General features: G+C 32.5%; 3 protein-coding genes across 4 annotated transcripts; 1 reads left to right on the top strand and 2 right to left on the bottom strand.

Moving 5' to 3' along the window:
- Nucleotides 1-62,300: 62,300 nt before the first annotated feature.
- LOC114915864 (uncharacterized) lies at nt 62,301-63,139 on the bottom strand. Its single transcript, XM_029271219.2, has 2 exons — nt 62,620-63,139; nt 62,301-62,531 (listed from the first exon to the last, which is right to left on the bottom strand). The coding sequence occupies exons 1-2, from the start codon at nt 62,770-62,772 to the stop codon at nt 62,427-62,429; spliced, it is 258 nt and encodes an 85-aa protein (XP_029127052.1). The 5' UTR covers nt 62,773-63,139; the 3' UTR covers nt 62,301-62,426.
- Nucleotides 63,140-63,261: 122 nt separating this feature from the next.
- On the top strand, nt 63,262-64,661 carry LOC145949354 (uncharacterized). Its single transcript, XM_083072217.1, has 2 exons — nt 63,262-63,544; nt 63,633-64,661. The coding sequence occupies exons 1-2, from the start codon at nt 63,392-63,394 to the stop codon at nt 63,735-63,737; spliced, it is 258 nt and encodes an 85-aa protein (XP_082928343.1). The 5' UTR covers nt 63,262-63,391; the 3' UTR covers nt 63,738-64,661.
- On the bottom strand, nt 64,018-71,416 carry LOC109797160 (Chaperone DnaJ-domain superfamily protein). Of its 2 annotated transcripts, XM_020357099.3 has the most exons (3): nt 71,077-71,416; nt 69,379-69,447; nt 64,018-64,772 (listed from the first exon to the last, which is right to left on the bottom strand). In XM_020357099.3, the coding sequence occupies exons 1-3, from the start codon at nt 71,311-71,313 to the stop codon at nt 64,170-64,172; spliced, it is 909 nt and encodes a 302-aa protein (XP_020212688.2). In that variant the 5' UTR covers nt 71,314-71,416; the 3' UTR covers nt 64,018-64,169. The 2 variants fall into 2 exon arrangements, with proteins under 2 accessions (XP_020212688.2, XP_082928342.1); XM_083072216.1 differs by lacking the exons at nt 69,379-69,447; nt 71,077-71,416 and adding an exon at nt 65,196-65,450.
- Nucleotides 71,417-72,089: the final 673 nt, after the last annotated feature.

Genomic DNA, 72,089 nt, shown 5'->3' with positions numbered 1-72,089 from the left:
TATCATAGAAAAGAAAGAAAAAATCAAATCTCGAAAACAACCTTACTTCTAAAACAATAATGTATTTCAATGACTAGTGACATTGCATGTATGACCATTGACCAATAATGCACCACTTTTGCAAAGTTTTCTGCTTAAGTTCAGCATAATAAGAAAGAAATAAATGAAAAATAAAATAGAAAAAATAAAAAAGAAAGATGGAATGAAAATAAAATTACTTGATTTAAGAAAAATAGAAAAAAAAGTTATTGGAACTAGTTTTTAAATTAAACATTTGATTAAAATTTTGCTTTAATAGATTAAATAAAAATAACAGTTGATTTTTTTATATTTAATCGATTAAAAAATATTTTTTTTCAGAGAAAAGAAGTTTCATGATCGATAATAATTTAGCTTTAACTAGTTATTTTTCTTCTTGCCCGTGTTATATGTAGTTTTTTTCCCTGACTTAAAAAGAATAAAAATTGTGAGACTCGCATTTTTCTATTTCCCTTTTAGCTAATTTATTTGTTTCTAAATAGATGCATTTTTTTAACAAAAAAAAAAAAAATTGATTTAAGCTTAAATTTTTAAATTTAATTTAGTTAAAAATGTATTTAATTTAACTAATTCATATTTGGACACTTTTATCTTAAAAATAATTTTATAAGAGCAAACTTTTATCTAAACTTTAATACTGGTAGGTAAAAGGATAACAAAGTTAATAAACGGTGATTTATATTAATAATTTCAAGGACAAGGTCAAAAACCTACTAACATTAAAAAAAATAATAAATAAATAAATAAAACAAAAATATGATGTTTTAGTTGAAATGGACATTGTAACAAAAAAAAAAAAAAAATTCAATGCAATGAGAAAAAAGATGACCAAACATATAGGTGCGACGTTTCGTGGCTCACGAACATTCGTTTAGATTTAGAAATGTCAACTATAATATTCTAAATATCCAATACAATTTTTAACTACATTATTAGATAATTTTAATATTTTTAATTTATTTTTATATAACATTTTAGTAGATTAAATAGATCTAAATAATATCTAATCATATTATTTTAATAATTTTCAACTATTTTAAATTTATATATATATATATATATATATATATATATATATATATATAAATGAACATCAATAATGATTAATCATTATAAAGTATTAATATTATTTTATAAATATATCAATATATAAAAGCATACATATAAATATTAAAATAGAAACTATTAATATAATAATTGTGACGTACAAGTTAGTGTTTTAGTAGCCTAGAACGTGTCATTCCTAATTTGGAACGGGCCGTTCCAAGCTATTAAAATGACCTGTATATCGTGGTTCAGAACGGGCCGTTTTGGAGGGAGAACGAGCCGTTCTAGATGGAGAACGGGCCGTTCCGGATGGAGAACAGGCTGTTCTGGACGAGTTCCAGAACGGACCATTCTGATTTTGGAACGGGCCGTTCTGCATGTGATTTTTGCACATGATGAAGGGGTGCAGAACAGACCGTTCTGGATTCGGTACAGGCCGTTCTGGCCACTCCGAAATGTCTATAAATAGAGGTTGTGGGCAGTTGAGGAGAGGAGGTCTTTAGAGAGAAGTTCTAGAGAGATGGGCTCTGGACTAGAAAACTTACTTTTGAAGGATTGAAGTTTCGGGTTGAGCTTCGGAAAGGGAATTTCGCTTCTTGGCTATCCTGATCCAATCTTCAGGTAAGGGAAGCTAGTTCTTTGGCTGATTTTGTTGGAAAATGAGTTCATAAACTCATTGAGAGGTTGATTTTCTGATGATTGATGAGCTATTTTGATGAAAACGATTTTTCGGAGTTTTCGGGGTTTTGATGAAAATCTTGGGGTTTTTCTTGATTGTGGTTACATGTGGGAAAAGATGGGATTTCTGGGTCGTTTGATGAAAATGTGATGTTTTGGGCCGATTGCATGCGTATGGAAAGATGAGTTGGTGTAGGTTTTGAAGAAATTTTCAAAGTTCGAGGGTTGCTGCTGAGTATCACGCCGGGCGCAGTTCTTCGTGCCGGGCGCGTGACCATCAGAGAGCTCCATTGGGCAAGCCGCCGGGCGCAGTGGTGTATGCGCCGGGCGAGCTTGAGGGTGTGAGCCTCTGGATGGCCTCTGCCGGGCGTGATTGGACCGCGCTGGGCGCGATATCAGTAAGTGACATTGCTTGGGGATTCCTAGTGAGGCGCCGTGCGTGACCTTGTCTCGCCGGGCGTGGAGACTCCTTGGGAGTCTCTGCTAGAGGTGGCGCCGGGCACAATTTATATTGCGTCGGGCGTGAGACTTTGGGGAAGTCTCTGTTTACCCTGCACCGAGCGAGGGTTTGCATGCCGGGCGTGTGAGACCTTCTGAGGTCTCTCCCTCTTAGCACGCCGGGCGCAATGGGAATTGTGTTGGGCGCGCTGAGCCCTGATGCTCTCTAGTTGTGCCACGCTGGGCGCGACTATGAGCGCGCCGGGCCCTGTCATGATAATTGTTGTTAAGATGTTATGTGTAGAAATTTGCTGATAGATATGCTGAGCTGAGCTGTAGATGTTAAATATTGTTGTGCTGACTAGTTGATAATGCTGAATTATGTTGTTTAGCTGTGCTCGATGCCGATATTGCTGTGTTGTAAGTTGTTTAGCTGTGCTGGATGTCGATATTGCTATGTTGTAAGTTGTTTAGCTGTGCTGGATGTCAATATTGCTGTGCTGTAAGTTGTTTAGCTGAGCTGTAAGCCACTATTGCTGTATGCTGATTTGCTGTGTTGTGCTGTATATTCTTGACTTGTGCTGTTATTGCCGCTATGCGGTGCTGTTATTGCCACTAATGTGGTGCTGTTATAGCCGCTAAGTCGGTGCTGTTATAGCCGCTAAGTCGGTGTTGTTATAGCCGCTAAGTCGGTGCTGTTATTGCCACTATGTGGTGTTGTTATTGCCGTTATGCGGTGCTGTTATTACTGCTATGCAGTGCTGTGCTCCGTGCTGTTAGGAGCTGTTGTAGGCCGTAAGGCTGAGCTGTTGATCACTAAGACTAGCGGAGATGTTTTTCAAAATTCCTCATCCCATTGTGCGGATTGAGTGGCTGTGGTGCTCTTAGAGCCCAATTTGTTGAAAACCCTCCCTAGAAAGCTGACCCTTGGAGTGGTAACTTGCTGTTCTCCTCTAGGTTCTTAGTGATCCCGTGTGTGGGCAAGGTCGAGGCACACGAGTACAAAGCGACCACGAGGGGCCAGGTCGAGCTATACCGCTTACAAGCGACCAATACTAACTTATATTCGTGACGACGCACTGTGTGTTTACTGCTATTTACCGCTGTGTACTGCTGTTTACTACTATTATTGTTGAATGATGTGAGATGTGTGCTTTTATATATATTAAGCTGATGTTGTTAAGCTGATTGATGTGCTAATAGCTGTAGCTGTTTATTATTCATATATCTATATATGTATGTTGTTTCTTTTCACTAGCTTACCCTTTGTTGTTTCCATGTGGTTTGGACTGCGATGATCATACTATGCATGGGAGTAGAGCAGGGTTAGGTTGGTGTGCTGAGGAGAGTCTGCAACTAGCAGATGGCGTTTGTTTTTGTTGTTGTATTTAGCTACTTAGTGTAGCATTGCTGGTTGTATTTGTACACTTTGATTCTAGCCAGATTTAGACCTTGTATATATATATATATATATATATATATATATATATTCTAGACACTATATGTATATACTTGTTCTTTTCTGTGTGGTGTTCTGGTGTATTGTGCTGTGTGTAGTGACCAGTCGGGTCGTTACAATAATAATAATAATAATAATAATAGAATTCTACGGAAAAACTTATGTTATAAGCCTACAAAATTGTTTTAGAAGAATAAGATAATTTTTATCCAAAATATTTAAATTAAAGTAGCTAGTTCATGTAAGTATGAAGTAACATTTGAATTTAACTAATGGTAATCATTACAAAATTACCTATAAATAAGCATGGGTGAGGGACCATCAAACGATGGGAAGGAATGAATGAATAAGAGAACTTGAGAGAGAGTGAAAGAGAATTAAGATAGAATAGACAGAAAGAATAAGAGGAAGAAAAAACGGGAAAAATTAAAATTTCTTTTACTCGGTTTCACTTTTCTATTAAGGTATGGGGAGGAGACTTTTATTTCTTTTAAATTTTTACATTATTTTAGTTGTTTACTTTAAGTCATTCTTATCTATATTTATTTAGTGAGGTGTCCCTAACCTCATCTTACTTGTTCTGTAATGACCCGCCATAGTCACCACACTTTGTAGAATCACTAACACTAGCAACTAAAGCTAAGTTACTAGAATGTACATGATTAATAAATGAAAATATACCATACATATAAGTATCATGGGTATATAAGAAGAAATCAAACAAATATAAACATGATATATATATACAGGCATCCCAAAATAATCCTACATCTTAGTGTCGGTCAAGCACACCTATACAAGGTACATCAGTAGTATCGCCATAAAAAAAATCACAATCCCTGTCCGCATTAGCTCCTCAAGCCTAGCTCCGATCTGCTCTCATACAACATATGATCATCGTAGTTCAAACCACCATGAAAACAAAAAAGGGTAAGCTAGAGTTTAAAAATATATATATAGTAACACTTCTATGATATACAACAATGCACTAGATATCATGTATGAAAACTAATCACATCTCAACCAAGCATGTACCTCACTAATCATGTCCCAAAAGACATCACATGCACATGAACACATCTCAACAGACATTATATGCAAACACATTGACCAATGCATCGTCACGCACTCACCTAGGGAGATCTCCTAACAACATGAGTAGTCTAAGTGATTTCCACCCTACCGAACCAACCCAATCGTTTTCACACCTGAAGCGCCGACTCGATCATAGTAAAATGAGATACCAATCCCTCCTCTGGTTTCTCGGGTCTCATCACTTACACTAGGAAAGTCTAGTTCCACCGTTAGGAGTAGTACAACTGGGTATAGGCTTATCATAACCTTGGCATGCATTACCAAGTCACATATGGAATGCACCCATTGATTATCCTCAAGGAACCATGCAACATTTCCAGGTACTTGGTCAAAGGTTGTAGCCCTCGACCTCCTACCTTACTCAACCACTAACTAAGGATTTGGAGGAGACTCAACACACCTCAAAACCTACTCCAAGAGACACAACTACTCAAGGAGGGTTTTCCAAATAGTGGCCTACCCGAGCACCACTCCAAGATACCCTATGTGGGATCTTCAATTTTCAAAATAATTTTCTCTCCTCAAATCCTAAGTTAGCCATCATGCTATAATGCCACATTGCATTCTTAGCATCCACACCGTACCATTCATCTACAATATACATTACATTCAGTCAATGCATATAGAGATCAATACCATCAATCATGTGCAGCATACCAATGCCTAACAATTTATACCATAATAGCATATCAATGCTTAACATCTTAACCAAGAACAACATACCAATGATTAACAATTTATACAATAATAGCATATCGATGCTTAGCATCTCAACCAAGAACAACATATCAATGCATAACAATTTATACAATAATAGCATATCAATGCTTAGCATCTCAACCAAGAACAACATACCAATGCTTAACAATTCATACTATAATAGCGTATCAATGCTCCACAATTAATTCAACATAACATATCAATCATATGAAGCATATCAATGCTCTCACCATTTCAAGTACACAAGGATAGCATTCCAATGCTTATTATCATTTCAAGTACACAAAGATAGCATATCAATGCTCATTCTCATCATCCTAGAACACACAACATGCAATAAACACAATCATTCTATTCATGTTCACCAATTTCACCTATCACACAACTTGTATCACGTGCAATTTATCAAAAGCACTTATTCCTACACTGACAACCTTCACCTAAAAAAACTCATAGGAAGTTATACTATTCCAATCATTCTCATCATTATCTCATATGAAAGATAAGAAGATTTCCTAAAACTCTCATGAAGACACCAAGTCCTAATTGCATCATATAACTTGTTAAAAATTGTAAAAACCGCAACCATTCTCCTAATTGCTGACAGCTTGACCTTTGCTCACTACAAAGGTCAAAAATGGAGTTCTAGACCTCCTTTTTGGGTGATTCTAGCGCCATTGGAAAAATAACATCCAATTCTACAACTTTTATGAAGACCTCAAGACCAAATTAGGTCATATACCATCACCTCTGCAGCGCTCAAATCAGCTCTTTACCGCTGGATTTCTGTCAGCTCAGTTTCCTTTCCACGGCCATGGCTATGAATCTACGGCCATGGCTACAAGTTTCTGCCACTCCATTTTCCCCCGTAGCCATGACTGTGAATCTACGACCATGGCTGCAAGTCTCTACCACCACATATTTCCCTCCCACGGCCATGGTTGAGAATCCACGGCCATGGCTACAAGTCTCAGCCACCACATTTTTTCCCACAGCCATGACTGTGAGTTTCTACCAGTTCATTTTTCTTCCATAGCCATGGCTGTGAATCCACGGACATGACTGTGACTTGTGAGTCACAGAATGTCTAAAATTCTATGGTTTTCATCTTTGATCATCTCCTTATCTTCACCAATCTTCCCTTTAAACATGATCTACACTCAAAATTTCTACCCAATTTGTTCATACAACCCAAAAAACGCAAAAATTTCAACATGCATGCAACCAAATCCAAAGAAAATCATCAATGTTCAACCTTTCATTAGGAAACTGGAACCCCTTTGTTCAACATGAAAATCACTTCGAAATTCATCCCCCATTTACAAATTTCATAATCAAATCTCAATTTATTCAAACAATCTATCATGCAAATTAAAATCTCGTTTTTCAGCTTCCCTTACCTTAATCCCAAGCTCTACGAGGAGGAAGAGAAGAATGGAGAAGAAGAGAAGAATGGAGAAAGAAAATCTTTCTTCACAACCTAAGCTCCACCACTTCAACCTTGAGAACGAAACAACAATGAAGAAGTTTCAGTAAAAAATGAGAGTGAAGAGGGAAAAAGAAACAAGGGGACAAGGGTTTTGGTTCTCACATGTTCAATGTATGTTAATTTTAAATTTAATTAATTAATGAGGTGTCTATAATTCATTTTTTTAATTATTTTCTATTAATCTTAACTATCAGTTATTCAGTTTAAATATATTTCTAACTTTATTATCTAGTTACTATTATTTAATTATATATATATATATTTAAATAGTAGTAAATATAAATTTTAATTCTTTATAATAAATTATCAATAGGTTTGAATTAATTTGTAATTGGAGGTTTAACTTTGAGGATTTAAATGAGTAAATATTTAAGGTGAAATATCCTTGTATTATTTGGTATCATGATTAAGCTCATTTATCCTAACTAGTCACTACAAAAATAATTCAAATCCCTCAATGGAGTAAAAATCTAAATTGGTGATTAATAATGATATACAAATATTTATATATTCTTAATTAATTAATTTTATTTGATAAATGTTCTCACTCCTTTCTTTTGTATTTTTTGTTTATTTCTTCTTAATATATGAAAATATCTTTTAAAATCTTAAAGAAATGGTTCTACCAGTTATACCTGGACCTTTCACTGCGGTTACTTCAGTTGTATTTCCTAGTACCAGTTGAACGAAAGATGCTATTGGAAATTTAGTGACATTGAAAGACATTGGGTTATCTTCCTTTGTATTTGTACCAAATCAACAAGTTCTGATATAAATTGATGGTCCTATGGTAGTCACATACTACCTTCCCCAACTAACCATGTCGATCTTATAGTAATTCTTTATCAACCTGGGATGTGAATATGTTAATATAAGTAAAAAGGAAAATATGTATTAAAATAAGACCTTTTCCTTCATCTAGATGTCATAATAGTTATATATAGTTTTGATGTACCAAAAAAATCACTTTTTGTACGAATATATCTAATTCCAGTGTGGTTTCGTTGAAAAAAAATTTATGTGAAAAATGTTTAAATTTGTTAACATTAAAACTAATATTATAAGAGATCTAAGATCATTTTTTATCTAACAAAATACTCTTCGTTTTTCTCTTTTTTAATATTAGAAGGATCTTGAAAATGTTACTCACTTAAGATAATATCATTTGCTATTTTTTCAACTATATTAATGATATGAAATATTCTCAATCACATTTTTCTTAATAGACAAAACTTAAAGTTATGATATTATGTAAAGAGATTGAATCTAATACTGATCAAACCAATAACTTGTTAATTATATTTTTTAGATAGTGTTTCGTTAATATTAAGTTTTATTCATTATATACTATCAGGTGAGAATTTTAACACGCTAATATCTTTTCACTCATTTGTACATATAATGCCAAAAATTTACAGGGACCCATTAGCACCTATTTAGGAGTTATAGGGCTTAAATTGAAGATGTTGGAAAGTAGTTATAGAAAAGAAAAAAAAAAGTTAGGACTAGTTGTGGGAGGTGATAATTGAGAAGTTATAAAATAACATAGTAGGAGGTAATAATTATTATTTTCAATATATGGAAATCCAGACAATATATTATTAAAAAGAAACCCGAAATGTCAATATGTCATTATAATGAATAATTAATTAAGATAAAAGAAAAGAAGGAGGGAACCAGCTATATGTTGAAGTGCTTTGGAGCCTCGTATCGTATCTCACTTAGTTGCAGAATGACCACATAATTAGCATGACGATTCCGCTTACATAAAATCAAGGTTAAATACCTTTTTTTATCCCTTACAATATTTTTTTGTTTTAATTTAGTTCCACTTTAATTTTAGGTCTCAATTTGGTCTCTAATAATTTAAATCGTTTCAATTTGGGACTTCCGTCTAAATGATTTAAACGGAATTAACTGGTAGCCACGTGGATGCCAGGTGGATGCCACGTAGATGCCACGTACATAGGTAGATCCAAAAATACTTGAATACACCTGGAACCAGAACGACCCGTTCTGAAACCAGAACGGCCCGTTTTGGTTACACTATTGGTGTGTAAAATTTGCACCTGGAACGGGCCGTTCCAGGTCCAAAATTAACACACCAACAGTGTAACCAGAACGGGTCGTTCTGGTCCAGAATTTCGTGCGCAAAAAAACTAAAATACAAAGCATTTCAAACACTAGATTTGGTAATATTGTTAATGAGGATTAATAACTTTAATTGCTAAACATTTGGGCTATACAGTATATCATTAACGATGATGCAATGTATCACTAAGGACAATGGTAACAAGTTTTATTTCATTGTTAGTTAAACTGGAGTGAACCACTTACTACCAAATTAACACTATACAATCAAGGATAAAACGAAACAATATTTTTCCTTGAAGTCATTGACGATGTACCCCAACAATAACAACCTGTTCTTGAGGAGGTACCCCTAAATCCTGAATTTTATTTTCAATCTTTGAAATACATTGCGGCATTTTAGTCAAGATTTTGAACTGGATAAATTCAAATCAAAAAAATATTTTGGAAGGTCTTATCTTATTTGATTTTTTTTTAGTTTTATTCATAAATGAATATTAATTGATTGTATTTTTTATTTATTATATATTTATTAATTAGATATAATAAAAAAATACAATAAAAAGCATGGCGTTCTGGAACGGGCCGTTCTGAGTTCAGAATGGTCCGTTCTAAAAGCAGAACGGCCCGTTCTGGTTTCAGGTTTTTTTCTAGAATTTTGGTGTCCACGTGCGCATCCACGTGGCATCCACGTAGATGCCACGTGGCCAATAGTTAACTCCGTCTAAATCATTTGGACGGAAGTCCCAAATTGTACTAATTTAAGTTATTGGAGACCAAAAATTAAAGTGAGACTAAATTAAAACAAAAAAAATATTGTAAGAGAACAAAAGAGGTATTTAACCTAAAATCAATAGTGATTGATGTGTTGTTTGTTTTGATACAACATAAAGCCAAATAGCTTATGAACGCAATTAACACTTAACATAATCCAACGTGCTTTTCTAGATTACTCAAAAGTTAAAACCCCACAAATTTGAATTCACTTCACACTTTCAATTTCTAACTTCAAATTTTGAGAAAACTTGGATACAGTAATACAAGTTTATACCATTTCGATATTTAATTTTTTCTTCGTATCGCTAAAAGCAACTAATAATTAGGGGTTGTTTTATTACTTTATATTTAAGAAAATATATCTATTTTTTAATTATAAAATATTGTTTTATTTCAAAAGTTTTAATGAAAAAATGAAAATAATTTTATACTATTTTCACTATTTTTTTTATAGATATCCTTAAAATTAAAAAAAAAAAAGAATTTTGTACTGAAAAATAAAAATAGAAAATTAAAATTGGAAACAATATTTTACATCAAACCGCTCTTAAAATTTTGTATAACTGTGGCTTGATGTGTGCAGATCGAGAAGAATTAAAAAGACTTCTCATCCCAAATCTTTCTTTTTATTTTATTTTTGGGTTAAATATATTTTTGATCTTCCAAAAATTAATTCTATTTAAATTCAGTCTTTCAAAAAAAAATTTCTTGATTTTAGTTCTCCAAATTTATATGATAATCATTTTTAATCTTATTTTTAAATACTATTAACTTTTACTATTAAAGTAGGCCATTTTAATATTTAAATCACCATAAATTTTATTGACATATTTTTTTAAAATTTAAAATATCAATTATTTTAGGATTAAGTCAAATTTTAAGATATAAACTAATTTTACATTTAAAACTTTTTACTATTCAATCGAAATAAGGACTATTTTAGCAAATAGGAGTCAAGCTGTCAGCATTGGTTATAGCTCTTGCGATTTTTTTTATATAATTTTTAGCAAAGTAGATGATGGATTTAGGACTTTATGTCTTCATAAGAGTTGTAAGAAATCTTCTTATATTTCATATGAGATAAGGATGAGCATAATAGGAGTAGTATAACTCCTTATACGTTGTTTTATGTGAAGGTTTCCATTTCACAAGGAGTGATTTGGTTAAGTTGATAGTTGTTTTGGGTGTTTAAATTATTTATGTTGTTATATTGAGAAATTTGGCATGATTTATGAGTTTTAAATATGTAATAGGAGATTTATTATGTGACAAAAATGTTGTGTATTTTTATATATGATAAAATGTTGAAAAATGATGAATGTTGTAGTATGATGAGGAAACATAGTTGTGAGTTGAGGAGTTGCATGTTAAACCTTAGTTGTGTAGTTGTGTAGAGACGTTATATGAGTTGAATGCGTTGTTGTGTTGTTAAAATGTGTTGATAAACAATGTTGATGAGTTGTTGTGTTGATAAACTGTGTTGTTAAAGTTGTGAGTTGGCTGTGTTGTTCAAGTTGAGAGTTGATTGAAAGTTGCTCATCTCATTGTGCGGATTGAGGTAGTTGTGGTGCTCTGAGAGCCTAGTTTGTTGAAAACCCTCCTTAGGAAGTTGTCCCTTGGAGTGGATGATATGTTGTTCTCCTTTAAGAATTAGTTGATCCTGTGTGTGGGCAAGGTCGAGGCATACATGTATAAAATGGTATAGGGGTCAGGTCGAGCTATACCGATTACAAGCAACCAATTCGAGTAAAGTACGAAGTCAGGAACTTAGTTTCTAACCGAGTATCGCAGGGTTGTAGTATTTGGAGGATAGTCAATAGGCTAATCCCATAGGTGGCTTAGTTAAGCTAGCTAATGTCGTGGTAGGCCTAAACCCAACTATCCCATCTTGACATAGTACTATACTTCCTTGTTTAAGTGACAAAATCTCATAAACCGTTATCGTGTTGTGAATTTTTATCTATATTTGTTGTTGACCTAGAAAGCCTAAACACTACAAGAAAAATGCAAATCACCGATGGATAATTTATGACGGATACAAGTTCGTCAAAAAATTTATATTTCTGACGAATTTTACTGAAGGAAAAAAAATTCGTCGAATAATTTATATTCGACAAATAAAAATCTGTCGAAAAATTTATATTTCTGACAGATACAAATCCATAAGAAAATTTATATTTTCGACGGATAATTTTTAACAGATACAAATCTGTCAGAAAATTTATATTTCCGACAGATACAAATCCATCAAAAAATTTATATTTTCGACAAATATATCCGTCGATAATTTCCGACGGATACAAATCCGTCGATAATATAAAATAAAAGTTATTAAATTTTATCGATCCAAATATTAAATTAAAAGTTATTAAATTTTACGAAAAATTAATATAGAAAAAGTTGATTAGCTTTGGAATAAATTATTTGTAAACAATATAATTGAAACATTAATTATTTTAAATTATTTTACTAAAATCTTATTGAAATTTTACTATATGATCTTAATATTTTTGTATAACTAATATCTGATTTTAAATTTGATGTGAAAATATTATGATATTAATGAAACAAGATTTTAAGTTAGTATTTTATAATGGTTGATAATTAGAAAATAAAACAAGGATAAATAAATTTTTTGAATTTTATATATTTGATTTAAGATAAATAAATATTTTAAATTATTTAATAATTTATTTAAAATATTAAAATTTAATTTATAAGTATGTAATAAATAAATATTTATAATTATATAAATTAAATTATCATTATAAGTTATAAAAATAAATAATTTAAATTATAATTTTAAATAGAAATAAGTAGATTGTTATAATTATAAAAGTAAGTATATATAAATAAAGATTAATTAAATATATTATTATTATTATTATTATTTGTAATATAAAATTATTATATATTATTATTATAGTACAAGTATGAGATTGTATAGTTGAGGATGACTTAAATGAATTAATTTGTACAAGTTATATTGCAACATGCATATACATTTTGGTAGCTTATCTCATCAGAATTTCACAGTTAAGCGTGTTTGACTTGGAGTAATATAGGGATAGGTGACCTTTTGGGAAGTTTCCCAGAAATTGTGCAACTTAGAATAAAATACGCTAAAAAGTGAAATGTCGTGAAATAGAACTCTTGAGATGTCAATATCCGTCTCAACTTGTGACGTTAATAAGAGAAAAATATCAATCACAAATTTGTGACAGAGTTTGTGATCGAGTTAATCCGTTACAAATTGCGATAGAATTTTATTAATTTATGAACAATTAATATTAGAAATTAGTGACGAAAAATATATTATTTGTGATGCCTTAATTCCGTCATTGATTGTGATGGACTGAAATTATCTATCACTAAATATTTTGTGACGCCAATTTTTGTGACGAAAATAGTTCTGTTACAAATTTCGTCACTAATTTGTTTTGTGTAGGATTTTATAAGTTTAGTGACGGATTCGTTCCCTCTCTAATTTTAATTTTTCTAGTAGTGTGTGTGTTAACCATTACATAGACTCGTCAATAAATAGAGGTGGACTCAACGGTTTCGATTTGAGGAAGTCGAAGCCTTCGAGCTTGGACGAATTTGGAGCCCAAAGTTACAATTATATATTACTTTGATTCGCATGACAATCACATTAATCCGGCGTTCAAATGCATCTACAGGTATTTTGTGGTGAAAACTTTAGTTTTGTTAGGGCTATTGATGATTTTATTGAAATTTGGGATCCAAATGAAGTGTTCTGTGTGCATTAGGTACATTGCGTGCTTGTGGATCTTGTTTCCGCTTATGCAAATGCAACGCCTGGTCTTGGAAGGTATCCTCCATTCAAGAGAGAGGTAACAATGTTGTGTTGTAATTCATTGTAACTTGCTTTCTTTTTTAGAAATTATCTATCATTTGTTACAATTTCCAGATTGTGGCAATTGCAAGTTCAATGCCCCTCTTTATCTCTAAAGATGAGATGTCCTAACCAACCGACAGCTATTCCATCTCCATTGTCCATTGAACCCGCTCTAAATAACTCCCGTTTTGCTGGATTATTTCCAATGTAATCATAAAAATCTAATTTTTCAGAAATTTTAGACTAAGTTTCTGATAAATTTTGATTTTCGGCTAGTCCAACACCAACTCTTCGATATATTTCTTGCTGGAAGTATCGCCTGGAAGAATTTAAAAATGAATCCAAAAAAATGGTGGTTGCACTAGTTGATATGGAACGTGCATTTGTTCCACCCAACACTTTATTCGTTTAGTGCAGAGGCGGTATGGTCAATATATTACCCTTGTTGCTTTTTTTTATTATGTATTCATAATCTTAATGTCCTTAATGGGAGCATTAATTTGTATTATGTCCTTAATGAGAACATTAATTTGCTTTTCATACACGAGACTTGTAGGATGAATTTGAAACTCATTAGAATCACCACCATTGATTTGGTATGTGACTTCTAGAACCAAATTGTATTCAAGTGATTATAAATTTAATTGGGAAAAAGTAAATATTTGGGACTTTAAAGAATTTTTGTTGGAGACAAAAATCAAGAGTCCAATGGAGTGATGGAGTAAGGATGGGAATGCCACTTCTAAGTTTTTCAACAGATTGTCTAAAGGGAAAAGAATGAAGAATGTCATTAAGGAATTGGAATTGGAAAATGGAATTTTTTATCAGGGATTCTTATGGAGTTGTTTTTGGAGGATTGGTCTCCTCCTGGACCATTTAATTATAAAGCTGTTTGATTGGGGAAAACATATTCCCTTTCTAATGCATTCTAATATATAATTTAGGCGGGAAAAAGAAAGAAACAGAAAAGTAGAGAGAAAGAGAAAGAAAGGGGAAAAGGGGAGAATAGCAGAATAGAGAGGATAGAGAGAAAGAGGGGAGAAATAGATAAAATAGTAAGAAAATTACAAAACACACAAGAAAGTTAAACTGCTTTTTTTAATAAAGAAAATTAAATTGCTGTCAAAATTTTTAAAAAATTAATTTCACCTTCTCTCTGACAAAACAAAGGAACAGTTATTTCAACAAGTTTTAACCACTTTTCTCTCTTTTGCGGTTTGGTTTTCGCAGCATGTAATTGCACCACATTCTTTAAAGTTTCAAACTTGGTCATTCAACTTTTTTCATTTTTACCAACATGAATTAATCAGGTTTATAATTGCTACTATGCATCACATTATTTCCCTTCTTTTTTTATTTTTTGGTGTTTTTTCTTTGTGAATAATCATACTTTGATTTATTAACGCAAATGAATTTGAGTTCAAAAAATTTGATATGCTTTTTCCAAATTCACTTATGATATTTGTCTCGTGTTATTTATTTTTAGACTATTTATTTATCTATAACATTATATAAAAGGAATTTGAGAAGCTTTAGTTTCCACTTTTCTTTACTAGATTTACCCATCATTTAATGGATTAATTACTTATACAACTTTCTTATTTACTTTGTTTTATTAATTGCACAATTGACCTTTACGTAAATTTTTTATTTTCACACATCATGTGGCTTCATGTATGAGAAATCACTCACGATTATCCAATAATTACATGTGGTTACTTTGACGATTTTACCTCTTTTTATGTTAGTTTTGATTTCTACGTATCATTTGACTTCATAAATCACGTACCATGGTCCCATAACTACATGCAATTACTTTCACGATTTTACCTCTTTTCATATTTCCCATTCTTTATTTAATCTTTTCTCTTCCTTTTGTTTTACCTTCTTCCTGATCACTATGTCAGTGGTGATGATAGATGAAGGAAACGACAATTTGTGTTATCTATTTATAGAAGAAGACATATTGATTTCTATTTTGAAGTAAGTATTTTTCATTTCTCTTTCCTTTTACCTTTTTTATTTTATTTTAATTTTTTGTGTCCTCTATTTTGTGTTTCGATAAAATGTTATCATTTTTTTCTCATGATTTTCTTTTGCAAATCTACAAGATGAAGGTGTTTTTTTTTTTATATATATAGTAAATTTAGGTCTGTTTTGTTATTTGTTTCTTTTTGGTTCTACTTAGACCTTAATCAATCGGTAATGAGGAACATTGTGCAAACATCATTCAAGGTGTTCCTCTGTCACGTGTACATGTATCCGTTTCTCAAGCTCTCATTGTAACTTTTACTTTTAATATTTGCTTGATAAAACAATCAAAATATTCATCACGATGCTATGATTTTGTTTTCTAACATCTCTCTAACATATTCATTTTTGGTCATACTTATATTTTAATTATTTCTTTTTGCAATGGCTAACACTCTACCTTTTTCGCAGAATATGTCGTTTCTTTACAGATCTACAAGATGAAGGTATTTTTTATTTTATTTTATTTTATATATATAGTAAATTTACGTATGTTTTCTTATTTGTTTCTTTTTGGTTCTACTTAGACCTTTAATCGGTAAAGAGGAACATTGTGCGAACATCATTCAAGGTGTTCCTATGTCACGTGTATATGTATCCATTTCTCAAGCTCTATTGTAAATTTTACTTTTAATGTTTGCTTGATAAAATAATCAAAATATTCATCACGATGCTATGAGTTTTTTTTTCTAACCTCTCTCTAACATATTCATTTTTGGCAATGGCTAACACTCTACCTTTTTTTTGCGGAATATGTTGTTTCTTTGGATTTGTTATTGGTTTGTTATATTCACCAACATAAATTCTAATAATTTATTTACTTTTCTTTGGTTTGGTATCCACTTTTCTTTTTCTAATTTTATCCCTTATTGGTGGTTTCCCTCTTTTAAAATAATAACAACTTTTTTTTAAACAATAATCGTTTAACATACATATACTTTTTTATATATTTTTAATCTTTCTGCTCTTAAAAATTCCCTCTCCTTTTGTACATTTTTTTATTGCATTCTCTCTCTCTAGGGTTTTCTCATTCCATTCAATTATCAATTTCTCCTTTATTCCAAACTCATCCCAACTGTATCTTGGAATGAGTCACGCTTGGAAGAAAGTTGTATTATATTTTAACTCACCTTCTTTAATAATCCAATTTTTTTATGAATTTCTTTGTTTCCTTTTTTATTGAATAACTTTTTGGATACATTGACACATAGTGTACAAGAACAATACTCTGATTGTGATAAGAACACCATAAAGAAGCATGATCACACCTTTCATAATCATCAATTAGATGAATTTCATGAAACAAAAAGTATGTTGTTTTACTAAATCATATACAATTAGACATGTTAAAAATATGTCTAATTTTTAGTTTCTAATTTAATTTTATTTTTAATAGTTTTTGTACTAGTAAGGTCATTCGGCCACCAGGTGGCCGAGGCCCCACCGGCACCCGAACGGTCGAACCAGGTGGCCGATACCCAATCGGCACCTGAGTGACCGAACCAGGTAGCCGACGACTAATCGGCCACTGAAAGATAGACTCAGATCATTAATCAAGAGTTAGGGATTACCCCTAATCAAGGGTTAAGAGTTAATCACACCAATAAACCGATTAGAGGCGTATTACCTAATATGGTAATCCTGTCACAGGATCCAAGGCAGTCAGGGCCCATAAATGTCAATATAAATAGCTCATGTCATGAGGTAACGTCACTATTCATTAATTACCATCGATATATGTGCTTGTCCTGACTTGAGCGTTGGAGTGCCTTTTGCAGGTGTCTTTCCCCTCACCGGAATATTCGATCGGAACTCTTGTTCGGCCCTCAGAATACGAGAAGACTACTATTGTGCCCTTCAGACAGGTACAGTTTTAAAATTACAAAAATTCATTTTAAAATTTATTATTTTAATACATTTAAAATTAAATTATATTTATAAATATATAATCATTTTTCAATAAATTTTATAAATAAACAATATTACATTCAACCATGAAATATAAAACTTGATTTATGTTATTCAAATAGTATAGTCACATGTTAAAGTGAAATTAAATATGCATCTTGTTCAAGTAAGGGGATAGTAGCCGGAGAACCCTTAGTGACGTGAACCCTAAGAGAACCTAGCCGTCTTCCTGACCTAGAACATTCAAGAATGAGAAGAACCTTACTTTCACTAGTCCCCTTTCTCTTTATTTATATGGGTCCCATATACGTGATACGGATTTTTGATCCTCATCCCCTTAAATGCACGCACATCCCTCTATATAATGAGCCTATGAACCGCATTTATAATAGTAATCAAATTTGCGCAAGAATTACGAGAATCACAACCTTGATTAGTTTTACCGGAACTCACTCGTCAATATGCCGATGACTAGCCTAAAAAGTTCGGGTTGCTTGGTCGGATAGGGACCAGGAATGTATGTACTGTTCGATCAGCTCAGAAAATTGGAGATCCGAAGGGTATACATAGCCCTCTTGGCTCGAGCATTAGCGACGCGTAGAGCCATTGATCGGTCAACTCAGCAAATTAGAGATTCGGAGGATACACATCTTAAATTTATTCTGTTTTAAACTTGATTATGATTAAGTCTACTAAATTATTTAGAATCAAATAAGCTTAATCAACATTTTTAAAAACTAAATTAAAGTTATTTGGATTTATTATTTGGAAATTTGATTTATTTTGAGTTTTTTTTTCCAATTTTTTTAACAAAAATTGGACAATAAATTATTTAGTCATTTTTTAACTAAATTATGTTTAGTCATTTTTTTAAGAAAATCAAATTAAACATAAAAATAGTAAACTAAATGTGTTTCTCAACTTTAATCATTTTTTACATGATATTGTATTATTTATCTTTATACTTTTTTAAGGTAAAAAAAATTATGGATGATATATTCTATAAAAAATTGAGATTTATTCTCGAAAGGTGTGATACTATTCAATTTAATTATTTATTAATTCTGATATATGTTTTCTTTCATGTTAATCTATACTTCTATACTAATATATAAAAGGGATATCCTTTTCGGTAACCACCTTGGACTCCACTTTTTTTGACCATTATACCCTTTTTTTGAATCTATACTAATACTAATATATAAAGGGGATACCACTTCCAATAACTACTTTTGGTTTCCATTTTTACATAGACCATTTTATCTTTTATTTATTATTCAATAACTACCTTTTTTATGAGTAACTTCTCATTTTTATCTTTTTATTTATTTTTTCATTTAATACAATGCAGACACAAAGTGCGTTTTTCCTGCTAGTGTTAACTAAAAATAATAATAAAATGATATTTATTTTCTTTCATAAATTGTAAAGAAGCTAAAAATCATCCTAAAGTAGAATCATTATTTGATATTCCGGTTAAATTTTTATTATTATTATTTAACATTATGTTGTACATAAAGTATATATATATATATATATACTTTAATCTATGCTTACGAATATAATTATGTAGAACATAAATTTTTTAATATATTCTAACCATTGTTATAGATAAAATAAATATACAAAAAACTAAATTGTATATATTAAAAAAAAACAATAAAGATATAAAGTGAAAAAAAATCGACAAACATTTATAATTTTACAATATTAATTATAATATAATTAATATGCACTTCATCAATGAATAATGATAAAAAAACACCATATAAATAATATAAAATTAGTTATACCAATACCAATAGTAGAATTAGTTTCATAAATGAATTATTTTAAATTCTAAGATAAAATAGATATTGAGGCACGAAATGTCCGGATCCTGCTAATTACATATAATAAATATAATACACATGTTAAAATTATAGTTATGATATCAATTATATTTAAATAATAAAATTTCTTCTACTTTCAATCTCAACTTCTCTCTTAGAATAAAAAAGAATAATAAGATAAGATAAGAGATAAAATAAGATATGATATCTTGTTGACATAATAAATAATGGATTTTAATAGATTAAGATAAATATTCTATTCTATAATATCATATCTTGAAAGTTATTATATTTTATTCTATCATATCATATCTTGTTGGTGTAACAAATAACAAATTTTAACACACATTAAGACTATCATATATTCATATATTTTTCCCCATCTTTTTTAGAAAGTTAGGTCTTTTCTTATTTTCAAAAAATATTTTATTCTTATTAGTTCGCACGTTTTCTTCTTAATCTTACACGTTTAATAGTTTCTTTGTAATATGCAGGTTGTTTGTGAAAATTTGTTGAAATTGAGGACATATTATTTCTCTATTATTTTATCTCCTTTTAAAGTTAGTATTAATTTTGTTCATTATCATAATGACGGAAAAAGCATTTTTTTGCCATGAAAATTGTGAAGATTGTACATACACAATAACATTGACAATAAACTCATCATTGCTTTCAAAACACAAGATCTTACAAAGGGAAATTATAAGACATAATTTATTTAACTAGATATATTATATTTTGTTGATTTTAACATTTATATTTTATTTTTTGTATGTGTGATGATGATAATCAGTTTTTTTTAAAAAAGTTGCTCTCATTGACTATAGGTTTTAGATCTCCTACTAGCAATAATGGTGGTGGTTGCAGTAAGGATGACGGTTGCAGTAAGGAAGGCGACAATAATGATAATAGTTGTGATGATGATTATGATAAAGATAATTTTGATGGTGACGGTACATAATAATTTTGTTTATAACCTTTTAATTTGACTTGATTATTTTGATTTAATGGATATCTATAACAATATATAAAGGTGATTCATTATTTTTTGCATGCACAAATTTTAAGACATTTTTACTCTTTATTTACTATAGTAATTGTAAAAAAAAAATAATGGAAGATAACACGGTAATTTTACTTTATTAATTTAAATAAAAAAGTAATTATTTTCTTAAAATAAATTGCAACATCCTAGCTTTATAACATTTATATCCCACAACATTAGCAAGACACTTATTCACTAATTATCAATATAATTTCCATTTTTTATATTAAAAAATTTCTTATTTAACGTTTCATATATATATTTATATCTATATATAAAGTGGTTACATGAGTTTATCACTGTTTTTTCATCTCCAAATATTTTAGACAATTTTACCTATAAAATTTTAAATAACAAAAAACAATATTAAAAATTAATCACTCATGTAACCACTCAAATAAATTAATCATCTCTAGCCATTCAAATTTTAATCACTTTTATTACTTAATTACAATTTTTATTTTATTTTAAATGTTTTAAATATAAAATCTCGAAATCTTTCAACTCTACTAATTTTAATAACATATATTTTCCTTCCCATTTGTGACATTTTGAATTTACCTATTATTTTATTTCCCTCGAGATAAAAGTATAAATAAAATAATGGTAAATATTTTTAATTACAACAAGCAGGCAAATTTAAACATAACTAAGACATAAGAATAAACTTATTCATGAAAGCAAATATCAAATTTTACTTTTAAAATTTACGAGATGAACACTTTTCTTAAAATCACATTAAATCTAAATTATTATAGTGTTTTTTTTAATTTTTTAATATAACTAACATAGATTTTTTTTCATTCTTCTTTTAAGAAGTGTTTAATAATAAATGTTATATTTTATCAAACAAAAAGTGAGAATAAAATATATACCTATTATATATAAAATAGATATATGAGTTTATAACCGTTTTTCCCCCAAATTTTTCAAATAATTTTATCTTTAATTTTTTAAATATTTAAAATTAATTACTCATATAACAACTCAAATAACTTAATTAGTTTTAATCATTCAAATTTTTAAACATCTTTAACATTTAACAATTATTTTATTTTGTAAAGAAAATAAAACTATGGGTACGTTAAAGAAGAATGACAATGAATTGTATAAAGAAAATCAACTTCTCTTTTAAAATAAATAAAATATTAAAGTAATAAAATAAGATAAGAGATGAAATAAGATATGATATATCATATCTTGATAATTATTATATTTTATTCTATCTTATCACATCATATCTTGTTAGTATAACAAATAACAAATTTTAACATATTAAGACTATCATATATTCATATATTTTTCCCCATCTTTTTTTAGAAAGTTAGGTCTTTTTTTATTTTAAATAAACATTTCATTCTTATTAGTTCTCACATTTTCTTCTTAACCTTACGCATTTGAGAGTTTCTCTATGGTATGCAGGTGGTTTGTGAAAATTTGTTGAAATTGGGATACATATTATTTATCCATTAATTTGTCTTCTTTTAAAGTTACTAATGATTTTGTTCATTGTCCTAATGACTGAAGAAAAAAACATTTTCTACCATGAAAATTGTGAAGATTATGTTTAATACTCCATCCATTTTTTTTCATAGTCGTTTTGTCAGATTTTGTTATTTTTTTTTCATTGTCACTTTTCTAAAATCAATGACTTATTAATTTTCTTTTTCATTTTTACCCTTGATAATTAATGCATGTTTATTGAACAATGTATCTATTCATTTTCTAATGTATCTATTTCTTCTCCTAACAATAATGGTGGTATTGACGAAGCAATGACGGTGGTTGCGACAACGATGATAACAGTTGTGATGACAATTATGATAAAGATAATTATGACATGACGGTACATGATAATTTTATTTATGACCTTTTAATTTGAATTGTTTATTTTAACCCATTAGATATCTATAACAATATACAAAAAGTAATTCATCATTTTTCGCATGCACAAATTTTAAGACATTTTTACACTTCATTTACTATGGCAATTGTACAACTTTTTTTAGTGGAAGATAACATGGTAAGTTTACATTATTAATTTACATAAAATGTAATAATTTTTCAAAAATAAATTGCAACATCATTACTTTATAACATTTACATCCCACAACATTAGAAAGAAACTTATTCACTAATTATCAATAGTTTCCATTTTTTATATTAAAAAATTTCTTGTTTAATGTTTCTTATATATTTATATCTATATATAAAGTGGTTACATGAATTTATCACTGTTTTTTCATCTCTAAATATGTTAGATAATTTTACTCATAAATTTTTAAATAATAAAAATAATATTAAAAATTAATCATTCATGTAACCACTCAAATATATAATCATCTCTAGCCATTCAAATTTTAATCACTTTTGTTACTTAATTACAATTTTTATTTTATTTTAAAAATTTTAAATATAAAAGTTCCAAATCTTTCAACTCCACTAATTTTAATAACATATAATTTTCTTCCCATTTATGAAATTTTGAATTTATCTTTTTTTATAGATAAAAGTATAAATAAAATAACGGTAAATATTTTTAATTACAATAAGCAGGAAAAATTAAACATAAGTAAGACATGAGAATAAACTTTTTCTTGAAAGAAAATACAAAATTTTACACTTAAAATTTACGAGATGAACACTTTTCTTAAAATCACATTAAATCTAAATTATTAGTGTTTTTTAATTTTTTATTATAACTAAAGTATATATTTTTTTTTTCATTCTTCTTTTAAGACTTGCTTAATTATTAAATATTATATTTTATCCAACAAAAAATGAGAATAATATATATATATATTATACATATTATACATAAAGTAGATATATGAGTTTATAAATTTTTTTGTCCTCAACTTTTTAAATAATTTTATCCTTAATTTTTTAAATAATAAAAATTAATATTAAAAATTAACTATACATGTAACCACTCAAATAATTTAATTAGTTTTAACCATTTAAATTTTTAAACATCTTTATTAATTAACAATTATTTTATTTCACTTTATAAAGAAAATACAACTGTGGCCTGTTGATGAAGAATGACAATGAATTGTGTAAAGAAAATCAAGAATGACAATGAATTATATAAAGAAAATAGAACTGTGGACACGTTGATGAAATTGAAATGATCATTGTTGGAGGAGGATTTGTTGTGGTGGTCTTGAAAGGTGAAGTCAATCTCGGAGAGGAACGCACGGTGGTCCAGGCAAAATAGGCGGCCAGCATAGCAGAGAAAAGACCAGGATGAACCTAAGAGGACACATGTCTTTCAAGGCAAAAAAAAAAACCTAGTTTGCAGTAATATGAAGTCAATCGCTTTCAGAGAGTGCCCAAGACAACCCGAGCAGCAAGTAAAGAATTGTTTGTATCTAATCTGCATTGACCGTGTTGAGGTCTTTTTATATGACAATCTATAATTTTTCAATGAATGAATTAGTAAAAACGAGGACACTGACCAATTATTTACTCACTGCAACGCCTTTCCTCGCTTTTACTAATTCATGAGATTGTCATACAAAAAGGATTCGACCTCAATACGCTCAAAGCACATTAGATATAAACAATTTTTTACTTGCTGGCTTGGGTTGTCTTTGGCTCTCTCTGAACCCTTTTGACTTCATATTACTGCAAAGTAGTTTTTTTTGTTGCCTCGAAAGACATGTATCCTCTCAGGTTCATTCTAGTCTTTTTCTCCATTGTGCTGGCCGCTTATTTTGCCTAGACCACCGTGCGTTCCACCCAGAGGTTGACTTCTCCACTCAAAATCACAAAAAACCCTCCTCCAACAATGATCATTTCAATTTCACCAAGGTGCCCACAGTTTCATTTTCTTTATACAATTCACCATAATTCTTGATTTTCTTTTTAATCATGAATAGAATTATTGATTTGGTTTCAGTTAATTCAGAATGGATTCTGGGTATTTGTTGACATGGCCAGTGGGAGGTACCTATGGAGGAATTTGATGCACAAGAATCATGGTGTCCAAGTAAAGAGCTCTTAGAAGTTGGGACTTTCCAAACCCGAGATTTTATTAATTTTAATTTTGAAAAACTTCTTTCTGCTGAAGCAAGAGTGACTGGGATTGTTAATATTATTCTATAAGCAATATATGTATTTGGAAAAAAATGATGTTTCCTTATATAATTGAGAATGACACCTATGTCTACATTTGTTAACTTGTTCATTCAAATTAATCACTTATGTTTTCAATATTACTTGTTTTGAAAATTTTATCTATAGCTCTCCTTTTGAGATTCAATTAAAGCTTTAACTTTTCTCTTCATTTTTTTTTTTAAATAACCTGATTCATATATTTCCTAGTTGACATTTTCACACCTATATATTTGAAAACAAAAAACAATACTATCACAATATATCAAGATATAAAATATTGACTCAAAATATTATAAATAAAGAGAGAAGGTTAGAACAATAAAACCTGTTTGGCAGCAGATTATTTCACATAAAAGCTTCTTTAGGGTGCTACTCCTAGTCCTACTAAAAAGAAATTGTTGTTGATCCACTCAACCTATATTGACACATTTATAAAATGATATTATTTCAATAATAATTTGTAAAACTTACGGTGTATCAAACTTGAAAGTTGAAACCTAATCTAATTATCTAAACTTAGTAAACTAAACATAACTTATGTAAGATATAAAGACAACATAATCATTCTAATAATTTAAATAAACGATTGAAACAATAAAAAAATAAAATAGTAAATTATTTGAATACCTTTTGCAATTTTGAAAATTCCCCAGTTGTGTTTCTATGTTATAATATTGTAGAAATGTTTGTGTGTTATAATTGAGGTAATGGGGCGGATGAAATTATCAAGAGAGGGATTGAGAAAAGACAGAAGGAAAGAGACAGGGAGAGAAGATGAAGAATAAAGTTTAGTCAATAACGTTGATAATTTAGGGCTTAATTTAGTGTGCAGAAGAATAATTAATAGGAAAGTGGGTAAATAACATTGAAAATTTGGGCCTAATTTAGTGTAGGGAGAGAAATTAATAGGAAAATGGGCACATTGATAATTTAGGGCTTAATTTAGTGGGCAGAAGAAGAATTAATTAATAGGAAAGTGGGTAAATAACATTGAAAATTTGGGCCTGATTTAATGAGTGAAGAGAAATTAATAGGAAAGTGGACCTAGTTTAAAGATGAGAGTGACAAGAAAATTAACAGTCTCACATAAAAAAAAGGAACTTTTAGAAAAAAATTACAATACTAGGATTAAACTCTAATCCTTACAATGCTAGACTTAGACAATGACCAACAAACTAAAGTTAGTATGGTTACAATTAATTCATTAAGTTCTATAAGTACAAAATTTATTTTAGGGGCCTATTTTATACAAGGCTAGCCCAAAATATTTTTGGGGCCTAAAACTAGGGCTTAACTTGTCTTATGCTTGGGCTGATCTTACCTTTCAACATAAAAACAACAATCTCTATTCATCCCATAAGTTTATTACTATTATCCTTCCTCCTTTTATGACTCAACAATTATTTTATTCTTTTTTTACTATAAATTTTATTTTTTTAATTTTTATATTGTGAAATTAGGATTTTTTTATATTTTTAAAGGAAATTAACATAAGACATTGTGGTATCTTAGAATTTAATACTAAAAATATTTCTTCACGAGTGAATAATTGAAAGCAATTAAAAATTTAAAAAATTTATCTTTGACTCTTTAAATTTGAATGTATGAAAAAAATCTTGAATTGTTATCATATGTTAAAAATCCACGAAATTCTGCAAAATCTACAAAGTCTCGCAGAATCCATTAAAATCTTAATTTAAAAGTCTTATAGAATCCATTAAATTCCTTATTTAAAGTCTTGTAGAATCCTACAAAATTTTAAAAGCCGTGAAAATTCTACAAAGTCTTTGATAGATTTATTTTAGTCAATAACTAATATTTTATATCAAACTTCAATTATTCAACCATTGAAATTAAAGTTCCTAATGTATAAATCAAGTTTAAATTTTTAAAAAAAATTGAAAACTACATGATACTTCTTGATATAAATTCATTTTAACATATATATTTTTATGATTATCTGTCAATTTGAATTAATAAAATAAAATATTAAATAATCTTCAAATTTTTAAAAATTTGTAAACTTAATCTATGCATTAAGAACTTTTAATTTAACAATTAATTCGTTAAAATTTTATATAAAATATGAGTTATTAAGTGGAATAAGTCTAACTTATGAAGAAGTAAGTGAATCATTTCCTATGTGTGTGCAAGTATGTGTGTGTAAGAAGAGGTTACTTAGTGTCGTAACCGGGAGGCCCGTTCAAGATGCATATACCAATTCAAAGCTGCCCCAGTTAAAGAATCCTGAAAACAATGAATAAGCAACTTATCATTGCGAGCATACGCTGCCATCTTTCTGCAGTACATGGTCATGTGATTCTTTGGACAACTTGTTCCTTTATATTTATCAAATTCAGGAACTTTGAACTTTGGGGGGAACTCTATGTCTGGAACCAAACAAAGATCGACAGCTTCACCGATATCATAGCTACCTCCTTCCACAACCTTTAGCCTCTCTTCTAGCATTTGTAACTTTTCGCTAGACTGAACATGTTCAATTCCTAAGGTTGGTTGATATCCCCCAGAAGTTTGGTGAGGATTCCCTTGGTTGGTGAAATTAGGATTTTGGGCTTGGTAGGGAATTTGATGTTTGTAAGAGGTGGCATTCATAGGTGGAACCTCAGGTTGGGTTGATGGCATTTGTTTAGGCGGCTGGTTCACTAATGGTTGGTGCTTATCCGGAGGATTCATGATTATTGGAGGTGTGTAGTTGGGCGGAAGGCCATATTGTGGCCATTGGACCTCTGGAGGGTCAACATGTTGGTCGGGATTAAGATGTAGAGTTAATGGTTGTGCTGGGGCTGGGGTAAAGCCAGGTGGATACGCATGAGAGGTTGATGATTCTCCTCTAGCTACTGGAGGGGTCCCTTCCATGTTTTTCACTTGTATCGATTGCAACATCTCTATAATTTGAGCCATTTGTTCCTTCAGTTGATTGATATCATTTCTCATTTCTTCGTTGCGTTCCTCCATCTCATCCATGATCTTGGCTTGAGAGCGAGTTCTATAACGATGCCGAGGAAACACTTTGTTTTTTTGCTTTATTGCTTTCAAAATACAAAGTAAATTTTTATGAGTATAAAAGAAAAAAGAAGACACAAATTATTATTATTATTATTTATTTAATTAAATTTTTTTGAAAATATTGGTTTTGTATTCAAATTAAAGAGTGATTCCCCATATCTTAACGCTAGAGGCAAAATCTCTTAGGTTATACAACGGTTGACACTTATTTCAAGGGAGCATTCACTCCTCAATGGATAAGGTCATCTTACTAGCAATGCAAGAGTACGAACCACACATTTCTAAACAAGGATCAATCATCTCAAGATAAAAATGTGATCAACAATCATTCAAGGGAGAATTCTTTCCTCAATAAATGATGTCTAAAACAAAATAATATATCAAGTCAAATGTGCTATTATTATACTCCAAATCAAAATGGGTTACACTAATTGTATTATCTCATTTTACATGAGACTCCTAGCTAAATTTTGACAAAATTTCACGAGCTTGAAGATCTTCCAAGGAAGCTTTATTCCAGGACTTGAGTTGATCTCTTCATTTACTTCGTGCACATGAATCTTCAAGCTTTCTACTTGTTTTTGGACAGCTTCAGTCATGTCTCCACACGTCTTTATCCACTCTTTCACCTTCTCACGATGGTGTTTTGCAATTAAATGTAACCCATTGACATCAGATTTTAGCTGGTCCTGCTCTAATGTTAAATCGTCAATTCTTCTCAACAATTGTTCTTCATTTTGACTAGCCATCTTGAGTGACTCAGAGTATTCTATAGCCACATTCCACCATTTCTCTACCTCTTGGTGTGCATCTGTTAGCTCCTCTTGCATGCGTTCTATTTTTTGTTCTTTCTCACGATCACCTATTTCTGAACGCTCTTTTTCTTTTTGGATTTTTGCCATCTCATTTTTTACTTTTTCAATCTCTCTTTCCATATTTTTCAAAAGGGTTTCTGACTCTTTTTCTGCCATTCTTTTTACTTTTTTCACATGGGTTGAATTTTCATAAGCATCAGCACATTCATTTTTTAGGTGTTCAATTTCCATGTCCTTCTTCTGACATTGCCTCTTAAGAATCTCTATTTCAGTTTGAGCACGTTCTTCTTTTTCTTCCATCAACCTCATTTGAGCTTTCATGACTTCTAACTGAGAGGTTAAAGAAGCCAATGCTTGGTTAGTTTCATGAGATTGACTCTCTTTATGTTGGACTTCTTTGAGAATCGGGATGGAAATTCTTCTGGCCTTCCTCCATTCTTTATATTCTGAAGAGGCTGTCACACGAGGTTTTCCAAGCTCTGCTTCCCCTTTCTTTTTGATCTTCCCCCAAGCAGCTCTAACTTCTGCCTGTTGTCTCATATTATCTGGAGCATATTGAAAGCTCAAACCTCCTAACTCTTTGCTCTGAGGCACAAATTGAGTCCATTTGAGTTGTCTAAGAGCAATTGTTGGGGTGTATGCTACACATCCTCTCGACCCCATTAATGGAACATTCAAGAAATCTCCACAACTAAAAATTGTATTTCTAGGATGGTACCAAGGACATACCCATGTAAAATGCTCTTCTTTTAATGTCGAAAGATCTCCTTTCCACTATGATGCTTCTAATTTCTTCACTGGAATACGATGGAAGCTTCTTAGAGGATCTGGCATATATCCCATATGATTGGAAGCATATAAATGGGTCATGATCCAAACATATAATAAATGATTACAACATCGTAGCATTCCTCTTTTCTTTTGATGGCATACTTCCAGAGAGAGGAGACTATCGGCAAGAATGGCTGGAACAGGATTCTTTTTTTGTGTTTCGTAAGCGAAGAACACATCCATAGCTGCTTGATCGATTAACCCCATTGTGAATGGGAACAAAACTAACCCATAAATAAGTAGAGCTAGAGTCTTGTTGAAATGTTCCCAATCACCTTTCTCGGCTAGAGATATCATATGATCCTCTAGAAGATCTTTATTCCATCCTTGAGTCGCGCCTTTGCTCACCAATTCTGTTTGTTGTGATGACAAGCCAATTAAACCAGCAATTTTCCCTCTTGATACATAGTTCCCTTTATATAGATAAACATCAGCTTCTTCTTTGAGAGGTAACCTTAGTATTATCTCATATTCTTCAATTGTGGGAACCAAATCCATATGAGGCAACTCAAAGCACCTAAAATCTGAATTCCAATATTGGGCTAATGCACTTAGCATATTAGTTTCTATTGAGACCAATAGCAAATCCAGAATCTGTCCATATTTCTTTTGAAAGTTCGCACGAACCTCCTTACTCATTTTCTGGCAGATCTTACCTACCCTTTGGAGATCATTTTTTAGCACATTTATCCTGATACTCTTACTTAACCCTGATGCATTGCTAGTATGATTTTGAATCTCCTCCATATTGAATACTATCAATTATTTTAAGGTTTAAAAGAAAATAAGAAGAAAAAAAAAATGAGATGAGGATTTAATTAAATGAAAAGAAAAAAGAAAAAAAAATAAAAATGAGATAAAGACTTAATTAAAATGTGACTTACTATGCCCCTAATATGCATGTATGCATGACTTTTTATCATTTATCCTTTATTTATTAAAAAATTTATTTTAGGAAAGAAAAACACCCTAAAAAATTGATATTGGATATAAATTTATGATGCATGAATGTATAACATTTTTTTTTTGTTAGTATGAACATATATCAAAAGAGGGATAGAGAGTAGTGCGAGGTAAGCCTAGGGTAGGAAATTTCTAAGGTTAACACCCTACTTTGGAAGGTCATTAAGTCCACCTATTAGTGCATGGTTTTGTGGGTGAATCTAAAAACTCCCCAAGGTTTATTGGTCCCCAGGTTGCCCTTATCATATAAATAAGGACCTAGCGCATGAATTAATCACAAGTAGGGAACATACCCTCTCAATATGATTAACCCATACTACTAGTAACAACCTGAGCGGTAACTCAACAACGGTCAAGTGAGCATCAAGCCCCTCAATAACAGTCATCAAGCCACCTTCTCTTCTTAGGCTCGCACAGGCTCGGGTATAGAGCCCAAAATGTGTGAGGTACAAGTGTTAATGGATATGTAAGATAACAAACAAACATGCAAATAAAATAAACAAAACTCTAATTTAAACTTAAATCCAAACAAAGCATGCGTAGCAAACAGAAATAATAAAACAAATAAATACAACAAATAAATAAATAAATAAATAAAATAAAAAGAAAGGAAAAAAATAATATTTATAAAGTCATAATTTTGCGCAATTAATTTAACAAGGCCTGACTCTCATAACTAGTCCCCAGTGAAGTCGCCATCTGTCGTAACCGGGATCACGACGGGATGACGCTAACATTTTTATTTTTCAATGGAGCCGCCACCAATATTTTAATTTAAGGGAAAAACATTGGAAAACCCTTTAAAAGATAATCTTTAAAATTAAAGTTGGGTTCGGGAGTCGATTACGTGTAGGGAAGGTATTAGCACCCTACAACGCCCGTAAAAACAGTACCTTTAATTAATTGCGCAAAATTATATGAATTTATAAATATTTAATTTCTTCCTCAAAAACGTATGTGACATATATTTTCTTTCATCTAAGATGCCCCTTTTTTTTTATTTTTTTATATTAGAAAATTATAGGGATTTGGGTTAGCAAATGGCTAATCAATAAACCCTTCTAATAACATGAAAGATAGAATTGCTATTCAATCCATGTTATTGACTTTTATTTGTTGATACTAAAATATGTTTAAAGTGTAGGACAATGAATAAGTATTATATTAACTTTTATGATTTACATGATATTAAAGGGTAGAAGTTCTACTCAATTAATATCATTAACCATAAAAATAAATGTACATAAGAAAAATTATGTTTATATTTTTTTATTTAAAGAAATAGATTTTGCACAAGGATCCAAGTTAGCAAATGGCTAATCAATAAATCCCTCGAATAACGATAAAAATAGAAATGCTATTTAATTAACGTTATTGGTTGCAACAGATCTTTACTCTTTAGAAAGAAATTTCATATATGAGAGTTTAAGCTAGCAAATGACTAGTCATTAAACCCCAGGACCTAATAATGTTAAAGATAAAAATGTTATTCAATTAACATAATTATTGGTCGTATATTAAATATATATTTTTAAAAATAATAATCTTAAAGGGAACAAATCGTATTCACTATGTACAAACCATAAACAAAAATAAATAAACAAACAAAAATAAAATAATAATAATAATAAATAAATAAAAGAAAAATTAAGAGAAGAAACGATACCAAATGAGTTGAATCTTTGAATATGATGATCAAGAAGGTGCTTTTTGGCTACCTTTCACACTACAGAGGTGTCTCACAGATCTTAAGAAATACAAAAGAGAGGGGGAAGAGAGAGAGAAAAAATTTCGAGCTCTGAAGAGTACTGGACGAAATTTTTCGGGGTCCTGAAAACTGTGCCCCAGACGTCTATTTATAGACGTCAGACCTGACTCAGAACGGCCCGTTCCAAAACCGGAACGGCCCGTTCTGAAAAGGGACGTTATGTGTTAAATGTGAATCTGGAACGGCCCGTTCTAAATTCAAAACGGCCCGTTCTAAGAGCGCAACGGTCGTTCTGAATTTCGGAACGGCCCGTTCCAGATAAGGAATTTAGGTCCTTGTTAGTCACTTAGAACGGCCCGTTCTAAAAAAAAATAACTACCCGTTCTAAGATCAAAACGCCCTGCTCTGGGTTAGGGTTGTAGGCCTTTCTGCTGACTTGGAACGGCCCGTTCCCATTTCTGAACGGCCCGTTCTCAATTAGGTTTGTGGTGTCTTTTTGTAACTTGGAACGGCCCGTTCCAATCTTGGAACGGCCGTTCTGGACTACTTCACTTTTTTTTTTTTTTTTTTTTTAACTCTCTGGTTGTCATAGAGTGTTGCCTCCATACTTTGGAAATTCCTTCTCTTCATGGTAGATGTGCATTTCATTGTTTTTGTGAATTCAGATAAAATTGATTATTCACACTTAGTCAAAGAATAAGTCTTGTTAAAATTACTATACTCAATAACTCTTGATTTATGTTGAATTTTAATATTTAACTATTAAATTAAAAAAATTAATGAATAGATCAAATTTATAACTTTTTACAAATTTGAAAATTATACAATATGTCACTATATAGATTCAAACTAATGTATAATATGTTTTTGTGAATAACTATTAATTTAAATTAATGCAATAAATTAGCAATTAGTTATTAATTTAAATAAATGTAATAAATTAGCAATTAGTTTTTCAAGTTTTTTGAAAAAAGATATATTTGATTTATTCATTAAAAAATTTTATATTAACAATTGAATCATTAAAATTTAATGTAAACCATGAGATTTTGAGTGGTGTAATTCTGCTAAAGTAATGACCAATATAATTATGACAAATATTCTTAGATCCAGTAATAAGTATAGTTTTTTTCCTATTCATTTTCGTCAAACCAAATAACTATAATATCTATACATTTTCACAAATAAACACACATATATATATAAGGAATGTTTCAAATAAGAAACTTCTTAATGTAAGATGAGAACTATTGATAATAACTATTAGACTAAAATAAATATATTATTTTAAAATATTATAAAAAAAACATTATCACATATTTTCATTGTCATAATTATTTATATCATAATTGTCAAATAAGTGTAACTAATATCTTATCAAATGTTTTTAAAAAAATCTGGCTTTCTAATTTAAAATATTTGCAATACAACACACAAATATATATCAAAAGGATAATTATAAATATCCAAAAAAAATACAATAAGATGTTAATTACAATTATTTAAATAAATGAATCACAATATCCTAGCTAGGGATGGCAAAGTGGGTCGTGGCCCACGGGCCGGCCCATTGCCCCGCCAAAAATTGGCGGGTCGAGACCATCATTTTAACCTGCCAAGCCCGCCAGGCCAAATAGTGTGACACCCTTACTACCTCAACACATATATAAATAAATCTTGTAAATAAACTAAAGAATAAAATATTTAACGTTGGTAAAAGGGTTCACATAAAACCTTCAAAAATAACCAAAATAATTAAAAATGAAATTTAGAAGGTAAAACTTGAGAGTTTACAAATTATTTTCAAAAGAGAAGGTATAACTCTAAATACATATAAAAATTTATCCTAGAATTCTTTGCCCCGATGTCACAATATTAGAGTACACCCACAACTTAACGGTTGACATTCTAAATGCCACTCAAAGCCGAATCTTCCTCACCTAAAACATCCACAAATTGTACATTTAGAAAAGAAAACATTTATATATAAAGCACACAAGGAAATCCACAATATTATCTCATCATAACTTGAAATGTTATTTACAAGCATTTCTATAGATATATCATCATTCTATCAATCATTCATCATCTTCACATCACAATTCATAATCAAACAAATCCATTACAATCCACACAAATCTTACAATTAACCCTATGCCAAGGTCACGCCTGTAGCATCTCTTGCTCGAGCTCGTGCCACCCCCGACATAAACATTAATTGCCTCACACATCCCACCCTATGCCAAGGTCACACCTGTAGCATCTCTTGCCCAAGGTCGTCCCACCCCCGACATGAGTATGAGAAATCACACTCCTAAACTGTGCTAAGGTCACGCCTACAGCATCTCTTGCTCGAGGTCGTGCCACCCCCGACATAAGCATGAGGAATCACCCATCCCATACTATGCCAAGGTCATGCCTGTAGCATCTCTTGTCTAAGGTCGTGCCACCCCTGGTCACAAGTGTGAGGAACCACAATCACATTCACATCCACATCCACATCCACATCCACATCCACATCCACATTCACATCCACATCTCAATTCCACAATATATACACAAGCCACACAAAATAGTAGTTCACATACCCCTCAAGTAATTCACCATGAATCCTCATCTTCATCTAGATCATCACTTTTACCAAATCATGTAATAATGATATTTATAAATTAATATAAAATCAGATTAAATCTCCAATTTAATATAATCTTAACCCAAACAATAAAACCCCCAATTTTTCCAAAACCTAACTCACAGGCAGTTTTCTACAATTTCGGTCTCTCTCCTAGATCATCATTTGTACAAATTATTAGCATATTTCTAATCCTCAATACATATACAGTCTAATGGAATCATTAATTCCTCAAACAGAAATAATCCAATTTTTCCAAAACCTAACTTACAGACACTTTTCTATAATTTCGTTCTCTCTCCCAGAGCATCACTTTTACAAATAAATCATATATTGGTAGTCCTAAATATATACAGAATCACATAAGACCAATAATTCTCCAAAAAAAATAATTATAAAATTACTCATAATCCTGAGGGACTCTTCCTCTACCCAATTCCCTCATGTAACTCTACATATAAATAATCTCCTTTTCCCCCGTACCTGGATAAACAGCAGTTGAAACTAAAACAAAGATCTCTTTGGTCTCCTCCTCTGAGTTCCCCTCGGTCTTCAGAGAGTGTAGAAGGAAAAGAAGAGAGCAAAGAAGAAAAGAAGAGAAAAGTGAAAAGTGTGCCTTTTTGCATCAGGGGTCTCCGGAACGGCCCGTTCCAAATTCTGAACGGCCCGTTTTGGACCCTTAAATCATGAGTAAAATTCACATCCAGAACGGCCCGTTCTGGGTTTGCATTAAAAACTCTTAACGGTCATATTTTGGAACGGTCCGTTCTGAAACCAGAACGACCCGTTCTCAATAAGGTTTAAAGGTCATTTCTGAAATCCATAACGGCCCGTTCTAGTTGGGAACGACCCGTTCCCAACTAAGAATCATAGGCAAATTTAATAGTTTGGAACGACCCGTTCCATTTTGGGAAAGACCCATTCCGAGCCACTAAATCACCTTCGTTTTAGTAACTTGGAACGGTCCGTTCCAATTTTGGAACGAACGGCCCGTTCTAGGCTACTAAAACACTCCTATAAATTACTAAATTACCCTCATTGGGCTTTTGGGCCCTCGTACATTCTATGAAAATTGGGCTGTTACAAATAGCGGGCCGGCCCGCCACAACCCACCGGCCCGCATATTTTTTTTTTTAAATTAAATTATTTTTATGTTTATTTTATTTTGATGTAGAAGATGAGGATGAAGATGATCAAGAAAAAAAGTAGAGACAACTTCTTCCAAGAGAGCTTCTAATATTCTTAAAATAAAAATTCAAAGTTAATTAATTGTATTTGAACTTGTTTTGTGGACTATCAAAAAATTTAGTTTATAAGTAATTTGTAAGTTTATAATTTGGTTTTGATTTTGGTGTAAGTGGACTAATTTCTATTTGATTTTGTTCTAAATTTGTAATTTGCTTTTGTTGAACATATATTATGTATAATATGTATGCATTTTTAATTTCATATGGCTATATTTATTTATTTGTGGCAAAAAAAATTTATTTGAACATAAAATATACATTTTTTTTAATTTTTTTTTGTATGCAGGCTGGCCCGCCAACCCGCCAACCGGTCCTTAGACGGGGCGGGCAGCATCCCCAGCCCATTTTACATTGGTGGGTCGGCCTGGCCCAGCCCATTTTTGGCGGGTCAATGGTGTAATGGCCTGATTTTCACAGATTGTACGAGGGTCCAAAGCCCAATAGGGGTGATTTAGTTTCCCAGAACGGGCCGTTCCAAACTAATAAAACGAGGGAGATTTAGTATCTCAAAACGGGTCGTTCCTAGATTAGAACGGGTCGTTCCAAAATACTAAAAGTGCCTACAAATATTAATTGGGAACGGGGCGTTCCCATATTGGAACGTGATGTTCCAAATTTAAAAAAAAAAAGGCTTGTAACCTTAGTTGGGAACGGGTCATTCTGGTTTAAGAACGGGCCGTTCCAAATATGGCCGTTGTGGGTTAAATGCAACCCTAGAACGGGCTGTTCTAGTTTGAGAACGGGCTGTTCTGGATGTGAAATTTTACGCATGACGAAGAGTCCAGAACGGGCCGTTCCGAATTTGAAACGGGCCATTTAGGCCACTCCTGATGCCTATAAATAGAGCGCTCTAGCACTCCAAAAAATCACACCTTTCAGTTCTGACTTCTTTCAGTTCTAACTTCTTTCTTCTACATTCTCTTCTTTTCCTTCTACACTCTCTGAAGACCGAGGGGCACTCAGAGGAGGAGACCAAGGAGATCTCTGTTTTAGTTTCAGCTACTACTTATCAAGGTACGGGAGAAAAGGGGATTATTTGTATGCAGAGTTACATGAGAGAATTGGGTAGAGGAAGAGTTCCTTAAGATTATGAGTAATTTTATAATTATTTCTGTTTGAGGAATTGATGATCCCATTAGATTTTACATGTATTGAGGATTAGAAATATATATTTAATTTGTAAGAATGATGATTTGGGAGAGCGAACGAAATTATAAAAAAGTGTCTGTAAGTTAGGTTTTGGAAAAATTGAATTATTTCTATTTGAAGAATTGATGATCCCATTAGATTTTGTATGTATTGAGGATTAGAAATATATATTTAATTTGTAAGAATGATGATCTAGGAGAGAATGAAATTGTAGAAAAGTGTCTTTGAGTTAGGTTTTTGGAAAAATTGAGGGTTTTATTATTTGAGTTAAGATTCTACTAAATTGATGATTCAATCTGATTTTATATTAATTTATTAATATTATTACAATATTTGGTAAAATTGATGATCTAGACATGGAATGTGGTGTGCTGCCTTCGTACAAATATATACATTATATCTACTGTTTTAATATTGAATTGATAACATGATGTGAGTATGTTGACATGAAATGAGATGTTGATGTGATATGATTGTGGTTCCTCACACTAATGACTAGGGATGAGACGGTCCCTGGGTAAGTGATGCTACACGGAGGGCGTGCCCCTGGGATGGTGTGGGATGAGTGGGGCAATTAACACGTATCACTTATTCAGATACGACGTGGCCTTGGCATAGAGTTAATTGTAAGATTTGTGTGAATTGTGATGTGATTGTGGTTCCTCACACTAATGACCAGGGATGAGACGGCCCCTGGGTAAGTGATGCTACAGGGAGGGCATGCCCCTGGCATGGTGTGGGATGAGTGAGGCAATTAACCCGTATCACTTATATCAGTTGTAGCGTGGCCTTGGCATAGTGTTAATTATATGATTTGTGTGAATTATGGATGTGAAAATGATAATGATAATTGCAAGATTTGTGATGAATTGGTGTGATTGTGAGTTATGATGTGAAGATGATGCATGATGTGACACCCTCTACCCCACATACATAATACACAATAAATATAAACTACATTCTAGAGTAAATAAAACTTTCTTAAAAATAAGGTTTCAAAATACATAGATAGAGAGTTCACATTCATATTTCATAAATCGTAGTCCAATACGGAAATGATGACAAAATAAAACATCAATCTTTCCTAATAACAGTAGTGAAACTCCAATGCTAAACCTAACTAAGCCCCGATGTCACATATCCTATCAGAGCATGCCCAACTGAAGCCTAAGCCTCATCACCAACATCCTCATGCTGATGATCACCTGCAACACAATTTAAACACAGACAAATAACAACAAAGGAGTGAGAAACATCTCACTCAGGTTCAAGTGCATAAATAAAGGTTAGATAACACACACACACACAACAAACATAAGTCACAAGTACAAATCACATGTAAACACTACGCATACAAAATCAATATCACTTGCACACTCATTTATTATGAAATGATGTCATGGACTCGACTCATAAATGCATGCATGTGGCGCCAAACGGAAGTTTCACTTTTTTCATCACTGGTGACTCAAGGTACACCTAAAATAAGTCATTTCATGACATAGCCTGTTACATCACTGGTATGCGGCCTAAGCTGCACACCTGGCATAAGTCATTTCATCACATTGCCTGTTACATCACTGGTATGCGGCCTAAGCAACATACTTGGCATAAGTCATTTCATCACATTGCCTGTTACATCACTGGTATGCAGCCTAAGCAACATACCTGACATAAGTCATATATGCATATGATGCATGTCTCACATTCACAATTACATTGACTCAACACTTCACATTTCATTTCACATTTCACATCTCATCATATCTCATGTCACATTATGTCACAATGTTATATTATAGATTATATGTTCACCTTTCACATTCTCACATCATATTCACATAGTCTCATAAAGAAACTTCTCATCATCATATACATCAAAATGATACATAAATCATATTCCTAATTTTACCTCATAGGGTTTCCCAAAAGAACCCACAGAACACTCTAATTCATATCAAAACTTATATGATTTTGAAATCAAATACATCTTCATACATCACATCCAATAAGGAACACAATGAAAGAATCAGAAATCAAAACAGAAAACATTCCTATTTTGCTTGTTTCTCATAGGGTTTCCCGTAGGAACCCACTCTAATTCATATCAAAACATGATCATTCTCAAAATCAATCACATATCTACACATCACATTCAACAAGAAGCCCAACAGAATAATCAGAAGGCAAAACAGAAAACGTTCATATTTTGCCTATTCCTAGAAACATGCATCAGGCAAGGGATTGGGTCAATCCTACTACCTAACAATTATTCTCACTCCCCCTTACCTGGATGAGCAGAATACGAATGGTCTTGGTGTGATCTAAGATCGTTCCTGAGTATTCTTCCTTAGAGCTCTTTGTTTCTCCTCTTTTTTTTCCAACCCTTTAGAAACGCAAATGACACTACAAGAAAAATGCTGATTTCCGACGGAAATAGGTAAATTTCCGACGGATTTTGCTTTTTCTGACGGATTTTCGACGAATTTCAATCCGTCGGAAAAAGTGGCGTCGAAAAAAAAAATCCGTCAGAAATGATTTTTCCAACGGAATTTTTCGACAGAAAATTTCGTCAAAAAATTCCATCGGAAATTTCCGACAGAAAAATCTGTCAGAAATTGCTGTCAAAATTTCCGACGGAAAAATCCGTCAGAAATTATAATTTTTTTTTTAATTTTAATAAATTTATTAATGTAACAACTCTCATATTTGGCATCTCAAGAGTTCTATTTCACAGTTTAGCGTGTTTTATTCTTATTTGTGCAATTTCTGGGAGACTTCCCAGAAGGTCACCCATCCCAGTACTACTCCAGGTCAAGCACGCTTAATTGTGAAGTTTTGATGCGTAAGCTACCGAAATGTCTATGTATGTTGTCAGTATAACTTGTACAAATTAATTCATTTAAGTCATCCTCAAATATACAATCTCATATTTGTACTATAATAATAATATATAATAATTTTATATTAGGAATAATAATAATAATAATAATAATATATTTAATTATTTTATATTTATATGTACTTATAAATATAAATTATAATATAATTATTTATTACAAATATTTATTTATTACATACTTATAAATTAAATTTTAATATTTTAAATAAATTATTAATTAATTAAATATATTTATTTACCTTAAATCAAACATATAAAATTTAAAAAATGTATTTATCTTTTTTTTTTTTCTAATTATCAACTATTAATAAAATACTAACTTAAAATCTTATCTAATTATATATAATATTTTCATATCAAATTTAAAACCAGATATTAGTTATACAAAAAATATTAAGATCATATAGTAAATTGTCAATAAGATTTTAGTTAAATAATTTAAAATAATTAATATTTCAATTATATTGTTAATTAGCAAATAATTTATTCCAAAACTAATTAATTTTTTATATTAATTATTAGTAAAATTTAATAACTTTTAATTTAACAATTAATTGGATCGATGAAATTCAACACACCATGAGTTATTGAGCGGAATAACTTTACCAAGAGTTATTTTGTAAGTTATCTTAAATCAAACATATAAAATTCAAATAATGTATTTATCCATGTTTTATTTTTTAATTATCAACCATTAATAAAATACTAACTTAAAATCTTATCTAATTATATCATAATATTTTCATATCAAATTTAAAACCAGTTCTTACATTTTCGACAAATATAAATTTGTCTGAAATATTCTATCAATAATATAACTTTTCTTACAAAAATTTTATCATCAAAAATATAAATTTTTCGACAGATTTAATTTTGTTTTATAAAAAATCATCTTCGATTAATATAACATTTTGTATATATGATTTAAGAGTAAAAGATTTTCAATTTAACGGTTGAATTTACAAAATTCACATTTAATATAAAGTTATTGAGCGGTGTAACACTTAGTAAAATTTATACCATTGTAATTATAGCTCCCCTCATGTATATATATATATATATATATATATATATATATATGTGTGTGTGTGTGTGTGTGTGTGTGTGTGTGTGTGTCTATATATATATATATGATTTAAGAGTAAAAAATTTTCAATTTAACGGTTGAATTTACAAAATTCACATTTAATATAAAGTTATTGAGCGGTGTAACACTTAGTAAAATTTATACCATTGTAATTATAACCCCCCTCATATATATATATATATATATATATATATATACATATATATATATATATATATATATATATATATTAAATGCGACTTTTACAATATATTACACCGCTCAATAACTTTATATTAAATGTGAATTTGGTAAATCCAACTGTTAGATTGAAAGTTCATATCTCTTATAGATTATATATACAAAACTTTATATTAATCCAAGATGATTTGATACTTCATTTTTATAAAACAAAATTGATGTAATATATTCATTTTAAAATACACTAAAATATGAACACTTGGATTATCTTCCAGTTGTTGTTCAATTTTAACAAAATTTGATATACACGTATAAAGTGATATGAACTTTCAATTTAACGATTGGATTTACAAAATTCACATTTAATATAAAGTTATAGAGCGGCATAATACTTAATAAAAGTTACACCGGTATAATTATAACCCTTTATATTATATATATATATATATATATATATACACATACATATATATATATACAGCGACAGCTGCACGTTTGGAATAGTGAGGCACTTGCCCTCACTACTATTTGACATATACACAATTTTTTATCTAAAAAAATAATATATTTTAAAAAATAAAAATTATATTATAATAAAATAAATATATAGATTCAGAAAAAATGTTTATTTATTTGATATCTGTCAAATTTTTGAAGGAAATTAATTCTCATGTGATAAAAAAATTTTCTTAATAATGAATTAATTTTTAAAAAAAGTTTAATTATAATATATATATGTATATATATATGTCTTAATATTCACATATATAATGTAATATATTAAAAAAATAATTTTTTGATAAAATAAAATTTGTAGCATGCATGTTTTTCTTTTGTGTTTTTTATTTATTGTATACGTTGATTAAAAAAATCAAAATAGTAAAATTGTATACATTGATTAAAAAAATCAAAATAAGAAAAATCATAAGATTTATATTCCATTTAGAATTGTTATTATAAGATATATTTTAAAATAAATTATCATCTAAAAATATATATTAGATATTAAAAACATATTTATATCATAAATAAATTAAACTTTATTTTTATAAATTTAACATATAGATTTTTATATTTTTAATAGTGTTAAATTATTATAAAATAAGTCTATATGATTGTAATTCTACCCAAATATTTAAAAATTATCTATGATAGATAAATAAATCACACTTAAAGTATATATTTTTAAAGAAAGTTAGGTTCAAACCAAGTAAATTATAATAAAATATAGTATAACCTAATTTATTTTCATCTTTAATACTAATCGTAGATATAAAAAACTTGTAATAAATAATTATAATATATATTTATACCTTTAAAAGATATATAAAATTTTTAATACTACAAATATATATAAGAAATTAAAAATAAAAATTAAAAATAAGAAATTAAAAATATAAATTAAAAATAAGATTTCCGACGGAAAATTCTGTCGGAAATTTCCGACGGAATAATTCTGTCAGAAATTTCTAACGGGATATTCTGTCAGAAATTTTTCGGTAGAAATTTCTGACAGATTTATTTTTCTGTCAGAAATTTCTGACGGAATTTTCTATCGGAAAGTTTCTATCAGAAATTTCCGACAGATTTATATTTCTGTCGAAAATTTCTGACGGAAAATTTCTGACGGAAAATTCCATCAAAAATTTCTGACAGAAATATAAATCCGTCGGAAATTTACATTTTTCTTCCCGAATCTTTTTTTAAAATTAATCCATTGGGCTGGGTCGACCGAACCCATTTTCAAAATAATTAAATAAAATAAATACATGTATATTATAAAATATTTTTTTCACTATAATAATAATATATTTCTTACCCAAAATATAATAATATAATTTTAATAACAAAATATCATATAAAATCAACCTTCTCTTAAAACATATAAATATTTATTTAAAAATACTAATAAAAATACTTATTTAATACATACAAAGTAATTGTCCAAAACAATAATTATTTAAAACGTACAAAATAATATTCCGCTATAATTATTAAAATAATTATGACCAAATACCATATAATAATAATAATAATAATAATAATAATAATAATAACCTTTTTGAAAACTGGGGTGTTACACATGATTGATAGAGTTGTGATGAGATTATGTGGTGAGTTTTCCTTGTGTGCTTTACATATAGATGTTTTCTTTTCTCACCGTGCAATTGTGGATGTTTTAGGTGAGGAAGATCCAGTTATGAGTGACATCTAGAATGCCAACAGTTGAATTGTGGGTATACTCTGATATTGTGACATCGGGGCAGAGGATTTCTAGGACATAGATTTTTATATGGATCTGGAGTTGTAAAAACAATTTGTAAACTCTTATGTTTTATTTTCTATTTTTTTTATTTCAATTATCTTTGATATTGAAGAATATTTATGAAGGTTTTTATGTGAACCCTTTTACCTATGTTAAAAATTTTATTTCCTTAGTCTATTTACATTATTACAATATATATGTTGGGGTAGTAAAGGTGTCACAAATGGCAGGCCGGGCCAAAACGGGCCAAGCTGGCCCATTTTACCATCCCTAATCCTAGCTAATTAGTGTCATCTTAATCATCATCACCACTCATGATAGCATTGTGCCACACTTAAGTAAGGGTGAGTAGATGCATCCCATTACTTTAATAAACTTATTAGTATATGTGTAAAAAGTTTAATTTTTTATTAAAATATAATAAAATGATTTTTAGCATGGATGTAGTTATTATATAGGGAGTCTAAACAATTAACTTAACTACTAAATCCATGCAATTTTACATGCATATATTTTACAAATATATATACACTAAAATTAAATTATATTTTATTTATACTAATCATACCATTCAATTAGTGTTTCGTTAGTTTGATTATTGATTCATTGGCCAAGTATTCTTATCCAATCAACTATCGGTTCGAGTTTTAAAATCAACCTCTCATCCATATATTAAACACAAATATATATCTAAAACAGTAGCATTTTTAGGAGATTTTCTTCAATAAGATGATTTTTAAATATTTTTTCACTTCTCATATAATTTAGTTTTTATATATTGTAATTATTTATGAATTAAATTTTAATATTTTTAAAATAAATTATCAGCAAATAAAAATAATCTTGTATTATAACATAAATTATTTATTAAAAATTTAAAATATAATTTATACGTTAAAAAATAACTATTTATACAAATTTTAAATATAATTTATATATTCAAACATAATATATATATATATATATATATAATTTATTATAAATTTTAGTTACATATAATAAATATAATATGCATATTAAAATAATAATTATGATATTAATTATATTTAAATAATAAAATTTCTATTACTTCCAATCTAAATTTCTCTCTTAGAATAAAAAAGATATTAGAGTAATAAGATAAAATAAGAGATAAAATAAGAGTAATAAGATAAAATAAGAGATAAAATAAGATATGATATCTTGTTGGCATAACAAATAATGGACTTTGATATATTAAGATAATTATTCTATTCTATCATATCATATCTTGATAATTATTATATTTTATTCTATTTTATCATATCATATCTTGTTGGTATAACAAATAACAAATTTTAACATATTAAGACTATCATATATTCATATATTTTTTGCTCATCTTTTTTAGAAAGTTAGGTCTTTTCTTATTTTAAATAAATATTTCATTCTTCTCATGTTTACATTCTTATTAGTTAGGTCTTTTTTCTATGGTATGTAAGTGGTTCGTGAAAATTTGTTGTAATTGGGATACTTATTATTTATCCATTAATTGTGAAGATTGTGTTCAATAACATTGACAATGAACCCATCATTCAATGCTTTCAAAACATAAGATCACACAAAGGACAAATATAAGACATAATTTATTTAACTAGATATTTATATTTTATATTTTTTTATTTTAACATTTATTTTTTACTTCTTGTATGTGTGATGATGATAATTAGTTTTTAAAAAAATTGCCCCCGCTGGCTATAGGTCTTTAATCTCCTACTAGAAATAATGGTGGTATTGGTGAAACAGTGGTCGTGCTGATGATAATAGTTGTGATAACAATTATGATAAAGATAATTATGACAGTAATGGTACATGATAATTTTGTTTATGACCTTTTAATTTGAGTTGTTTATTTTAACCTAATGAATATCTAATATACAAAGGTGATTCATTATTTTTCGCATACACAAATTTTAAGACATTTTTACTCTTTATTTATTATGGTAATTGTATAATTTTTAGTGGAAGATAACATGATAGTTTTATTCTATTAATTTAATTAAAAAGTAATTATTTTTTGATGGAATTTTCCGTCAAAAATTTTCCGACGGAAAATTTCGTCAGAAATTTCCGACGGAAAAATGAATCCGTCGAAAATTTCCGACAGAATTTTCGTCAGAAATCTTATTTTTAATTTATATTTTTAATTTCTTTTTTTAATTTATTATTTTTTATTTCTTATATATATTTGTAGTATTAAAAATTTTATATATCTTTTAAAGGTATAAATATATATTATAATTATTTATTACAAGTTTTTTATATCTACGATTAGTATTAAAGATGAAAATAAATTAGGTTATACTATATTTTATTATAATTTACTTGGTTTGAACCTAACTTTCTTTAAAAATATATATTTTAAGTGTGACTTATTTATCTATCATAGATAATTTTTAAGTATTTGGGTAGAACTACAATCATATAGACTTATTTTATAATAATTTAACACTATTAAAAATATAAAAATCTATATGTTAAATTTATAAAAATAAAGTTTAATTTATTTATGATATAAATATGTTTTTAATATCTAATATATATTTTTAGATGATAATTTATTTTAAAATATATCTTATAATAACAATTCTAAATGGAATATAAATTTTATGATTTTTCTTATTTTGATTTTTTTAATCAATGTATACAATTTTACTATTTTGATTTTTTTAATCAACGTATACAATAAATAAAAAACACAAAAGAAAAACATGCATGCTACAAATTTTATTTTATCAAAAAATTATTTGTTTTAATATATTACATTATATATGTGAATATTAAGACATATATATATATATATATATATATATATATACATATATATATTATAATTAAACTTATTTTACAAATTAATTCATTATTAAGAAATTTTTTTTTATCACATGAGAATTAATTTCCTTCAAAAATTTGACAGATATCAAATAAATAAATATTTTTTCTGAATCTATATATTTATTTTATTAGAATATAATTTTTATTTTTTAAAATATATTATTTTTTTAGATAAAAAATTATGTATATGTCAAATAGTAGTGAGGGCAAGTGCCTCACTATTCCAAACGTGCAGCTGTCGCTGTATATATATGTATGTGTGTGTATATATATATATATATATATATATATATATATATATATATAATATAAGGGGTTATAATTATACCGGTGTAACTTTTACTAAGTATTATGCCGCTCTATAACTTTATATTAAATGTGAATTTTGTAAATCCAACCGTTAAATTGAAAGTTCATACTTTATACGTGTATATCAAATTTTGTTAAAATTGAACAACAAATTTTGTTAAATTGAAATGAATATATTACATCAATTTTGTTTTATAAAAATGAAGTATCAAATCATCTTGGATTAATATAAAGTTTTGTATATATAATCTATAAGAGATATGAACTTTCAATCTAACAGTTGGATTTACCAAATTCACATTTAATATAAAGTTATTGAGCGGTGTAATATATTGTAAAAGTCGCATTTAATATATATATATATATATATATATATATATATATATATGAGGGGGGTTATAATTACAATGGTATAAATTTTACTAAGTGTTACACCGCTCAATAACTTTATATTAAATGTGAATTTTGTAAATTCAACCGTTAAATTGAAAATTTTTTACTCTTAAATCATATATATATATATAGACACACACACACACACACACACACACACATATATATATATATATATATATATATATATACATGAGGGGAGCTATAATTACAATGGTATAAATTTTACTAAGTGTTACACTGCTCAATAACTTTATATTAAATGTGAATTTTGTAAATTCAACCGTTAAATTGAAAATCTTTTACTCTTAAATCATATATACAAAATGTTATATTAATCGAAGATGATTTTTTATAAAACAAAATTAAATCTGTCGAAAAATTTATATTTTTGATGAGAAAATTTTTGTAAGAAAAGTTATATTATTGATAGAATATTTCAGACAAATTTATATTTGTCGAAAATGTAAGAACTGGTTTTAAATTTGATATGAAAATATTATGATATAATTAGATAAGATTTTAAGTTAGTATTTTATTAATGGTTGATAATTAAAAAATAAAACATGGATAAATAAATTATTTGAATTTTATATGTTTGATTTAAGATAACTTACAAAATAACTCTTGGTAAAGTTATTCCGCTCAATAACTCATGGTGTGTTGAATTTCATCGATCCAATTAATTGTTAAATTAAAAGTTATTAAATTTTACTAATAATTAATATAAAAAATTAATTAGTTTTGGAATAAATTATTTGCTAATTAACAATATAATTGAAATATTAATTATTTTAAATTATTTAACTAAAATCTTATTGACAATTTACTATATGATCTTAATATTTTTGTATAACTAATATCTGGTTTTAAATTTGATATGAAAATATTATATATAATTAGATAAGATTTTAAGTTAGTATTTTATTAATAGTTGATAATTAGAAAAAAAAATAAGGATAAATACATTTTTTAAATTTTATATGTTTGATTTAAGGTAAATAAATATATTAAATTAATTAATAATTTATTTAAAATATTAAAATTTAATTTATAAGTATGTAATTGTAACGACCCGACTGGTCACTACGCCCGGCATAGCACACTCGAAACACCAGACAGATAGAACAAGTATATGAATATAGGATCTAGAATATATATAGATATACAAGGTTCCAATCTGACTAGAGTTAAAGTGTACTAAAGAAAAATACAACCAAATGCTACTATCCCACGTAGCCACAAGCAAAACAACACATCGCCAAGCAAAACAGCTGCAAGGTCCACCAACCTCACCAAAAGACGCACCTCTATTCCTGCCCTGCTCCCATACATAGTATGATCATCGCAGTCCAAAAACATGGAAAACAACAGAAGGGTAAGCTAGTGAAATTAAAATTCATCATACAATTATATAATTGGCAATATAAATAACAACAGATACAGTTATCAGCACACTTGTACAGCTTATACCGCTCAACAATATCAGCACCGCAATGCGGCAATATCAGCACTGCTTAGCAGCAATAACAGCACCACTCTAGTGGCTATAACGGCACCGCAAAGCAGCAACAACAGCACCACTCTAGTGGCTATAACGGCACCGACTTAGCGGCAACAACAGCACCGCCTTAGCGGTTAGAATCAGCACCACATGTGTGGCTAACAACAGCACCGACTTAGCGGCTATAATATCACCCAACCCAGCATATCTCAGCACAGTACAGCACAGCACAGCACAACAATTCAACAAAATTATTACTTTCTACAATTCAGCCCAACGGTCTATAATGCCGCTATACTATATAATTTCTCTTATTAATCCATTGATTCTAGCTCAACAATACACTTCTAATACAACTAACATATTTATCTCAGCTTAATCCCCTAATCATCACAACATATTCATCAAATTCGCTTGGTTCAGCATATCACATCATTGATTAACAATTTCGGCACAACTCAACAGTCAATGTCCTATAGATCATCATTTTCCTTGCGCGCTCGGCGCACTCGAGGTTGCGCCCAGCGCGACTCAACCCGAGAGCACCAAGGCTCTCCCGCGCCTGGCGCAATTCCAAATTGCGCCTAGCGCCTGTCTGGCAGAGACTCAAGGAGTCTCGTGCGCCCAGCGGAGCCTAACCCGCGCCCAGCGTGGGGAAGGCAGAGACCCACCAGGGTCTCGCGCCCAGCGCAATTCACAATTGCGCCCGGTGTGCCCTTGGCAGAGACTCCCAAGGAGCCTCCGCGCCCAGCGAGTCCAAAAGTGCGCCTAGCGCAGTCCAAGTATCCCAAAAACATGTTACTCTTGATATCGCGCCCAGCGTAGATCGAGTCACGCCCGGCGCGGGCCAACCAGAGACCCCCATTTGCAAGCTCGCCCAGCGCACACAGCCTTGCGCCCGGCGGGCTTGCCTAAACAGAGTCTCCTGGTGGTCGCGCGCCCGGCGCGAAGAACAGCGCTCAGCGCGAACTCATCAGTAACTTCCCCAAGTTCGAAAAATTGTTCAAAACCTGCAAATCTTAACAGCAAACAAGCATGCAATCCAGCCAAAATGTCACATTCTCATTAAACATCAAGAAAAATACCTCATTTTCCACATGCAACCACAATCCAAGAATTTCCTCAAAGTTTCTCAAAAATCCCGAAAACCCCAAAATCTTAACTTTAGAAGTTCTCAACCAAAATCATCAGTTCTCAGCCGGTTAAATGAGTCCCCAGACCCCCTTTTAACCAAACCACAGCATAAAACTAACTTCCCTTACCTTGAATCCAGAAATTTGAGCTTCGGGACAAGAAGAACGGAAGAGAGGGACGGAAGAGAGCTTGAACGACTGGAAAGGGAGAAAAGAAGACTCCGAACACTCAGCTAGAGATCCAAGATTACGCCGCACCACCACCTTTAGTCAGCAAGGAAGAGAAGAAACAAGAGAGTGAGTGAGACCTTAGAGTGAAAGAAGGTTTGGGGAAAATAAGTTCGTACGGGGGGGGTCTCACATCCTCCCCAACAACAAGAGTTTTCGTCCCCGAAAACAGACTTACTTGGGAAAAGAAAAGGATACCGCTCTCGGCACTGCTGCTCAACTTCCCAAGTAGCCTCACCAGTAGCTGCATCCCATAGTACCTTCACCAGAAGAATGGACTTGCCTCTCAACTCTTTCAGCTTATGATCAACCACAGCTACTGGCAACTTCTCATACGTCAGATTTTCTTTCACCTGTACATCATCTAGCTCCACCACATGACTCGGGTCATGAATGTACTTCCTCAGTTGAGACACATGAAATACATCGTGTAGGTTTGAAAGAGACGGTGGCAAAGCCAACCGATAAGCGACCGGACCCACACGCTGTATTATCTGATAGGGACCCACGAATCTTGGTGTTAACTTCCGAGCCTTCAGCGCTCTACCCACACCAGAAGTCGGAGTCACCTTCAGAAACACATGTTCCCCCTCAGCAAACTCCAAAGGCTTACGCCTTTTGTCAGCATATGATTTCTGCCTACTCTGGGCAGTCCTCATTTTCTCCTGAATCATCTTCACCTTCTCAGTAGTTTGTAGGATCAACTCCGGTCCCACAACCACTGACTCACCATCCTGATACCAGCACAGAGGAGTCCTACATCTCCTGCCATATAAGGCTTCAAACGGCGCCATCCCAATACTAGCATGGAAACTGTTGTTGTAAGTAAACTCCACAAGCGGTAATACTTCCTCCCAACTACCCAAGTGATCTAACATACAAGCCCTCAGCAGATCCTCCAAGGACTGGATTGTCCTCTCCGACTGACCATCCGTCTGCGGATGATAAGCAGAACTCAGCTTCAGCTTTGTGCCTTAAGCTTGGTGTAGACTCTGCCAGAATCTGGAAGTGAACCTCGGATCTCGGTCGGAAATAATACTGGAAGGCACCCCGTGCAACCGTACTATCTCCCTCACATACAACTGTGTCAGCTTCTCTAAGGACCACTTCATGTTGACAGGCAAGAAATGCGCACACTTGGTCAACCGATCAACAATTACCCAGATAGCATCACTATTCCTAACGGACCTAGGCAACCCCACAATGAAATCCATAGTAATGCTATCCCACTTCCATTCCGGAATTTCCATCAGCTGCAATAACCCACTCGGCTTCTGATGCTCAACCTTTGCCTTCTGACAGGTCAAACAGACTGCCACATACTCAGCTATCTCCCTCTTCATACCAGACCACCAGAAAGTCTTCTTGAGGTCTTGGTACATCTTAGTCATACCTGGGTGTATGCTAAGTCTACTTTTGTGGCCCTCCTCCAGCACAGCTCTCTTCAGCTCAGCATCCTGAGGTAGGCAAATCCTGCCCCTAAACCACAAGATCCCATCTTCTCCCAGCTCAAAACCAGCAGCTTTCTCGGTGCCCAATAAACCAAGAAGTCTCACCAATTCCTCATCCTGCAACTGCTTGAGTCCAACCTGCCTCAAGAACTCATTAGTTATGGTAACTGCCCCACAACTAATGTGATCCTGAGCTAACGTCACACAGAGATTCAAATCTCTGAACTTCTCAACCAGCTCCAACTCTCTCACCATCATGTTCGACATGTGGATGGATTTCCTACTTAGTGCATCTGCCACCACATTGGCCTTGCCCGGATGATACATCAACTGAAAATCATAATCCTTCAGAAACTCCATCCATCGCCTCTGCCTCATGTTCAGCTCTTTCTGATCAAATAAGTACTTCAGACTCTTGTGATCACTAAAAACGTTGAACCGAGCACCATATAAATAATGCCTCCAAATTTTCAAGGCAAACACCACAGCTGCTAATTCTAAGTCATGAGTGGGGTAGTTCCTCTCATGAATCTTCAGTTGCCTTGAAGCATATGCCACCACTCTCCCGTTTTGCATCAGCACACACCCCAGACCCTGATGAGAAGCATCACAGTACACGTCAAAAGGCTCACCAGAATCCGGTAACACCAACACAGGAGAAGTAGTCAACCTTCTCTTCAACTCCTCAAAGCTCCGCTCACAGGCATCTGTCCAAATAAACGGCTGCTCCTTCCTCGTCAACTGGGTCAGAGGCGCTACTATCCTAGAGAACCCTTCAATGAACCTCCGATAGTAACCTGCTAAGCCCACAAAGCTCCGTATATCCGTGACAGTCCTCGGGCGCTCCCACTGCAATACCGACTCCACCTTAGCCGGATCAACAGCAATCCCCTCAGCTGAAATCACGTGGCCCAAGAACTTCACCTCATCCAACCAGAACTCACATTTTGAAAGCTTAGCATACAATTGCTTCGCTTTCAAAATCTCCAACACTGTCCTCAAGTGCTCTCCATGTTCCTCCGGGGTCCTTGAATAGATTAAGATATCATCAATAAACACTACCACGAATTTATCCAAGAACGGCCGGAAGATCCTGTTCATGTAGTCCATGAACACTGCGGGGGCGTTGGTCACACCGAACGGCATCACAACATATTCATAGTGACCATACCTAGTCCTGAAAGCAGTCTTCGGTATGTCACCCTCCTTCACCCTAATCTGGTGATATCCTGACCTCAAGTCAATCTTAGAAAACACCGACGCGCCCCTCAGTTGATCCATTAAGTCATCTATCCGGGGAAGTGGATATTTGTTCTTAATGGTCAATTTGTTCAACTGCCGGTAATCAACACACAATCGACTACCCCCATCCTTCTTCTTTACCAACAACACAGGGGAACCCCACGGCGAAACACTCGGTCGCACCAACTGCTTTTCCAATAAGTCCTCCAACTGATCTTTCAGCTCAGCCAGCTCAGCAGGAGCCATCCTATAGGGAGCTACTGACACTGGTCCCGCACTTGGAACCAAGTCAATGCTGAACTCCATCTCCCTAACAGGAGGCAACCCAGGCACCTCGTCAGGGAACACCTCGGCATACTCCCTCACCACATCGATACCAGCTAAGATTCTCTCGGTCTCCACACTCGTGGTAGCAAGCAGAAGACAGCACTCTGCCCCATCCCTCAGCAAGGACTCAACTTGAACAGCTGAGATCAACAGCTCATCCTCCTCTTGAGGGAAGATTAACCGCCTATTGGCACAGTCTATAAGGATGCGATTGGCAGACAACCAATCCATCCCTAAGATTATGTCAATATCCACCAAAGGTAAACAAATCAAGTTCACCTTGTACTTCTTCTCATTCACCACAACTGGACAACCCACGCACAATTCAGAAGCAATCACAGAAGTAGAAGCGGGCGTCGACACGAGTAGTCTCAACCCCAACTCACACACAGGCACACCCAACAAAGCAGCACATGCATATGATATAAATGAATGCGTAGCACCAGAGTCAAATAGAATCATCACATCCTTACCAGCGGCCTTGCCCTTCCCCTTCACAAGATCAGAAGAAGTCGAAGCCTCAGCACCCGTCAAAGCAAATACCCTACCAGCAGTAGTAGGTCTGTCACCCCTCTGTGTATCAGCTCTCTGTGCACTACTCCTCTGAGTATCAGCCCTCTGTACATTACTCCTCTGAGTGCTCCTCTCTGGTCTATCCCTCGTAGGACAATTTGCCGATTCGTGGCCCATCTGATGACATCTGAAGCAACGGCTCTCCGTGTGCGGACAGTCCCTGATAAAGTGGGGCCCAGCACACCTAAAACATCTCAGAGTAGCACCTCCACTCTGTCTACCTCCACTAGCAGCACTGGAAGATCGCCTAGAAACAGAACCCCCTTGCTGTGGTTGGGGCCTGTCATATGGTTTCCTCTGACTCTCACCCTTCTTGGACCCAGATGGTCCCCCAATAGTCCTCACCGCACGGTTGCCACCTTCCAACTGCTCAACTACCTTCGCCTTCTCCACTAAGGCTGGGAACTCCGTGATGGCCATAGGCACCACCATCCTCTTCAGCTCATATTTCAATCCATCTGCAAATTTCCTGCATTTCCAAGCCTCAGGCATACCCTGCGAATAAAATCGGGCTAGGTGCTCGAATTTTATCGCATACTCTGATACTGTCATCCCACCCTGATGCAATCTCATAAACTCTGCCTCCTTGGCATGCCTCACGCTTTCCAGGAAGAACTTCTCCATAAACACTGTCCGGAAGCACTCCCAATCAACTGTAACTCCCCTAGCAACAAGCATCTGATAGGTGCCTCTCCACCAATGTTCAGCCTCTCCAACAAGCATGTATACAGCGTATGCTAACCTCCTATCTGGAGGACATCCCAGTACGGTAAAGATCTTCTCTAATTCACGGATCCAGCGGTCAGCCACTTCTGGATCCGCATCTCCTGCAAACTGTGGAGGATTACACTTCCGGAACTCAGCAAGATCCCGGCTCTCCTGTGACCCTGCAGGTCTTGCTGCACCAGCTGCAGCTCTCTCAGCCTCCATCCTAGCAAAATAGGCATTTTGCTGTTGCATGGCCATGGCCAACATCTCTAGGGCACGGGCTATCTGCTCATTTGTCCTAGTCATCTTCGACAAAGGTAACAACATCTTTAGTAAACAATGCTAAACCACACAAAATCAACAGCACAACGAATCACCACAACAATTTCAGCACAGCAATTTTCAGCACAACAGACATCACAGCAAAACAACACAGCACAGAGCTAACACAGCAAAAAGCCTAAAGGGACCACCCCCAAAGAGTGTCCACTAGACTCGAACTGCTCTGATACCACTAAAGTGTAACGACCCGACTGGTCACTACGCCCGGCATAGCACACTCGAAACACCAGACAGATAGAACAAGTATATGAATATAGGATCTAGAATATATATAGATATACAAGGTTCCAATCTGACTAGAGTTAAAGTGTACTAAAGAAAAATACAACCAAATGCTACTATCCCACGTAGCCACAAGCAAAACAACACATCGCCAAGCAAAACAGCTGCAAGGTCCACCAACCTCACCACAAGACGCACCTCTATTCCTGCCCTGCTCCCATACATAGTATGATCATCGCAGTCCAAAAACATGGAAAACAACAGAAGGGTAAGCTAGTGAAATTAAAATTCATCATACAATTATATAATTGGCAATATAAATAACAACAGATACAGTTATCAGCACACTTGTACAGCTTATACCGCTCAACAATATCAGCACCGCAATGCGGAAATATCAGCACTGCTTAGCAGCAACAACAGCACCACTCTAGTGGCTATAACGGCACCGCAAAGCGGCAACAACAGCACCACTCTAGTGGCTATAACGGCACCGACTTAGCGGCAACAACAGCACCGCCTTAGCGGTTAGAATCAGCACCACATGTGTGGCTAACAACAGCACCGACTTAGCGGCTATAATATCACCCAACCCAGCATATCTCAGCACAGTACAGCACAGCACAGCACAGCAATTCAACAAAATTATTACTTTCTACAATTCAGCCCAACGGTCTATAATGCCGCTATACTATATAATTTCTCTTATTAATCCATTGATTCTAGCTCAACAATACACTTCTAATACAACTAACATATTTATCTCAGCTTAATCCCCTAATCATCACAACATATTCATCAAATTCGCTTGGTTCAGCATATCACATCATTGATTAACAATTTCGGCACAACTCAACAGTCAATGTCCTATAGATCATCATTTTCCTTGCGCGCCCGGCGCACTCGAGGTTGCGCCCAGCGCGACTCAACCCGAGAGCACCAAGGCTCTCCCGCGCCTGGCGCAATTCCAAATTGCGCCTAGCGCCTGTCTGGCAGAGACTCAAGGAGTCTCGTGCGCCCAGCGGAGCCTAACCCGCGCCCAGCGTGGGGAAGGCAGAGACCCACCAGGGTCTCGCGCCCAGCGCAATTCACAATTGCGCCCGGCGTGCCCTTGGCAGAGACTCCCAAGGAGCCTCCGCGCCCAGCGAGTCCAAAAGTGCGCCTAGCGCAGTCCAAGTATCCCAAAAACATGTTACTCTTGATATCGCGCCCAGCGCAGATCGAGTCACGCCCGGCGCGGGCCAACCAGAGACCCCCATTTGCAAGCTCGCCCAGCGCACACAGCCTTGCGCCCGGCGGGCTTGCCTAAACAGAGTCTCCTGGTGATCGCGCGCCCGGCGCGAAGAACAGCGCTCAGCGCGAACTCATCAGTAACTTCCCCAAGTTCGAAAAATTGTTCAAAACCTGCAAATCTTAACAGCAAACAAGCATGCAATCCAGCCAAAATGTCACATTCTCATCAAACATCAAGAAAAATACCTCATTTTCCACATGCAACCACAATCCAAGTATTTCCTCAAAGTTTCTCAAAAATCCCAAAAACCCCAAAATCTTAACTTTAGAAGTTCTCAACCAAAATCATCAGTTCTCAGCCGGTTAAATGAGTCCCCAGACCCCCTTTTAACCAAACCACAGCATAAAACTAACTTCCCTTACCTTGAATCCAGAAATTTGAGCTTCGGGACAAGAAGAACGGAAGAGAGGGACGGAAGAGAGCTTGAACGACCGGAAAGGGAGAAAAGAAGACTCCGAACACTCAGCTAGAGATCCAAGATTACGCCGCACCACCACCTTTAGTCAGCAAGGAAGAGAAGAAACAAGAGAGTGAGTGAGACCTTAGAGTGAAAGAAGGTTTGGGGAAAATAAGTTCGTACGGGGGGGGGTCTCACAGTAATAAATAAATATTTATAATTTTATAAATTATATTATCATTATAAATTATAAAGTTAAATAATTTAAATTATAATTTTAAATAAAAATAAGTAGATGTTAATTATAAAAGTAAGTACATATAAATAAAGAATAATTAAATATATTATTATTATTATTATTATTATTATTCGTAATATAAAATTATTATATATTATTATTATAGTACAAATATGAGATTGTATATTTGAGGATGACTTAAATGAATTAATTTGTACAAGTTATACCGACAACATACATAGACATTTCGGTAGCTTGCTCATCAGAACTTCACAGTTAAGCGTGTTTGACCTGGAGTAGTACTGGGATGGGCGACCTTCTGGGAAGTCTCCCAAAAATTGCACAAGTAAGAATAAAACACGTTAAACAGTGAAATATTGTGAAATAGAACTCTTGAGAGGCCAAATATGAGAGTTGTTACATTAATAAATTTATTAAAATTAAAAAAAATTATAATTTCTGACGGATTTTTCCGTCGGAAAATTTGACAGCAATTTTTGACGGATTTTTCCATCGGAAAATTTGACAGCAATTTCTGACGGATTTTTCCGTCAGAAACTTTGACAACAATTTCTGAGATTTTTTCGTCGGAAATTTCTGATGAAATTTTCTGATGGAATTTTCTGTCAGAAAATTCCGTCGGAAAAATTATTTCCGACGGATTTTTTTTTCCGACGTCACAAATTCATTGGAAAAAGCAAAATCCGTCAGAAATTTACCTATTTCCGTCAGAAATTTCCGTCGAAAATTAGCATTTTTCTTGTAGTGAAATTGCAACATCATTGTTTAATAATATTTACATCTCACAACATTAGCAAGAGACTTATTCACTAATTATCAATAATTTCCATTTTTTATATTAAAAATTTCTTATTTAATATTTCATATATATATTAAACGCTAAACCCTAAACTCAAATAAATATTAATCATCTATAGCCATTCAAGATTTAATCACTTTTATTATTTAATTACAATTTTTATTTTATTTTAAAAATTTTATATATAAAAGCTCAAAATCTTTCAACTCCACTAATGTTAACAACATATTTTTTTTCTTCCGATTTATGACATTTTGAATTTATCTATTATTTTATTTCTTTCGAGATGAAAGTATAAATAAAATAACGATAAATATTTTTTAATTACAATAAGCAGGCAAATTTAAACATAACTAAGACATGAGAATAAACTTAATCATGAAAGCAAATATAAACTTTTACACTTAAAATTTACGAGATGAACTCTTTTCTGAAAATCACATTAAATCTAAATTATTATAGTGTTTTTTAATTTTTTATTATAACTAAAATAGCTTTTTTTTCATTCTTCTTTTAAGACGTGTTTGGTTATTAAATGTTATATTTTATCCAACAAAAAGTGAGAATAAAATATATACCTATTATATATAAAGTAGATATATAAGTTTATAACCGATTTTTTCTCTCAAGTTTTTTAAACAATTTTATTCTTAATTTTTTAAATAATAAAAATTAATATTAAAAATTAACTACTCATGTAACTACTCAAATAACTTAATTATGTTTTAATCATTCAAATTTTTAAATATCTTTATTATTTAATAATTATTTTATTTTATTTTATAAAGAAAATAGAACTGTGGACATGTTGATGAAGAATGACAATGAATTGTATAAAGAAAATCAACTTCTCTCTTAGAATAAAAAAGATATTAGAGTAATAAGATAAGATAAAAGATAAAATAAGATAAGATATATCATATCTTGATAATTATTATATTTTATTCTATCTTATCATATCATATATTGTTGGTGTAACAAATAGTAAATTTTAACATATCAAGACTATCATATATTCATATATTTTTGCTCATCTTTTTTAGAAAGTTAGGTCTTTTCTTATTTTAAATAAACATTTCAATTTTATTAGTTCTCACATTTTCTTATTAACCTTACACATTTGAGAGTTTAGGATTTAGGATTTCTCTATGATATGCAGGTGGTTCACGAAAATTTGTTGAAATTGGGATACATATTAGTTATCCATTATTTTATATCTTCTTTTAAAGTTAGTAATGATTTTGTTCATTATCCGAGACAGAAAAAAGCATTTTCTACCATGAAAATTGTGAAGATTGTGTTTAATAACATTGACAATGAACATCATTCAATGCTTTCAAAACACAAGATCACACAAAGGACAATTATAAGACATAATTTATTTAATAATATATTATATTTTTTTGATTTTAACATTTATAGTTTACTTCTTGTATGTGTGATGATGATAATTAGTTTTTAAAAAAATTCCTCCCACTGGCTATAGGTTTTTGATCTCCCATCAACAATAATGATGGTGTTGGTGAAGCAATGAAAGTGGTTGTGACAATGATGATAAAGATAATTATGATAATGAAGGTACATGATAATTTTGTTTATGACCTTTTAATTTGAGTTATTCATTTTATCCTAAAGGATATCTATAACAATATATAAAATCAATTCATTATTTTTTGCATGTACAAATTTTAAGACATTTTTAATCTTTATTTATTATAATAATTATACAAATTTTTTAGTGGAAGATAGTACATGATAATTTACTTTATTAATTTAAATAAAAAGTAATTATTTTTCAAAAATAAATTGCAACATCTTTATAGCATTTACATTCAACAACATTAGCAAGACACTTATTCACTAATTAGTAATTATCAATAGTTTCCAATTTTTATATTAAAAAATTCTTATTTAATGTTTCATATATATATTTATATCTATATATAAAGTGGTTGCATGAGTTTATCACTCTTTTTTAATCTCTAAATATTTTAGACATTTTACCCATAAATTTTTAAATAATAAAAAATATTCATGTAACCACTCAAATAAATTAATCATGTCTAGCCATTCAAATTTTAATCACTTTTATTATTTAATCCCAATTTTTATTTTATTTTAAAATTTTCAACTATAAAAGCGCGAAATCTTTTAACTTCACTAATTTTAATAACATATTTTTTCCTTCCCATTTATGACATTTTGAATTTATCTATTATTTTATTTCTTTTGAGATAAAAGTATTGTGACACTCTCTACCCCATCATTAATTCACAATAAATGTAAACAAAATATTTTTTTTCTTTTTGAGTAAATAAAGTCTTTCATAGTCAACAACCTCTTTCATGGATAAAATAATTGTCTCAAATATTATAAGGTAGAAGATTCACATTTGTAACTCATAAATCATATAAAGTCATCATGTAAGTATCAAAACTCAAGAAATCATATAAAGAAAAATATAAATTTCAGCAAAAGTGGCAGTGCCTCCTAGTTAGGAATTAATTTATAACTTTCAAATCATGTAATAAAATAATATAATAAAGATGTACACTTCGGTCTTTTATCAAGAACGTTCAAAATTACAAAAGAAAAGAAAAGAAAAGAAAAGACTATTAAAACAATAATATCCCAAACTAAGACTAGCTATGCCCGATGTCACATCCTATCAGAGCACGCCCAACTGAAGCCTTAAACCTCATCACCAACATCCTCATGATGATGATCATCTGCAACATAATTTAAACATATACAAAAATAACAAGGGAGTGAGAAACATCTCACTCAGTTTCAGGTGCAGAAATAAAGGTTAGATAGCACACACACGCACAATAAATATAAGTCACATGTAAACAATACACATAAATAATCAATATCACATATATATTCATTTATCATGCTATGATATCATGTATTCGACTCATAAATGCATGCATGTGGCGCCATAAGGAAGTTTTACATATCATCACTGGTGACCCTAAGGCACACCTGGTTACATCACTGGTAACCCCAAGGTACACCTGGTTACATCACTGGTGACCCTAAGGTACACCTTGTTAGCATGTTACATCACTGGTGACCCTAAGGTACACCTTGTTATCAAGTTACATCACTGGTATGCGGCCGCAGCAGCACACCTGGAATAATATATGCATATGATGCATGTCATACATTCATTATTTCATTAACTCAACATTTGACTTATTACAAAATTTCATTAAGTACATCATGTCATCCTTTTTCATGTTCTCATAATCATAACTTGTCTCAATAGTCCATTCATAGGCCTCATGTCATTTGTCCATATTTCACATGGTCATGTCATAAATACTCCTCATAAGGTTCGCACAGGAATTCACAGAGAGCATCTTTATTCATATTAAAACTTATTTATTTTTAACATTAATTCCATATTCATTTATTACTTTCAAGGAACAAAGTAACAAGGAAGTAACAAAGAACAAAGTAACAAGGAACAAAGTAGACCAAACAGAAAAACAGAACAACAGGCAAGGGATTGGGGGCCAATCCGACAATCAAACTATCTAACAATTATCCTCACACCCCCGAGCGAGGTTTCTCACTCCCCCCCTTTACCTGGATAAGCAGGAGTTGAAACTTGGGCAGGGCCTCCGCCTCTAGATTCCCTCTTTCTTTCCCTTTCTTTCTCTCTCTTTCTTTCTCTTTCTCTCTTTCTCTCTTTCTCTCTCTCTCTCCTTCTCTTTCTCTCTCCTTCTCTTTCTCTCTCTAAAATTTTCACTTCTTACTCAGTTATAAAATTTTCACCCCCCTGCCCCTATTTATAGGCATCCTGGCGCACCCGGAACGGCCCGTACTGAATTCGGAACGGCCCGTTCCAGAGTCTTCAAATATACGTAAAATTTTAAACTGGAACGGCTTGTTCCAAAATCGGAACGGCCCGTTTCCAAAAAGCAGAACGACCCGTTCTAAAATTAGAACGGCCCGTTCTGAGGTTCGTGTTACCACTGATTGACCATAAGCAGAACTGCCCATTTCTAACTTAACTTTTTAGGCGTTTTAAGAAATCCGGAACGGCCCATTTCCCTTTGGGAACGGCCCGTTCTGGGAAACCCAAAAATGTGCCTTTTACAAATTTGGAACGGCCCATTCCACTTTTGAAACGGCCCGTTCCAATTTTGGAACAGCCCGTTCCAGCGTAAAAAAATAGAATTTTACAAATTTTTTTTCACAAATAATTACAATTATTAAAAATCCTTATAATATTTTATAAAAACTCCTTTTAATTAACTAAAATAAATATATGAAAATAAATAATAATCAACATTGTATGAATAGAAAATTCGGGTGTTACAAGTATAAATAAAATATAATAAACGGCTGTAAATATTTTTAGTTACAATAAGCAGGCAAATTTAAACATAACTAAAACATGAGAATAAACTTTTTCATGAAAGAAAATACTAAATTTTACGCTTAAAATTTATGAGATGAACACTCACATTAAATCTAAATTATTATAGTATTTTTTAAATTTTTTTATTATAACTAAAATATTTTTTTTTTCATTCTTTTTTGAAGACTTGTTTAATTATTAAATGTTATATTTTATCCAACAAAAAGTGAGAATAAAATCTATACTTATTATATATAAAGTAGATATATGAGTTTATAACCATTTTTTTCCCAAATTTTTTAAACAATTTTACCCTTAATTTTTTAAAGAATAAATATTAATATTAAAAATTAACTACTCATGTAACCACTCAAATAACCTAATTAATTTTAAACATTCAAATTATTTAACAACTATTTTATTTTATAAAGAAAATAGAACTGTGGCAAATTGATGAAGAATGACAATGAATTGTATAATGAAAATCAAGAATGACAACGAATACGAGAAAGAATTACAAGTTTCTGCAATAACGAAATCAAAGAAATAATCAATATATGGGTTTGGGAAGTCCCAACTTCTAAGAGCTCTTTACTTGGACAGCATCATTCTTGTGCATCAAATTCCTCCATAGGTACCTCCCACTGGCCATGTCAACAAATACCCAGAATCCATTCTGAATTAACTGAAACCAAATCAACAATTCTATTCATGATTAAAAAGAAAATCAAGAACTATGGTGAATTGTATAAAGAAAATGAAAATGTGGGCACCTTGATGAAATTGAAACGATCATTGTTGGAGGAGGATTTGTTGTGATCTCGAGTGGAGAAGTCAATCTCCGGGGTGGAACGCACGGTGGTCCAGGCAAAATAGGCAGCCAGGGCAGCGGAGAAAAAAACCAGGATGAACCTGAGAGGACACATGTCTTTCAAGGCAAAAAAAGAAAACTATTTTGCAGTAATATGAAGCCAGAAAGGTTGAGAGAGCCGAAGACAACCCAAGCCAGCAAGTAAAGAATCGACTATATCCAATGTGCATTGACCGAGTTGAGGTCTTTTTATATGACAGTCTCTATAATTTTATCAATGAATGAATTAGTAAAAAGGAGGAAAGGGGCGTCGCGTTGTCTATTACCATTTATCAAATTTGATTCTTTCCCTAGTGCATATTGGACCTAGTGCAACCTTGGAATAAAGAAGAAAAAAAATATAACAATGTACTAGTTCCGAAGGGAAATCTTCTTTTCTTTCTTTTTTTTTTACCAAAGGAAAATATTCTAGATCCTCCAAAGTTGACCAAATCTTAGTCATCCATCATTAATTATAGACACTGACGACACAACGCGCCTTTCCTCGCTTTTACTAATTCATTCATTTATAAAATTATAGAGATTGTCATATAAAAAGGATTTGACCTCAATACGCTCAAAGCATATTGGATATAGTCGATTCTTTACTTGCTGGCTTGGGTTGTCTTCGGCTCTCTCAACCTTTCTGGCTTCATATTACTGCAAAATAGTTTTCTTTTTTTGCCTTGAAAGACATGTGTCCTCTCAGGTTCATCCTGGTTTTTTTCTCCGCTGCCCTGGCTGCCTATTTTGCCTGGACCACCGTGCGTTCCACCCCGGAGATTGACTTCTCCACTCGAGATCACAACAAATCCTCCTCCAACAATGATCGTTTCAATTTCATCAAGGTGCCCACATTTTCATTTTCTTTATACAATTCACCATAGTTCTTGATTTTCTTTTTAATCATGAATAGAATTGTTGATTTGGTTTCAGTTAATTCAGAATGGATTCTGGGTATTTGTTGACATGGCCAGTGGGAGGTACCTATGGAGGAATTTGATGCACAAGAATGATGCTGTCCAAGTAAAGAGCTCTTAGAAGTTGGGACTTCCCAAACCCATATATTGATTATTTCTTTGATTTCGTTGTTGCAGAAACTTGTAATTCTTTCTCGTATTTTTCACCCCTAGTGCTTGTGACAGAAACCTGTAAATTCTTTTCTTTCTCTGCAATATTTGGTAGGTAAATGGGGAAGTAACTTGTACAATTCTAATAATTTTGGAAATTAATCAGTTTTCATTTTCAAAGCCTTGACTCATTCTCAAGACTTGTTCCCCTTCTCTGTTAACTACTACTGCACAATAGGTACAGGATGAAATTTGCATATGCCAACTCATCAACCGTTTATTCATCAGAAAATAACATTTATTTACATTTACCAGAATATATTAAAATGTACAAACACCATAATAAAGAACATAGTCAGATCTACATATTAGAAGAAATGCTAGTGGCAGCGCGGCAATATCTTTATATTAGGTCAGATTGTAGCTTAATTGACATGTAGAGAAGAGCTAATAGCGCACCTTGGGGAAGTGGTGCGTACCTTGCAAGGTAGGTGCCAACCCACATGGCCACCACAACTAGTGCAACTACGCTGCTACTTGTTTTCCCACAAACCCAACTTGCAAATGACAAGCACAGGGTTAGCAATATGCCTCCCCTCCCACCCAAAATCCATGCTATTGCATAGCCAATTTTGTAGCCGGAGTCTAACTTCTTATCAAACAAAGCCGTCAGACCACTAAATGTAAGTGAGAGTCGTGATCCAAATGTCTGAAACAAAAATAATGAGACGAATGCCGATCTAAGCACTTCAGTAAAGGAACCCCTTTCTTCATCTAAATTTCCTTCATCTTCTTCCTCGTCTGTTTCACTGGTATAGTAGTCCTCATTAACATTGGAATGCTCCCAGTATCTTTCATTATGCATTTTTCTCCTCAGGTGGGCCCACCTATAAACTCTTACCTGATCTTCAAATTCAGTGCTGTAACTCCATTTTTCCCTGTAAGGCTTGTCACCGAATTGAAGTTCTTGATCATACTGAACTCTCGTTGTTGCATTAGATAGTACCTGTTTAAAGGATATAAAGTAGATACTGTCAATGGATCTGTAAAGTGTTAGATAATCTTAAATTTTAGAGATATCCGAGTTAGTTATTCTGAACTGTTTATTTAGTCTGTTGAGTTATTTGTTTCATTTTAGATAAGATAGTTTTTGATAAGATTTGTTTTGATAAGATATTTTGTTATCGTCTTGTTAATTCGGTACGTTGTACAATGACTATTTAAAGGTCATCTCTTATTCAATAAAAGTGACAGTGAGTTGCTACGTTCACACAATTTTTAGTATTACTCGTCTCTTATTTTCTACAAATTGATATCAGAGCTTTATGCTCTGAGTGCCGAGTGTGAGAGGAAAACAGTGTGCACCTGTGTGTGTTTTAAAAAAAAAAGGAGAGAGTAATGGCGAAGGTTGTTAATGGAATGACCGTACCACAACTGTCAAAGAAAACCAATTATGATAATTAGTGTTTACAGATGAAGACCCTGTTAGGTTCCCAAAGTCTATGGGACATAGTGGAGAAGGGGTTCCAAGAACCCGAGGAGGACGAAGACCAATCTGTGGCTGAGATTGCCACATTGGAAAAGACACGAGTAAAGGACAAATCGGCTTTGTATTTTCTGTACAATGCCGTGGATGAATCAGGTTTCGAGAAGATTGCAAACGCTGCGTCTTCAAAGGAAGCATGGAAGATCTTGGAGGTTGCGCACAAAGGTAACCACCGTGTTAGACAGATTCGACTTCAAACTCTTCGAGGAGAGTTTGAGTGTTTGAAGATGGAGGATAAGGAACGAGTATCCGAGTACATAACTCAGGTGGAGAAGTTGGCTAACCAACTCGGAAGGAATGGAGAGCCAATGTCAGCAAGTAGAATTGTGGAGAAAATCTTGAGATCACTAACAGATGATTTCGAGAGTATTGCATGCGTAATTGAGGAGTCAAAGGACTTGTCAATTCTCTCAGTGGAAGAGCTCGCTGGGTCACTCGAAGCCCACGAACAAAGGAGGAGGAAGATGAAGGATACTCTTGATCAAGCATTACAGGCGCAACTTGATTTGAATGGAACTCGGAACACTCAGGGCCGAAGTTCAAAAGGTCAAGGACGAGGTAAAGGACGAAGTGATCATGGAGGTGATCAAGGACGAGGTAGAGGACGAGGTGATCATGGAGGTGGACAAGGACGAGGTGATCGTAGCCAAGGAAGTCAGCCAAGGTCGGAGGTGGAATGTTATAAGTGTGGCAAACACGGCCACTACGCAAAGGAATGCAGATCGGCAAATTGCTACAACTGTGGCAAATACAGTCACATAGCAAAGTATTGCCGAGTTAAAAGCCGAAGTGAAAAGAAAGAGAAGAATCTTCTCACAGAAGAAGAGGACGAGGAAGCAGGAATTTTGATGATGACGCAGAGCTCGGAGACCAAGCTACGTTCGAGTTGTGCCTCCGAAGTTGAGCTAAACTTGAGTTGCATGGAGAGATTAGCAGTTGAGCTTCCAAGCTCAGATGAGAAGTCAGAGGCCGAGCTTGATTCGGGTTGCTTAAACAACTCGATCTAGTATTTGGACACTGGAGCGAGCAATCATATGTGTAGAGAAGAAAGTTTCTTCAACGAACTCATCAAGGTGAAGGCCGGATTCGTGTCATTTGGGGATGATTCCAAGGTGGCGGTAAAAGGGCATGGAACCATCAAGCATATGCAGAAGGATGGACGAGTTGGAGAAATAAGGAATGTCTACTACGTTCCCGAACTTAAGAGCAACATCTTAAGCATGGGGCAGATGATGGAGAAAGGCAACTTGGTTCTGATGAAGGATCGAGTACTTTATTTGAAGGACAAACATGATCGTTTAGTAGCCCGAGTAGAGATGAAAAAGAATCGGATGTATAAACTGGAGCTGAACATCCTTCAAAATAAGTGCTTGAAGCTGGACGTGAAGGATGAAGCCATGATGTGGCATTTTCGTTTTGGGCATTTAAACTTTGGAGGCTTGGCCGAGCTATCAAGGAAGGAGTTAGTGCTCGGACTACGTGGTGTTGAGTTTGACAAGAAGTTTTGTGAAGCGTGTGTACTTGGAAAACATTCAAGAACAAGTTTTCCGAGCTCGTCCAAGTACAAAGAAAAGGAGCAACTTGGCCTGATACACACTTACTTGTGCGGACCGATCTCTCCTGCATCCTTCAGTGGTAAGAAATATTTCATCTCTTTCATAGATGATTTCTCTCGAAAAACCTGGGTATATTTTTTGCAAGAAAAATCAAAGGCATTTGAAGCTTTTAAAAGGTTTAAAGTCATGGTGGAGAAAGAGACTAACAAGCAAATTAAAGCTTTGAGGTCGGACAGAGGTGGAGAATTCACATCGGCAAAGTTTATGGAATACTGTGAAGAGCAAGGTATAAAACGTTTTTTCACAGCTCCATATTCACCACAACAAAATGGAGTAGCTGAAAGAAAGAATCGGACTATTCTTGATATGGTCCGAGCTATGCTTAAAGGGAAGAATATGCCTGAGAAGTTTTGGGCAGAAGCAGTGCAGTGTACTATATATATACAGAACAGGTGCCCACATTCAAAATTGGATGATGTGACACCTCAAGAAGCATGGAGTGGACAAAAACCGAGTATACATCACTTCAAGATCTTCGGAAGCCTTGCTTACGGTCATGTTCCAACTCAGCTCAGAACGAAGCTTGATGATAGGAGCAAGAAGTATATTTTGATCGGGTATGATGAAAAGGCAAAAGCCTACAAATTGTACAACCCTGTTACAGGAAAAATTCTGGTAAGTCGAGATGTCCAGGTAGATGAGGAAAGTGAGTGGAACTGGAGTAACTCTGAAAAGACTTCGAGGAGCTCGAACTTTGAGAGGGAGAGCTTGGAGATAATAGGGAGAAGCTCAGATAGGACCAATGAGCATTCCGAGGAAGATGATGAACCTGAGCAGCTTAGAACTCGGAGCTTGCAAGACATCTACAACTCCACTGACGAGTTACATGTAGTATGTCTATTGACAGGAACAGAAGATATAAAATTTGAAAAGGCCGTACTTGATGAGAGATGGATGAAAGCAATGGATGAAGAGTTTAAAGAAGTAATGAAGAGGGAGTTTGAGATGACCGACTTAGGCATCATGGGTTTAGAGGTGGAGCAAAACACAACAGGTATTTTTGTGTCCCAGAAGAGGTATGCCGAGGAGATTTTGAGCAAGGCAAAGATGCTGAATTGCAATCCAGTTTCTACTCCCATGGAACCTGGAACGAAGTTATCTAAAAATGGAGAAACAGAAAGAGTTGATGCAAGCAGGTACCGAAGCCTAATCGGAAGTCTAAGGTATTTGATAAGTACAAGGTCCGACCTGATGCTAAGTGTGGGAATTGCAAGCCGCTTTATGGAGAATCCGAGGTATTCTCATTGGAAAGCATTAAAGAGGATACTAAGGTATGTGAAAGAGATGATGTCACTTGGACTGTGTTTCACTAAGTCAGACAACTACCGACTTATTGGATACTCGGACAGTGATTGGTGTGGAGATGTGGATGATCGGAAAAGCACAGCTGGGTACGTATTCTTCATGGGAAACACGGCTTTCACTTGGCTATCAAAGAAACAACCAATCGTAGCTCTATCAACGTGTGAAGCCGAGTATGTAGCAGCATCTTGGAGTGTCCAACATGCAGTTTGGCTTAGAAACTTGTTAAGCAAACTGGAGATTATGAAAGCTGAGAAAGTATTGATCCGAGTAGATAACAGGTCGGCAATCGAGTTAGCCAAAAATCCAATCAATCACGAAAGAAGTAAGCACATCGACGTCCGATTTCATTTCATCAGGGAGAAGGTGAAAGAAGGAAGCGTGGAGCTCGAACACGTAGGAAGTAAAGAGCAAGTAGCTGATATCTTTACAAAACCATTGCCTGCAACAACATTTCAGGAGTTAAGGAAGTTACTCGGAATGAAAGAAGGAGAAATTTAAGCTTATGGGGGAGTTTTGTTAGATAATCTTAAATTTTAGAGATATCCGAGTTAGTTATTCTGAACTGTTTATTTAGTCTGTTGAGTTATTTGTTTCATTTTAGATAAGATAGTTTTTGATAAGATTTGTTTTGATAAGATATTTTGTTATCGTCTTGTTAATTCGATACGTTGTACAATGGCTATTTAAAGGTCATCTCTTATTCAATAAAAGTGACAGTGAGTTGCTACGTTCACACAATTTTTAGTATTACTCGTCTCTTATTTTCTACATAAAGTACATGTGTTCCAAACAACATGAAAAATGGTAAAGTGGCTAGCTTATCGAAACCTGTGAAAGGTTAATAGCTGAAAATGAAACATTAAGTACTGACTTTAAGGTGCAAACCGTGTTAGTGTTTCATATATGATTTCATAATTTCTGTTTTCAAAAACCATTAACTAAATATCAATTAGTTACATTCTGTTATTTTTTCTTAGTCTCTACCAAAGATCATTGTTGTTGAACCAGCAGAACTGCAAAGTAACAATAGGATAGGATCCCATTAAAAAATGTAAAACTTTTCCTTACCCATAAAAAATGAAATAAAATCCCTGTTAAGAGGCAATTATTTCTATATATCAAGAAAGTTGATAACGGTTACTCACCTCATATGCATGATGGATTGTCTTGAATAATTCCGCAGCATGTGGATCCTTGCTAACATCAGGATGATACTGCACTCCCAACAAATTAGCAGACAAGATGAAATGAGAAAGTAGCATTTACAGACTCAGGTTCCAAATATAGTATCTCCTTTACAGTAGCATTTACAAATTCAAATTCTCCAAAAGAAATAAGTGTCAGCTAAACTATCATTACTGTTTAACAAAACTCCACAGATGCATTTGCCAGAACGATAATTAACAATGACCAAGGGACATATCTAGTAAGGGCGCAAGATATGAGAGGAGTAGATATTGATCATATAACCATATATTGATTGTCAAGATTGTTTTAATTAATTTTAATCTTAACCATTCATTTCAATTATACAGTGGAGATTCGCTAGTCTCATAATAAGAACTTTGAGAAAATCACACCACAAAAGCTAGTTTTGTAGTTGGGTAGCTCAAGCCTTATAAACCCCACCATGCTCTGCAACCCTGCTGTCCCCAAACGTGCTGATTGTGCACTAGCCCTAGGTAAAGACTGTAATGCCTATCGGCCTCACCACCCACACTACTTGTTTGTAGCTGAGGAACATGGTAGAAGGCTCTAATACTAATTGAAAAGAACCTTGGAAAAGTCACACCACAAAAACTAGCTATTATAGTTGGAGAGCTCATGGCCTTTTATGAACCCCACATTAAAATCCCATGCTAATATGGGACTCAAGTCTTGCAATGGGAACCTAACATAAGACTTCCACAATGACCATGCCTAAGAAATCCATTTCGAATAAACCATCATTTCATCCATGAAGTATTACCCTCTCTCCTAAATGATCCCTGAAATAAAAACAATAATAATAAAAAAATAAAAATAAAATAAAAACTATATAGGTAATCTCCCAAGTATCATAAATCATGATTAGTCTCTCAAATATTGAAAAACTCTAAAAATTGATCCTTGAACATTAGTTGAATCTATCAACTTAAGGACTAAACTTACAGATATTCAACACTTAAGGGGATTATCCATATAGTTTTATTACTTTAGGGACCACTCAGGAGAGAAAATAATACTTGGGGCACCAAATTGGAGGTTTATTCGATCCACTTCTATCTTACACACCCAATCCAATGGGCACAAGAAAAATAATTCCGGAAACAGTCAATACTACCTCTAGTCTTATATGTAAGAAACAAATGTGCATCATTTTGATCCTAATTATAAGAAACAGGTCTCTTCTTACATGTATTAGTTGTTAATTTTCTTTGATACCGCTAATTTATCATGAGTCTATTAATAAGTGATACACTCATTTTCCACATAAGTAAATGTATTTATTGAATTACTAACTATATAAGTCATTCTCATTGATGATAAAATTATCCTTCTTACTACTCACACCATTTTAATTCTATATGTATATTTGGAATAAAATTTCAAAATTGTGACATTATTAATTCTAGGCATTTGTTTCCTGTGCACAAACCGGAGGTAGTAACTTTAACAATTACAAAATAGAAACACCACAGAAAACTAACAGCCAAAATTCAAATAAATTCGCCGGTCCTAAACTTTTAGGTTTTGGTTTCGGTTTCAAATTGGGAATCAATCATCACAGCTCGTAGCATACTACAACGCAGAACGAAACATCAACCATGCAATGTATTCATTCGAAATCGAAGATACAATACCTTGCGGGCGAGGAGGCGATAGGCGCGTTTGATATCAACGGCGGAGGCAGTGCGGGCGACGCCGAGGACGGCGTAGTGGTTCTGGCCGCCGTTGATGGCCGCGGGCGTTGAGGAGGCGACGACGAGTGGGGACCGCCGGCGGGGAGGGTTGGTCCAGGCGGAGTGGAAAGGGCTGGAATCGGCGGCGCCACCATAGCGGCCGACGGAGATGGGTCCCACCAGAAAGTGGGATTGCATTGCGTTGTGAGAGTGGAACTGTTAAGTGTTTTAGTCATAACATAACGCCGTTATATTAGTTTAGAGGTTGTGGTGGTCACTGGTCACTACAAGCTTTATGTTGTGTCCGCTTTTTTTTCTTTCTTTTCTTTCTCTTTTGTTTTGTGTGTACATAAATTTGAATAAGGTTTTAGAATATTACGAGCATTATGCGAATATATAAAATGTATGTTCAAGACGTATTTTGTTTGTGATGAAGAAAATAAATTTAAAGTACTAATTTGTAAAAAAAAGTTTGCATTGTATTTTAATGTTAACTGAAATTTTGGTTATTAATTAAAAATTATGCATAATTTTATTTTTTATTATTAAATAATATTTCAACATGTGTATTAATAAGATAAATGTTTACTTTTATACAATTAAAATTCATAACAAATAATATTTTTAAATATATAAATTATATTATGAATAGAATTTATAATAAAAAATATAAATATATATAATAATTTATCGTTTGATTCTATCTTTCCATTATTATTTTAAAAAATGATTATAATTTATTTTTAATTTTGTTATGATTCGATAGGTCATACATTAATAAACAACATAATGTAATAGATAAATTTTTTTTCTAGGTTTTTCATGCAAAACATAATTTGGACAAGTGCATATATAATAAGTATATAGTTGAAATATCAATGATCAACCAAAACACTTAAAGCAATCATTAGTCATCAACAGCAAAAAAATTTCCATATAAACGTTCCAAAATATACAAATATAAATACATCCAA

This window comes from Cajanus cajan, chromosome 4 (genome assembly GCF_000230855.2).
Source record: "Cajanus cajan strain Asha chromosome 4, NIPB_CcT2T_4, whole genome shotgun sequence".
NCBI classification, from domain to species: domain Eukaryota; kingdom Viridiplantae; phylum Streptophyta; class Magnoliopsida; order Fabales; family Fabaceae; genus Cajanus; species Cajanus cajan.
The sequence above is the reverse complement of the archived record's forward strand: the minus strand, read 5'-3'. Positions and strand labels throughout refer to the sequence as shown.

What these genes read in the sequence shown, in the direction of transcription:
- LOC114915864 (XM_029271219.2), bottom strand. Translation starts at nt 62,772, where the DNA reads ATGTGTCCTCTCAGGTTCATCCTGGTTTTTTTCTCCGCTGCCCTGGCT. An exon ending in ATCGTTTCAATTTCATCAAG is followed by an intron (nt 62,532 to 62,619) that starts GTGCCCACATTT and finishes ATTTGGTTTCAG; the next exon opens with TTAATTCAGAATGGATTCTG.
- LOC145949354 (XM_083072217.1), top strand. Translation starts at nt 63,392, where the DNA reads ATGTGTCCTCTCAGGTTCATCCTGGTTTTTTTCTCCGCTGCCCTGGCT. An exon ending in ATCGTTTCAATTTCATCAAG is followed by an intron (nt 63,545 to 63,632) that starts GTGCCCACATTT and finishes ATTTGGTTTCAG; the next exon opens with TTAATTCAGAATGGATTCTG.
- LOC109797160 (XM_020357099.3), bottom strand. Translation starts at nt 71,313, where the DNA reads ATGCAATCCCACTTTCTGGTGGGACCCATCTCCGTCGGCCGCTATGGT. An exon ending in ATCGCCTCCTCGCCCGCAAG is followed by an intron (nt 69,448 to 71,076) that starts GTATTGTATCTT and finishes TTGGGAGTGCAG; the next exon opens with TATCATCCTGATGTTAGCAA. An exon ending in CAATCCATCATGCATATGAG is followed by an intron (nt 64,773 to 69,378) that starts GTGAGTAACCGT and finishes TCCTTTAAACAG; the next exon opens with GTACTATCTAATGCAACAAC.